This window comes from Falco punctatus (assembly GCF_963210335.1).
Source record: "Falco punctatus genome assembly, chromosome: Z".
Lineage (NCBI taxonomy): Eukaryota > Metazoa > Chordata > Aves > Falconiformes > Falconidae > Falco > Falco punctatus.
Genome location: NC_137586.1, coordinates 48,460,815 through 48,532,903, shown reverse-complemented (window position 1 = coordinate 48,532,903; position 72,089 = coordinate 48,460,815). Strand labels below are relative to the sequence as shown.

Sequence of the window (72,089 nt, the reverse complement as noted above, 5' to 3'; positions counted from 1 at the left end):
CTGGACACAGTATTTGAGGTGTGGCCTCACCAGCGCTGAGTACAGGGGACAATCCCTTCCCTGGTCCTGCCGGCCACACTGTTTTGGGTATGACCAGAATGCTACTGGCATTCTTGGCAACCTGTGCACACTGCTGCCTTATGTTCAGCTGGCCATTAATCAGCACCCCCAGGTCCTTTCCCACCAGGCAGCTTTCCAGCCACTCTTCCTCAAGCCTGTAGAATTGTGTGGGGTTGTGGTGACCCAAGTGCAGGACCCGGCACCTCTACTTGTTGACATTAATACAACTGGCCTCAGACCATCAGTCCAGCCTGTCCAAATCCCTCTGCAGAACCTTCCTACCATCAAGATCAAGACTCCTCTGCAACTTGGTGTCATCTGAAAACTTACTGAGGATGCACTCGGTCCTCTCATCCACATTACTGATAAAGATATTAAACAGGACTGGCCTCAATACTGAGCCCTAGGGAACACTGCTTGTGACCTTTGACCAGCTGGATGCACAGCCATTTACTATCACCTGGGCTCAGCCATCCATCCAGCTTTCTACCCAGCAAAGAGTACACCAGTCCAAGCCACGGGCAGCCAGTTTCTCCAGGAGAATGCTGTGGGAGATGGTGTCAAAGGCTGTACTAAGGTCCAGGTAGACAACAGTCACAACCTTCCCCTCATCCACTAGGTGGGTCACCTTGTCATAGAAGGAGATAGGGTTTGTCAAGCAGGACCTGCCTTTCATAAACCCATGCTGGCTGGGCCTGATCCCCTTGTTATCCTGCACATGCTGGGTGATGACACTCAGGATGATCTGCTCCATGACCTTCTCCAGCACCGAGGTCAGGGTGACAGGCCTGTAGTTTCCTGGATCCTCCTTCCTGCCCTTCTTGTAGATGGCACTTTGTACTGCTCATTCCCATCTACAGTAGTACTGTTTTTGAAAGAAGCAAAGGGAACAAACATCCTACAGGTAGGGGAAAACGCTTGGCATAGTACATGCCAGAGGAAAGAGATTTCTAGGTCTTTGCTCACTCTTTTGCAACTGCACAGGTGTCTCATTGCAACCTCATTGGCAATCACATAGCAAATCTCCCAACTGCAGCAATTGTGAAGGCATCAAAATAAAGGTAAAAATAGAGTTTAGATTTCCCAGCTATTGAACAGTCTTTCAGAAGAGAATGAATAAGGACATTCAGTGTCTGATGGTCAAACACTGTTTTCTGAGAAAGTATTTCCAATGATACAAACATGACTTTCTATTCTCACCTCTCCACCAATTTTCTCATGCCAGGGCCAAAACAGTGTAAACACAAACCAGAATTTCATCTGCTGTTGAAATGCCAGAAGCTCTGGGGTCCAGAGTAGACTTTTGTAAGCAGAACGAGTGCAATTATATTTTAGTAAGAGACCTACTCTTGCAGTCCAGCATATCAACATACTTCTCTCATCTATTTCCATTCTTTTCAGTATGATGTATTTAGCCTTTCTCGTTTAGGAATGTTACATGTAACCATTGTTCACCCCCTAGAAAAAATACCCACCTGTCATTTAAACCTAGAGGAACAGGGGTACTTAGGCATCTACACATTACTAAAATCAATGGCATATACTCCTGTGAGTCTGACTTTCTCATTTCTCCTTTCATCCAAAGCCGAAAATTAACTTGGGTGTAAAGGGATAAAGAGACAACATTTCTGATGTGAATGATGGTGGACGAACTTGGTCTCTACAGAAATCAGAAGTCTTGGGAACTCAGGGGAGTTTGACAGCCAGGGCAGGTCTGGTAGTTACTAACTCTTCTCAGCTTGTCTGCCATACAAAAGCATACTTGATATGGAAAGTATATGAAAAGTTATGCCAGATGTGGATGGACTTATGCTAAGCAACCTACTCACTCTCTTTCTTTCTTGGTATCAGCTCCAGAGGAGACACATTTTTACAAATGAAAACAACTTAATCTAGAAAAAAGTTCTATCAGCAAGATGTATCCATTTTTCTGCATATTCTTCACAGGGAAGCCAAGGAGCTGAGTGGCATTTTTACAGCCACCTAGTAGGAATTTAAATATATGCCAGATACTTGACTTCTATCTTCAGGAACCCATTAGGCTAGGATACTTTTTCTGAATCACAGAAAAAGCTCTAAATTACCACACTAAACATCTGACTCTTGGAGAATATCATTGGGGCACATGAGTTATATCTAAAGGCAGCAATAAGGTTCTAACAAGCAACAAGAAATTACAGTAACAGGGGTGAGTAGTGGCACAGCGTACAACCAGGGCTTCAGTGCTGACCCCTCACACCACAGGTAGAAAACAGACTAGCCTAAGACTTCTGCTTTATGCTCTCCACATTCTTTGTGCTGTTGTACGACATGCAGGCAGTGCATCTCAACATAGTCTTACTATCCCACAGAAATACTTGGATAATGTGCAGAATAAGAGAGGGAAAGCTACTGAGAAAAGAGAAATGCAAACACCGTGGAAGGCTTCATAGCAGCACCAGGGACAGTATGAGCTCAGACGTCATCTGGAACCTCAGGGTCTGGCGGGAACCACTTAGCGCCTGAGCCATAGCAGCGTGTTGCCTGTAACATCAGCTCTTCCAAGAACCTTGCTTAAGCCATGGAAAGGTACCCCCACGTAAAAAAGACCCCACATCTTCTTTCCTTTGATAAATTAAATGATTAATAAAACAAGGTCATTGACACATTGAGATGTCCTAACAACAGTAAGACCAGAAACAAAGAGAAAAATCCCAGATTTTCCTGGTGCAAAAGTTATAGCCATAGGTTTAGAGCAACTCATCAAAAGTAATATTAATGCAACTGAAAGGAAAGACCATACCAAGCCTACCACATGCTCTGTATTTCCCCAGGAAACATAGGCTGATGTTGATTGCTCTGAGCAAAACTCCAAGTAGATGGAAAAGAAACAACTGAACAGATTTAGAAGACATAAGACAAGAAAACAGCTCCTTGATCCATTGAAGTAAGAGGGGGCACGAATCTTTTATATCTGTAGAAATAAAGAGCTTGTCCAGAGGGCTTACTTCTAAATTAGGCTGTTATATCTCATCAAATTATATATCTATTTTCAGACTTTGTGAATCCTCTTCCATGGGGTCACCCACAGCTTGTTGAAGCTAGATCTAGGAAGGACAGCAACCCTGCCATGTCTCAGCCTCTCTAGTCATCAGCTGCAGCTGTGGCTGGAAGAGCAATGCACAGTACTGATAGCCAATTTCTCTCTTTTCTCCACATCAGAAATGTAATGTTACCAGGTTTCTTTCAAAGTGTTTCATTTTTTTACAAACTATGAAAGTGCTGGTGAACAGCAAAATATTGAATTGCTTATTTCAGTTGTTTTCCCCTACATAGACCTTCCCATTAGTAACTCCTGCAGAAATGTCCATTTCAGTTAGTTTCCTAGGTTTTTGTCAGAAAAAAATGTAAGCAGAATACTTTTTAAACAAGTTAAAATTAATTGCTTAGGACTTCAAGCTGTTCCCTATAGAAGCTGAAACTTGTACACGGCTGTCAAGCTCTTCTTTTCCTGATTTCACAGAGAATCCTCTTTGTGTCTCTCCAGTCTTGATGCCGATTAGTTCTCCCTTACAGACATTTTTACACAGAAGCTCCATATTTCTTCTGGATTCCTTCCACACAACCATGGTATCTGGCAAAGTGGTGATCAACCCTTCTTTCACCTGACTCTCATGAACTTCCGTTAAGAAGTATAAGGTAGTTAGCCAAAATGGCCTTTGCTTGCTCTATCAGCTACCTACCAAAGAGTCTTACATCAGCAGTAGGGCATCAAGTGATTTGTCAAGTATTATTCTGCTGTGGGGTCTACATCAACAGCAAAGGAATATACAAAGTTAACCATCAGTTCTGTAACAGACACTTCTGCAGTGGGGCTTCTATGCCTTAGGAGTGAAAAATATTTAAAACACTTTTCAGCTAGCTAGGGAAAAATCATGCCCATAATACAAAGAATAAAACAGAATTCATGACAACTTTCCAATGTAAAATGAAGAACTGACTAGAACAAGGATACTTTCAAAATACTGTTTTTATAAAAGCTGCAAAAGGAATTAAGATGTACCGCGAGAAGGGGGATGGATGAGATTTTTTAGAGCATTGAACTAGATGTTCAACATTGAAACACCAACACAATATAGATGTTTTCAGTCAACCAATACACAGGAATATTGCAGGCTTTAAAAAGGCATTTCTGGAAGAATCGATAGAGATGTCAAATAGCTAAGCTATAGTGGAAACTCAGAATAGAGCGATCTGAAAGCAAAGTGGCTGGAAAATACTGTGCTGAGCAGACACTGTGTTTCCTGACTTCATGTTCTCACAACAGTTCTGCTGTAGTGCCTGGCAGTACCTAGAAATGTAATTACTGCTGGGAAGACAACTTTTTTTTCTGGGAACCTGAATCACACACTTTTCAGTCAGCACTGTTTCAGAGAGCAGCCTGAGGAAAAAAAAAAAAAAAAAAAAACAACAACCAACTGCTGAGATATTATCAGCTGAGAAACAGTGATCCTCCTAGAGCACTGGTGCAGTTATTACAGCTTCTGGAAACAGGGAAAGAGAGTGGATGTCTTCTGGAAGCCATGTGAGACAGACTCAGCTCTGCTGCTACATTATTACTAGGAAACATTTCCTGTAAACTGTGCATTCAGATTAATAAGAAAGTTCTAATCAACAAAACTAATAATTATGTACCATTAATGTTTTGGGTTTGGTAGCAGGGACCCAATATCTTCAGGGATTTGTCACTGGTGATGAGACCCTCCCTCCCATGCATTGCCTCATTTTTATCCAATCTTTAGAGAAGTATTTGCTATGGGCTTCTAAAACATCTATGTGCCATGAATGACTTCACTGCAGATTATACCCTAACTACCAGGCAACTGTAGCATGAGATGCACTATAACAAATGACAACATTGGTTTTTTGGGGGGGATGAATATCCTTTCCTTTCCTACATACATTTTTTCAGGCACACCAAAATCTTGGTAGTGGCCTTATCCTTTCCAATTTATACCTCAGAGCAACGGCAACAGAAAGTGCATGTACAAAATGCACAAGGATGCTGTGCTATTATCAGTGTCATGCCTAGATGTTTGATTTTCTTCTGGCTACCCACTTATCTCCATCATTTGCTATTCCTTAAACTAAATGACTACATTTGCCTCCAACTGCAACTGTTAACCAGAAAAAAACAGTAACAGGGTTCAACCCTTAAAGATGCTGACACAATCATTACAGAGAGTAAGATTGCTCATCAGAGGCTTCAATTTCTTTAGACATGATGGGGCTAAGGAATAACAGACAGCTGCTCATGCCATGGTAGGAGGCCATCTTGATGTAAGGTTTACTTTCTCCTTCTCTTTTGATCAAATATCCAAAGAAAATCGGTGCTGGAGTACTCAGCCACAAAGAAAACCACAGAAGAAATTTGTCTTAATCCCAGAACCAATCAAAATCCCAATGAAGCCGCAGCCGTGGCGCTCACAACCAGCATTCTGCCACTAGATGGCACAAAAGCTCAACTGGTAGCCTCCGCTGCTCTCGCGCCGTGAGCGAGGCGGCCCACATCGCCAATAAAATGCAGCGCTCTTTTTTAATGCATTTTTCTCTGTGTGCATACTCGCAGGGCGCTAATTTCTCCCATGCTGTTTACTCTGAGTTCAGATGGATGAATGATGAGTATTCATTTATAGTGACTTCTTACTTAAATTTCTGAAAAGGTCCCTGCCAGTGGCAAAGAGACCAAGGAAGCTGAAAGAAACCAACAGCAGTGAGGTATAGTGGACTGTTTCACAGAATAGCTAGAAAATTGCAGTAGCCAGTTTATTTTAAATCTGGATGAAGGCAGTGTCTCCACTGTTAAATCACTTAGGGAAAGACTGTCATATTATATTTGTGTACCAGTATTGTGACAGTTTACAGGTAATACAAAGTCCCATTGTCCAGCTTTACCGAAATGTTTGATCTGATACAAGCAGAAATGAGACTTAGAAAGTAGGATGCCTTTGAATTCACCACAGGTAATATATATAACTACACACAGAAATAACCAGAAAGCTTATCTCACAAACTTATGCACCTCTTCTCATTCTAGTCTCTGGATTTGCTCACTTCTCATGGTGTGGGTAGTAGACTGCTAAACTTTCCAAATGCAGAAGCCTGCTTCTCCCACAGTGCCTGCCATAGCTGAGCCCTGTGTCAGTAACAATAAAAGCCACTGCCAAAGACATTCCCAGATCAGATTTCTCCAGTTCTTTACAAGCTGACCCCTTCAGCACAGAATGCAAAAAGCCTTCAGCAAGATCCAAAGCAGGTTGCCTTGATATCACAGTAAACAAACATGAAGTCTAGGAATACAGTATGTGACCATAAAAATAATGGGGCACAATCCTGGAAAGTCTTCTCCCTAGGCTAGTGGTAAATGATGGAGGAAAGGGGATGGGACATTCACAAACTAGCAGTCCCAGGGGACCTAACACCAAAAAGCTGCAGCCACAGAGGCCTCCAAGACACTTTGTTCTCATTTTGTCAAACATTCCTAATAGCGAAGTCTAAGCATTAGCAAATGTTTATGTTAAGAGACATAATGCTCACATCTGTGGCTAGTGGCGAAGAATGTTAGGTTCTTTCTGAAACACTGCTCTTTTATCAAATCAAACGTCTCACAGAGCCAGACACACCGCGGATTTTGCGGGGCGCTTCATGAGGGCAAGCAGATACAGAAGTCCCTAAGTTATTCCCCTGCACAGCCACCCGCCAGCACTGCTCCCCGGTCCCAGCTCCCGGTCCCGGCGGCCAGCCCACGGACCCCGCCGGGCTGCAGGCTCAGCCCAGGCTGTCCCGGCTCCCTCGCTGCCTGGGGAAGGAGCCAGCAGGTGGAGACACCCCACCACAGGCGGAGACCCAAGGCCCTTGCTGGAGCTGGGCAGCTGCAGCGCGGCGGCATCGGCAGGGCTTTGACCAGGCACAGCGATACGCTTGGGAGTCAGGTGAAGGGGAAGGGACATACACACAGGCGGACACAGATAATATTTAGACATTCAGAAACAATTAAAAGACAATAAAATATGCTTGAACTGAGAAAATTATTCAGAATTCCCAATTTGTTCTGCAGTTTTCACTGCCTTTCTGCTTGTGAAAAAGGTTCAGAGAACCAGTTAGTTACATCTTTCATGTATATGATTATATACATAAAAGTCATATAAATGACTATGAATACTGAAAGGATTCACACGAAGTGGTGGATTTTTCTTTGTATCAATTGATTAAGAAGTTCTATAAATTACAATCTGAAGTTTGAATTATAAATTCCACAACTAATCAACAAATTGAAATCTGCTTAATTTCAGATTTGCCTTGAAGCTTTGAAATCTGCTTTTGGTGATTTAAGTTTAATTTTGCATAAACATTTCTTCTAAAAAAGCATCTTTTCTTCAACATATACATTGCAAATGAACCCAGAGATGAGCAAACACAGACAATCAAGATCCCATCTCATGCATTTTCTTTCCACCTTGAACACAAAGCATGCCTGAATCCACCAGTCAATAAGATGGATGTATCTGTGCACACTAATCTTAAGGGCAACCTGAAAGAGCAGTACAAAACTCTTTCTCTCTGCAGATTTTGGACAGGCTTTACCTAAAAATAATTTTTCTGTAACAATACATTTTGCTTCTAACAGACTTACTCCTCTCAGTTTGGCTCACAAAGCATGGTCTTTATAACTTTAGTGATATACTGCAGTGGGGATCATTAGGTGGGGCAAGAGGAAAGCCAGTGAGGGACACTACTGGATAGACTGACAACATCCAGGTGGAAGGGAAGCAGGCGAAGTTGATGAACGCACCAAAGGAAGGTGTCCCAGGTACCAAAACCCTTTACTGCAGCCATGTCAGCCAGGCAAGGCTGTCATTAGGGATTCACAGGTGAAAACATGGACAGGCCAGTGCAGCCACCCTGCACCCACCAGCACAAAGCCATGCTACCCTGCCACTCTGCATTAACGGGAAAGCAGCTGGTAGAGCTTAAGAGCATCAGGAACCAGCACTACCTTTTGCTGACATATGCACCTTAAACAATGATCCTGCCTTTTATGCCCAGCAGATTGCCTTCAGGCATCACCATCACCAGTTTGCTTTATGCTGGGGAAAGAGCTTAGAGAAGGTTTTGAAAAGGGAACTGGAGTCCTGGATTATACTCTGGCTATCTCTGCTAAAAAGGCCAAACTGCCCAAACTCAAAATTATTCCCCAAATTACCATCAGACCCTACTCACTGGTATGCAGGGGGAAAAACATTGATTTTATGATATTTTTTACTGACTGCTGCCTTAAAATGTGTAGATATATATAAACTGTCAAACTGTTGGTAGCCTGCAATACAAGTCCTAGCATAAGCATAAGTACACTGTCCTCTGAAACATTTTCTGCTAGACATTCATCTACATTTGTTTACCTTTCTCTACTTTAGTATTATTTCTCTGCATTGTAGTCATGCTGTTCAGTTACATATTGTAGCTAGAAGACTTAAAAGAAATGGAGGAGACAAAAGCATCTCAGATGGAGGAGCCAAGCCCATTGAAAGCATTTTTCTAAGACATCTGCATGATACTGATCAGTGTGGGGTTAGCTGGGCAGAAAACACCTTTCCTGAAGGGATTTCAAAATTCACTTAAAAAGCCCCAACCAATAAGAAGTGTGAAACAAACAGGTAATTGTCCAGGAACTTCAGCATTTTCTCCCAGAAGTAACTGGAAGAGAGAAAATTATGTTACCAAAATCTACAATTCATCAGTAGAAATCTGTGCATGAGTCAAATGCTCACAGCTCCTTATCAAAAGATTTTACATCACTTGTTTGCAGAATAATAAAGCTATGCAGAAGTCAAAAGATTAACTTTCTTTTCTTATCAGGCAAATTTTTGCTGTCAATTATACTAGCATGAATGAAAGTAAAATTGCTGCCCTTTTAGAAGTTATGCCACATTTGTCATGGTGAAGCTCCTATAGTGGCTTTTCATTAGCACTGTTGATTCCATAATGAACCAAATTTCTGCAAATTCAGCCAATTCCACTAGGTCTTGTAACAGAGGCATATTCAATGCCTGTGTGTTTTGCAAAATGAAAGTCCAAAACAGAGGAAAGAGGGAAGAATTTTCTTTAGTCAAGGAAAGTGCAGCTGGCAGACGCAGGGGAGAGGCCCTGAATTATTCCTGTTCATTTTGAGGATGGTTTCCTTGGCTACTTAAAGGAATGCAACTACTCTTCTGGGCACATGAAAGCAGCAAAGTGCCACTCCCGTTAGGAACCAAGCTCTTCCACCAACTGAAAACAAAATAGTGTCCACTGAACAACTGAAACACTGCTGCTTGTTTGAAATATCAAACTTTCCTTAACATTAAACCAAAGCATACAGTGAGGTGATCCTCTTGCATTCCTCAAAGACATCTAAGATGGTGTTCACATGAACTCCTCAAAAATGTCTAACGTTATTTGCAAGCAAATACTTCCACCAAATATGTGATCTACTTGGTTTAGGTGATCTGGATTGCCCTGCCTCCCTATGCAGTTCCCAGCAGTTACCTGATGGTGAACAAAGTGAAGCTTGCAAATGTTCATTGTTCAGTTCACTGGCTGCTGCCTTTTCTAGACCATTCTGCATCTTTTGTTTATTCAATACCGCTTGCAGGAGGCAGAAAGGCACAAGTCTTCAACGATGGGAGAAAGGGAGGACTGTAGTACAAAGCTACAGCCACACACATGCACTGTAGCCTTGTACTACAGAACGTGTGTGTCGATCTGTGCACTGGCTGCAGCGCAACAGGCCCAGCTTTTATCTTTCTGCAGGAGCCATGAGTAATGTTGCTTCATCACAGATTAGAACATGCAAACTGCTTTGCCCTATGGATTAAAACAGCAGAAAGGTTGAAATTATGTTACCAGTCACTCAGGTACAACTGGCTACAGCTGTGGGTCCTGACTCCCAAGGCTCTTACAAGCCCACCCCTACCTTGCTATCATACATGCTTTTAAGGTCCCAGTTGCTTGGCCATTTCTGAACAATATAATTAGATTCATTACCCTAGTCCTCTGCATCACTTCTAAATCGATGTATACCTGTTTACCTGCACAGAAGTAGAGCCCACTTGTACAAAATGCATGGGGATTGTTTTATCAGTTTCACTTTGAAACATACTGCATGTACTCTATCCACATCCACAAAGAAGAAAAGCAATGCAACTTGCAGCCCAGACTCACAGGTTTGCACTGACTTTACTATCTCCATTTAGAAATAAACTTAGTTGAGTCTATGCAAGTGTCAGGTTTGTCTTGCAGTTACACTGGTATATAAAATAGTTATGCATCAGAAAAACATATGTCCAGGACTAAGTTTTTTACAATTTGTGTAGAGAACAATAGTGACCTCTGACATGAGATGAAACATAAATATTCCAGACACAAGCACTTAGGTAGCAAAAATATCTCTGTGGAAAGGAATTCCAAGCATAAATGGGCTGACCATCTTGCAGCCTGAAGCATGCACTAATTTTGCATGTTCATATCTCACTGCAGTTTGAGCAGTGAGAGGAGAGGGAGAAACACTTATTGGAAGTAAACAGAATCAAAGCGATAGGGAATGTCTGCTCCACTCTAACACATGGACTTTTCACTTTTTCAAAATGTGGCTGGTGGATGCAGTTCAGTATCAGAAACAAGTGGTTCATGAGTCAGGCCTGAGCTAGGAAAGACAGTGGAGCCTCCTTCCTTCAGACACCTCCTTTCTGCATTCCCCTGGGATGGCCTGATGTGCAAACCTCTCTGTGTATTATTGTTGTGAGTCAGTCAAGCAGTCACTGCATGTCATTCAGTGCACCAGCTGTCGCTGCACAATAGCATTAGTTCCACTGAACAATAAATTAAATCTCCCTAAGTGGTAGCTGTAGTCTGCTCTGAGGCTTGCTATCACTTTAACACGTGTTACTCCACACTACACGCTGCATGCAGGAATTCAGGGCTGGCAATGCAGACACAGGGATTGCCACTTGAAATCCCTCATGAAATGCAGGTTTCCCTTTTTTTCCCCTTTAAATACGAAATCTGTAAGATTTGTAAACGATGAGCTCACAGGCAGGTGGAAAGAGAGATGCAGAGCAAAGGTTGACAAGTTCTTGCTGAAACTGCTCTGCAGGAGGTGGTGACTGGCAGCTCTACACTGTCTGTGCTTCCTGGGGCCCTGCTAAGAAAACAGCCACATTTTGTGGGAGAAGTGATAGAGGCTTATTTCTGCCTTGTCCTTTGCTCTGCAGGGAAAACAATTTTCCTGTATCAAGGGCTGTGACATCTCTCACTTAAAAAGACCACTGCATATGCGAATTTTAAATGTCTGAGATGAAGCATGAAAGTACACATCTGGAGTGGCCAAATACAACTTCTTGTTTATTCTAGATGCTAACTGCCCTCTTTTCCAGTCCTTCCTTCATGCCGGGCAGTTCCTAAACATTTCTTCTTGGCTTGTATGAGCCAAGCACAGCTCCAATCCATTAACCGAAAGCAAGCTCTCAGCTCTTCAGCCTTGGGCACTACACTGGCCTCCTGAGCTGGTCATAGACCAGCTGGCCCACAGTTAACATCTTCATTCCTAGCTGTGTCACTATGTCATATATATATATATATATATATGTGTGTGTGTGTGTATGTGTGTGTGTCATATATAAATATGAATTTTATTCATATTTAGCATGGCTTGAAGACCTCCGTGACTATACATTTGTTCTGAGGAATCATCCAAGATCAGGAAACAAAAGACAACCACCAGGTAGCAATAGTCCTTTTGAGATATCAAAAAAAGGTTGAGAACTTTAATTTTTTTATATATTTTTTTTGGGGGGGATGGGAAGAGTTACTGTTTTAACCTTTTTTGTCTCAAAACAACAGGGGTTGCAATCACCAACATTCCTGTGGGTTGGAAGTACCATTTCTGATCAGCTCTGCAAGCCAGCAACCACCAGGAGCAACTATGCAGATTGTAACAGGTCTTGGAAGAACAGCACCATGTTCAGTTTCCTGCAAATTGTTTTGCTTTTGGAGGCATTGCTCAGCCTTCTGTGTCTATTAACTTTGAATTCAGGCTCCTCAAGAGCAGCAAAACTGTCGTCCTTTGTTCAGCACTTTACTGTTCACTGACTACTGTCCCAAACAATAACCAGAATGTTGAAATCATTAAGGTCATTGCTAAGTACTTGCAAAATTACCACAGGCCACTGTGCAAGTGATCACTGGCTGAAATACGAGCTTTCCATGCATGCTTGCATATCCGATTCAAGACAAAACATGTTCAAGCAGAGTATGTTGTGGTCTTGCAAAAGCATAACTTCTTGAGTTTATGAAAAACAAAACCAAAACAAAAATAAACTTGTCTGGGAATATTCATCTCTCTGTTTCTTTTTATCCAAAACATAATGCCTCAGTTTAAATTCTGGGGATTGCTTTTTTCAATTAGCAAAAAGCATTTGGAAGAGCAAGGGTGATAAACTATTAATGTTATTGGACAGATCTGTTACCTAATCATCAGCAGGCATTTTGCTAGCTCTGCTGGTTAATAAAATATTTAACATGAAGCAATCCCTAACAAGAGATAGAAACACACAATAAATGAATCTGTTATTTCCAGCTGGTTTGAACTGTGAGAGGGGAAAAGTGAACAATTTTTCAAAGACCCTATATTTTCTATCTAAATGAACTATTACATATAGGTCAGATGAATTTATATTGCTGTAATGGAAAGCTAGCTTCTAGAACCAGAATTGGAACTGCTTCTGGGCTTTGGATTTGTAAATCCGTTAAATCTTTTCAACATGATGTGCTGTATTATCCAATCCTTTTGAATTACTCCACCCCAGCCTCCTGCACAGCCTGTTCTGCTGTCACCATAAGGATAAATCAGTATATTCCATCGAGTTCAGGGGCATAGGTTTTAGGGCTTGTTTTCCCCTCCTTGCTTTTGTAAATGCTCCATATCAACATGTTACCAGACAAGCTGCTGCATGTAAATCTGGAGGCTGGTTTTAAATTTATACTTCTCATCTTCTAACTTCATATAGCTAAGTTAACTTTTACGATTATTTTCCACAAGGCCTCTGATGGATGCAGCAAAGTTGCCAGGCCCACACCCATGGAGAGCATCGGAGAATTAACATGTTGCCAGAGGCAAGAGCAAGATGATGCCATGGCAGCCAGGTGAAGGTCCCCAGGCTCGTGGCACAGGAGAGGCGGAGAGGCTGGGGATGGCGACTGCTGCCAGTGGAGAGAAGGAAGGTGGAGCTGCCAGTGCCTGACAAGGTGGCACAGGCCCAGAGCCATTTCGGCCACCTGGGTGCCCCACGTCCAGGCAGCCCCCTCATTCCTCACAGCTGCCTGCTCTGCAGCAGCCTGACCTGCTTGGTTACCCTCCAACCAGCAAGCACATGGAGGAATTTTTGCAGGAGAGTAAAGGCACTAAATGGGATGAAAGGAAGGGTGTTGGAGATCTAAGCTGCATCTGGGTATGACCAACACAATTGGCCGCCGCATCAGACTGCCCAGCTCGCCACAGCCCTCCTGGCCCGCTCCCGCTGCACACACAGCCCCTGTGGGCCGCTGGAAAGCCAAGCTCTGCTGCGTCGGCCATGGGGGCTTCTGGGGCACAGGGACATGGAGGGCAGGCAGAGCACAGCCTGAGAGCCCATGATCCTTCCAGGGCCCTTTCCTTTTCCCACTGGCTGGCAAGCCTTCCCTCCGCAGCTCCAAGCTCAGCCTCGTGCCCAAGACTCAGGGGTCTCCTTGCACTCATGGGACCCCTGAGAGCCCTGGCCTCCCCCCTGCTCGGGTGCAGCTGGATCCTTCGTTCCAGCCTGGTGCCCAGGCTGCAGGTAGGGCTGCACACACAGAGACTTTCCTGCTGGGCAACCTCTGCTCCTTGAGATGAGTTCATAAATGGCCTTAAAGAAGGATTTCCAAATCCTCTCCAGAAGCAGTGGTGAAAGTAGCATGAACACCCATAGTTTAATCTACCAGTATGACTCTGATCAAAGTGATCTTTTTGTCAATGCATTGATAAGCAATTATACAGCTTAGAATGGCTCATTGTTCAAAAGCTCGTTTTTAGGATACCCTTTAGAAGAAACAATGAAAGGTACACATACAGTACAGTCAGGGTGGTAAAACTGTGTCAGGTTAGGGCTAAGATTTCCACATTGGTGGGACCCATCAATAGATAGGAAAAGGAGTGAGAAGTGTCAGAACTCACTGATACAGAAGTTACTTTGTTTAAACAGAATTACAGAAAATTGTCCAGAACTTCAGATAGTTGCATGAAAGCTAGATATACAGACAACATAATGGCAGATGACATTAGCACTGATAAAAGTGAATTAATGCACATTGAAGGAAATCCTTTGCTCAGAGTACTGAGTCCTAAGCTATTTGTAATGATTCAGGAGAAAATACCTTCCCTTTCTGTGGACAGTGCAACAGAGAGACTGTTAAAAAGACAGTAAAAAGGAGAAAGAAAGAAAGAAAAAAAGAAAGTGGATTATAGTTTGATCATATTTAATCAGTGCACCAAAATTTCACCTGAAATAAAGTTTTGTTCCATCCATTAAGAGCGTAACAAAGCAGAAGTTTCAAAGATGCAAAAAGAGACTGTAATGCTTAGTATAATTTAGCTAGAAAAAAGATGAACTGGAGGTCATATCAAGGGCATATAATTGAGAAATATTTTCAAGGAGGTAATGCACATACTTTTCCTATTTCTGCATTTCCAGGTAGAAGTGGAACTTAAGTTGTTTACCTATTTTGCAAAAAAAAAATTAAGGAAATTTTTTCATTGCTTTTTTTTCTTCTTTTTTTTTCTCTAATGTTGCCATTCTTCATTACAAGGAAGTCAAAACCTTCTGGAAAGAAAAAGTAACCAAGCTCAAAATATCCAATCCTCTCATAGGTAGGGACAGGGACAGAGAAGACCTATGTGCAGAGGGCCACCCGGTCTAGCTGAAACCACAGGCCCCAGGTAAATACATTTTTCTAGCATTACAACAGTGCAAAGGTAAAGGAGGTCTCTCATTCTCTTTGGTTTTGAGGGGAAATTTCTCATGGCACTTGAGAGACTTGTTCTGCTAAAACTGCCACATCCCTTTCCCAAAATAAAGGTTTTGACAGATTGATGTTAAGTGTAATGATTTTGCCTTAAAAAATTCCTAATAAAATCTAATAACTACAAAAGAGAGAAAGACACATCACTGAACTTAGAAAGGAATGCACTTAAAGGAAAATAATTTGTTTGCATAGTAAATCATTAGCCAAGAAAATTCTGTAAATACTTTCAAGTCCAAGAACAAAGAGGAAAGATGGTGTCCCTACTGACATGACTGGTACAGGTTCCAGGATATCAGAAATTAGTATAACATCTCTTCTACTCTCATGTACTCAAGAAGCTGCAGTTCCAGCACAGCTTTATTCAGCAGTTTGGCCTCAGAAGTTTGTAAGTGCGGCATCTCCCCATGTCAAAAAGCAGATTTTTACATTTTTTTAAAGTTAGTTTCTTCCCTTACTAAATTCCCCTTGCCTACTACTTCTCTGAGACAGCTTGCACTGACTTGCAGCAGAGTACCATGGCAAAGCTATATAATACACTAGAAAATTAATTAACCTAGTGCTTAGTGAAGAGATTTGTTCTCAGTAACATGATTCTGAATAATCACTTATCTCTTGTTTTCATTGAGCGAACAGTTTGCAAGCATCAGCAGCTATTGCAGGCAGTTACATCACTGATCTGTCATTCTTTCACGGCCATACCATATGGACAATAATAACTTCAATGGAGCCTAGCAGATGTTAAGGACAGTGCAAGGCTGGGAATGCACAGATAGGACCAGTGTGTTTGCATTAATTGCAATTTTTATGCTAAAATTCTTTTCTAATAATAACAAATATTTGTGTATATCAACATATATGTAGTGAAAATCTGCATTTACGTTTAGTTACAGTGATGGAAAAAGCAGAAGGCACTATCGAGCAGTATTTCTAAGCAGTTAATTGTTTTTCTAAGACTGACCAGCTTTCTAAAAGGCAGGGAGAAAAATTATATAAGATCATTTTTTTAATCAGTTAGCTTAGCAAGAGGTTTTGTGTGCACATACTCAAAAATAGGGAAGATATCCTGTTTAAACTCAAAGTATATAAATATCAGAATCTTTGTTTTCCTTACCTTTGCAAAATACATTCCATCATTTGATTAGGGAACAGAAGAGATACTGCTCCATTTCTCAGTAAATATACACTAAGAAAACCAAGAAACTAACATTTTTTAATCACTCTCTTTTTTCAGTACTAACATGCATGAGGAGGAATGCCTGAGCACCTCCTTCAGTCACCAGCACTCCCTCCAAACAGCACCCCATCCTCCTCCTTCCAGGGTCCTGGAAACATGGGAAGCACAAAGAAAAAAAAAGGTCGTTGTGTCCTTCACAAAAAGAAGTGAAAACTTCCAAAAACAAATAGGAAGCTCCATGCTGCAATGAAGACAGCACAATTTTACATGCACACACACAGACACACAAGCACCTTTCACAGCTCTCAGAGGCTAGTGTTTCTCTAACTTGACCTTTGGGCTGGTCCATAACCTTCATTTCTGCAACTAATGCAAATTCAAGAGCATTCTCTGAATTTTAAGAAAATTCCTGTCCCTGTGACCTCTCCTCCTGGCCTAAAGTACCTGTCTGCACAGTTACTTCATAGCATCAGAGTTCTGGGGATTCTTCCACTTCCTTATACAGTTACAATGAGTCAGAGTAATTGCTTCATTTTCTACCTGCAAACTCATTTTTACACTAATTTCACCTATATCTCTTTATATTGAGAGCAGTGAAAAAAGATTTTTTTCTACTAAAGTTGATTGCAGAACCTGAAGTCAGTATAATAAATGTACAATGCAGAATTAAAAATTGCATACATTAGTCAAAGAAGAAAATGCTGTATTGAACCAATGGAACTTTCACAATAAAATAAAATGCTGAAGTGCTCATGTAAAACATTAGGTTGAGTTGTGTCAAACAGCTCAGAAGGACCTGAGAATTCAAGAAAAAAAGAGATTAAGAAAGAAGAGAAAGGCAGAAAGAAGGAAGAGAGACAGAAAGAAAGAGAAAGAAAGAGAAAGAAAGAAGTGAGAGAGAAAGAAAGATAGAAAGAAAGAAAGAAAAGAAAAAAGACAAAAGAAAAAGAAGCCACTATACTAAAATTGTTCCAAGATAACATAAGTAGGAGGTTACAACATAACTGCCAAGGTTACAAATGTGGGGAGGAAGACTGATAGCCCCTCTGTTCATATAAGTGGGCTCTACATATTTCTGGGTTGTGTAAAAAGTTTCACCAATGGACTCTAAACACTATAGACAGAGAAGTGGATCATTTCAGAAAGCGCTAGGGCCATGTGTAAAGCAATGTCTTCATGTATTTTAAGTGAAGGAACTACTGAAGCCTGTTGAATGTGTAATTTTTACTGGAATTTTGTGTTGATTCTAAATCCCTAAAACCTCAAAATATCTTGCTGCCTTGTGGCACAGAGAAAATTCAGTACTTTTAAGAAGAATGCCTTCTACTTGTGCACAGACCTTGAGAGCACAAAAAATTGACTTCCCAGCACCAGGCTGCAAACAAAATGGGTCTCAAGGCATTTATCTCTTCAACAGTACCCTGTATCCTAAGGGTCACTCATTTCCCTGCTCTTTAGTCAAAATATCAGTTCTTCCCAGGAAACCTACCCCTCTTTGGAAAGAAACCTGGTCATTCTAGGAGCCTAAAGTCATGTTGTGCACATGAGGTCAGCAGTATAGTAATGTGTGTTTCCCATCATAGCTTCAGCTTTGAGCTAAACTCAACAAATGCATATATACTACAACACAACTTTATCATTCCATCTCCACGGAGGCCAAAATAAACAGAAGGATATACTGCTGAATCCCACAAGCACTGTCAATATACAAATATATTGCAGTCATACGTGAATATACATATACAAGCAGCTAGCGTGTTGCCTAAACATAGCAGAAACAGTGCACAGGATCTTCCCACAATTAAGCCAGCCAATATGTCTCATAGCAAAAATTCACAAACATTTGTTGCCCCCACCCCACCTTGTGAAAATATACATAACAAATCACTTTTTGATTTGCAAGCAGGGATACAGAGTGATTGACTATATACAAAGTACTGGCCTCAAACCTATGAGAGTTTGGCACTGAGCCTCTGAAAATTTTACCTCTGAAAACAGGCAGAGCACCCACTTCCCACATCCCCAGTCTCTAACCTAACCATTCAGGCTGAGCTTCAGCTATATTTTTCTCACAGAAAGGTGTGCTAAATGCTCTGTGCTGCAGCTTACTACAACTCCGTAAAGAATTACAACACAAATGTCAGTTTGAGCAACTGAGGAGACTCTTCTCCCTATTTTTCTGCTTCCTCCACAGATTACAGCAGATATCTTCGGACCAGATCTATCCCCTCTCATTGTATCTTTGCCTTTTTCCAGTGATTAAAAAGGCAGAGATGCTCAGGCATTCAGCTGAAGTCTGTAAGAACACAGCGTGGTTAATTTTTTCCCAAAGGAGGACAAGAGGAAGAGTGGAAAGAGGGATGCCTCCTTATGTCTCTGTCACACTACTGCCCCGGAGCAGCATGACTAAGGGGCTGTGGGGGAGAACAACAACATGATGCTTCTGGCTTCACCCCTTGCTTGTTCATGTTGTCTTCCTTTTCCACCCGGTGACTTGCAACCTGTAATTTTGTGAGCAATCTGGGTGTTCCCAGCTCTGCTCTCCATGTACTTTCAGGGTAATTAGTCAGCTGTTCCAGCCTTCCCTCTTCCCAGAGGATCAGCACTAGTTAATGAGCTAAGAAGGAGGCAGAATACAGCATGGGTGACATTTGCTGAGTATTTTAAGCAGAGAGGAGTTAAGAGGGAGAAATGAGAGTACGAAAGCACTTACACAGGCCCAGTGTAAGTCATCATGACTCATCAGTACATAGCTGAAAGAGCAGTGGCAAACTGAAACACAAAAAAGGGAATTTTCAGATCAGAATCTGCTTCCCACTTGCAGAAAACAAACAGATAAGAAGGCAGGAGGCTATCAATTAGTGGTTCAATTATGACCAATACATCAGGCCTACATTAAATGAAATAACAAGGCTGCTGCCCACCTGAGCAGAACTGTACTCCTCTGTGGATGAAGAACGCAGTTCAGTGGTTTCAGAAGAAGTCAGCTTGTTGAGGACGGAAACATTTTTGAAGGAAAAAAAAAACCAAAAAACAATACCCAGCTGCAACTAGTGCTGCTGAAGTTATTGCATGCTTTAATGTCTTAAAACTCATCAGAGATGTGCAAGGGTTAAAAGACCGCAGGGAATAAGCCATTGCCAGTCTGTGATTCTTTCAAAGGAGTCTGCTGGCTCTCCGTGGGGGTCTACCTACAGAGAAGAAAGCCACAGACCTACCCACCCTGTGTCAGGAAAGCTGCTTTTTTTCATGGCTGTTAAATCCTGAAAGCTAAACTGTTATAAAGGGCTGAGTCCTACCCTACAACAAAAGCATTATCTGTTCCCCAATATTTTCCAGATTTCCAATATGCATAATGTTACATCAAGATTCACAGAGAAAGTTAATTCTGCTAGATAGAACTGGTTGTATTTAAGCATCCTTAACTAAAGTGTATATGCAAAGAAGGGAAACATAGTTTTAAAACCGGCCAGAGTGGGAGGGTGGTAAGGGCACAGTGCTGTGATGTGATAAGAACCTCCAGTTTTCACCTGTATCTCTAGAAGCACAATTAAATTATTCTACTTCATTTGGAACCTCACAGACTCATTAGAACAGTTCAAAGCTCACTCAGAACCACATTTCTGTGCAACTGACCCAAACAGTTGGTAAAAGAAAAGCAAGCAAAAGCCCACAAAACTGCTCATTCTACCTATGGCAAATGGCTATATTATTATTATTAGTTTTTCATTTTGTCAGCATGTAGCTGAATATACATGCACTATCCATTGATTTTACCTCTTTTACTCTCTAATTCCCCTGAGATACATGAATTACTAGTTATCATGTTGCCAAAGCACCTTTTTAAAAGTTAAGAATACTTTCAGAACTACTTACGATTTTTCAAATGGCATGAAGGGCATTTTTCAGCACAGCTCACATTAAAAGACTGCCTAACTCTATATAGGCATTTGGAAAGTGTTTAAGTCAGTAAATGTACTCATGATCTGCAAAAGATCTGAGTAGGATGAAACATTCCAAGAAGCCTTCCTTAGAGCTAACAGTTTCAGAGAATTCAATAAAGCTTTTGAGAGTAGGAAATGGATCTGTAAGTCAGGTCTTACTTCCCCTGCTGTATAGGACAGGGAGATCAAAATCGGTGAATAAACAGGAAAAATAAAACAACCACATTCTTACTTGGCAGGTTCTTTATTAAGCTAACTCTTCCCACATGTTTGAAGATCAATCAAGTAGCACAGACTGATTTAGAAGATGTAATCTTACCTCTCCAAATCCTTCACAAACATAGCATTGGAAGGTTAAGTATATGGGTTATATCGTTATTTCACAGCTACAATGCTTTAGCACAATGTGGGCCGCTTGATTCAGGGTGCTAGTATGTTAAAACTTGGGCATGAAGTCAGGAGACAGGTTTCTTCCAGTATAAATTAAATCCAAGAATTTTGTGTCTGATGCAAGAGAGACTACAAGGCCACAGTGAAGGGACATACAAGCACGTGCTGAAGCGATGCAGAGTATGGGGAAAGCCACAGTGTCTAGCAATGCACATGGACAAAAGCTTACGACATTGCTGCCATCAGGACTTGGACAGTCTAGAAGAAAGCTCAAAAACAAATCTGAATATCAGCAAGCTAAAAAATGCACTTCTGAAGACTAAAGCTTAATCACAGTTCAGGAGTTCTCAGCCAAAACTGGAAAACCAAACTATAAAGTGGCTGCATTTTACAATCATTATCCTAGAAGTGGACATTCTGCACAGCGCTCCACTGGAAAATCACATGGTTGATGTTAGAAGGAAAGTTTCTCTTTTATCTGCAACTCCTTTCTTGTGAGCTCCTTTTTTTTTTTAATTTTCCTAGAAAGACTCAGTCAGCAGCATCACACAGCATACCCCACTAACTTCTCATAGAAGGACGAATTCTTATTTCCAATTATTTCCAATAATTTGCAAAAACCTTTACTCAAGGCATTTACCCTGTAGTCTTTCTTCAAAGCTAGGGGACAGACTTTTCCTCTTCCTTGCCATGAACTGGCTATTCTGCTCCGTCGCCAGGTAGAGACTGGGCCTGCAGCTTAATATTTCTAGTATTGGAGCTCTACATCTCCAGCCCCATGCTGTGAACTCATGGGAGTGGAATTTCTGACCAGCCATGGTTTGATGCCAAATGGCTTTGCCTTCCCCTCTGTTTGTTTTCAAGCAGTGTTTTGTGCGTTTTTGTTCATTTGCAGGAAGGAACACTGAGATTTTATTGCTAGTGAAGATAGTTTCACAAGCTGTATGCCTTCATTGGCAGCAAAGTTGAGAACACTGGGTTAGCTGTCTGAAGGAGGCAATAAGCCTCCTGGCTTAAAATATCAGACACCCAGCTCCCACGCAGCTAGAACGAAAGCATTTACTGCTAGGTGACAGACATGAAGGCAATGCCACAGGGAAGACCTACAAACTTGCACAATAGTACCAGACACCTCAGTCACTAACTGAGCATCTTTGCTAGCTAAAACCATGGGAATTGTCAGCAAGCGTTAGCATCCCCAGTGGGAGAAGGAAGAGGTGGGGAGCTATCCTTTGGCATGTCCCCTTCCCAAGGCACCTGCCACTGTTACAAGGTGCCAAACCCAAGCTGCATGCTCCCTGAATGCCTGAACTGGGACACTGAGCAAGGGTATCCTCTGCTAGAGACCCTGACCCTGTGACTACTGACAAAACTGCCTAGAGTAAATGGCCCTCCAGATCCTCCCTGATAGCATCCCATTGTCCTTCACAGCTTGCCAGTGTGGTCTCCTGCTACGCATGCCTCTGACACTGCTGCAGGCACACCTTTGCTCTGCGCAATGACCATGGACAGTGTCACTTCCCAGCACAAGCAGAAGGCAGTTTTTAAGAACTTAGGGGTTTTTTAAAAGTCTTAGAGATTTTTAAAGAACAATATGCTTGCCCTTCATAGGGCATGTTTATTTGGCTTGGCTGCTTGCCCTAATTAAAAAAAAAAAAAAAAAGAAAAAGAAAAAGAAAAAGAAAAAAAGACAACTCTGAATTTGTTGAGTTGTTTTTAATATTGTGAATGAGGCAGAATTTTCATCCAACTAAATTTCTGTCATAAAAGTCAAAGAGGAAAGTCAAAGGACTCACCCTTTCCCCTATCCCTGTAAGTAGTTATTAGGATTTAATAAATGTCAAGCCTGGAACATGGAGTGAGATCATGAGGTTTTTATTTCAAAACTGTTTTAAGAGCTACCAATTTCCCATTCATGCTAAAATCTCACTCTTTAGCAATTGTGTTTGGACCTTGACTCCACAAACACATAAGCACAACTGTAATATTGTGCAAACAAGGAACTCCATCTTGTGCAGCACAGTCATCAGTCCCACTGCCTGCTGGACTGCAGCTTTATTTTGTAAATCAACAACACCACTTTAGAGACTATTTTTTGCTGAAGATATCTCACAGACACATCACACATCGTTTCCCTGTGCATTCCAGACGTACATCCTACTGGAAGGGCAAATCCAGCCTGTCCATGAAAACCTAATTCTCACAGGTAACAGACAGGCTGGATAATGTGCCAGAATATTTTTAATGTATACATTAAACGAGAAAATCAGCTAATGCTTAAAAAACGCTTTGAAGATATTTATACATAAATCCTAACTAATATTTATGTAGAATGCAAACAGAAAGGGAGCTATAGTATTCAGGCTCCTTTTTCAGGTAAACAGTGACTTTAGCTCTATACAATGTTCCTGAATTGTATTTTCATTGGAAATCAAGAGCTCCAAAATCCCTCCAGAGCCAGCCTTTCAGCAGCTAGTCTGAATTACACAGGAATCATTCTGCTGGGTGAGCTTTAAAAGGGTCCAAGGTGCTGTTGAGCTAAGCATCACTGTCTGGTGATTCTTCGAAACCCATCCAAATTTCTCAAGGTTATGAAGCTAGGTTGGAAATAGACTAGCTATGCACTTTCTTGTGTGCTGTTTCCATTTCTTCCTGCTTCAGGCTAGACTAGAAAAACAACAATCAGCTCAGGCAAGCCTGCCAAGTTTTCTATTTTTCCCAGGAGCTTGCTGCTTTTTGCTCGCTTATATGGGTCTAGTGGAAACCCCAGCTACATGCTGCAGCTCCTAATGACAGGCTTTACAATTGGCATGGGTGGGCGGATGCAGCTGTGATTCCACACATGATCAGATAATGACTTCTGGACTTTTAGAAAACAGCAATATCTCACAGCAACAGTAAAAGAAAACAGCGATATCTCACAACAACAGTCAAATAGTTGCTGTCAGGTTCAAATTGGTCAAACCGATAAGAAGCAGAACTTTTTATTTAATAGATGTGAACCTCATTACTTTATGATTCTGCAAACATGCTTTTCTAAGAGCAAGCTTTCTTGTTTGAATGGTTTCTTAATACTTCTGATTCCTGTGTTCCTTGTGGGAAAGATCCGAACAGATTATTTATTAAAATAGGAAAACAGGAAAATTGACATTTCTCCATATAAGGATAAGCAAGGGAAGACAAAGGTCAACACAAAGGCAGCACAGAGCATCTGGTGACAAAATCCTTCCTTCTGCTTTTAAATAAATAATTAAATAAACACCCTCTCATCTCAATGTCCTTTCACATCCAACCACAGATGAGGGAAAACAAGAGGCAGATAATTGGCTTTGTGACATCTTTTTCGTCACTCTCTGAGATGGTCAGTTGACCAAACTAGTGTTAATGTTTTACCTCTGGTCAGCCTGGCAAAGCCAATGCCCTGAAATTTTAATGTCTGTTTGCTTTTAACTGGTGCTTGACTGAGGCTGAGAGGCCTAAATCTGTGTAAAATACTGTATTTGTGTATTTCTGCACCATGTGTTCCGAGACCACTATGTGTCTTTCTGAAAATCAGTGGGGTTTGACCTGGCTGTTGCCAAGCTTTTGCAGAAATGAAGACTTCAATTTCCCAAGCTATTTTCTCTCTGAGTGCAAGGATAGCACTTGTGGCCAGATTTGTGGTAAGACCTGGGGTGATGCTCTAGGCACTTTGTCTTCTTTGGATGAGTATTTAAGGCTAGACTCACTCTAGTTCAACGAAATTGCTGATTTCACTAGATCTTTGATTCTTACTCAAGCTTTTACTGCTCCTGCTAACATCACAACCATTACCCAACATTGTTGCAACGTCACCACTTGTTGCAGGAAGGGAAATGGCTGTGTAGGCAGGTCCCTGGAAGTTTGCCTCTGCACCCTTTGGTCTTACTCATAATAGTAAAAATAACCAAAACCAGACTATCCTTCAGCAGTCTGGAGAACAACAGCTAAAAATTTTTCTGCTATAGATGTGGCCTTTCAAGGAGGCACTCAGAATCAACTTTCTTAAGTAATAAATTGCGAATACGTATGCTAGATTGTGGGTGTACAAACCAATTCAGTTTAGCTAATGATTTAATAATTGGATAGGCTGGTTACAGTATAATTTCTTCAATTTCCCATTTTAAAATCAAGTTGAAAATGTTTTGATTCACAGCTGGTATGTGCATGATGATGGCAACAAGCAGTAAGTCATTAAGCTGCAAATACTTGGCTGTATTGATTGCCTGCACCCTACGGCTCAGCGAAGCAGTGAGACAGGGGAGCGAGTTTGCAGTACACTAGCTGGCTACTTGGTTGCTCTGTGCTGTTTTCCAGTTGCATATAACATATCTGCATTAATACTGATTATCCTCTTGTGTTATATGCAAAGCACACTATGCATACATATTCAGACCTCTCCTCCAGTCAAGTATTATCCTTAGGTTTTGACTGTGGATAAGAATGGCCAGACTCTCATCATTTTAATTTGTGCTATGTATTCTCCTCTGTTCCTCCCTCATTGTGCAAAAATATGTGAAGTATCAAATTTTAATAAAGTGCATTTGTACCACCTTTCCCAGAAACTCCTGAGCTCCTGTTCAAGATTGTCACTAATGCACCTAAAATTGCATTGGAACACAGGCTTTACACAGGCATAGACCCAGATAATGCAGAGCAGTGTGGCTTTGAAAGGTTACAACAGAATCCCTCTTCAGGAAAATTAGCTGAGTGTGAAATCATATGTGGGCTTCAAACATCCTCCTTATGTCTCTTTGGAGTTTGTCTCTCCTCACTTAATATTGAACTGATTCTGCATTCCCCAAGCCCAAGGACTGCATTTTTATCTACTCATACCTTCAGGCTAAGGAAAGGGAATATATATTTATTAAATATTATTTATTCATATTTATTCTATATGTTCACACCCATTTTAAGAATTGTGTTGGATAATAACAATCTTTCTCTGAACAAGTATTTTTAAATCTACCAGAGTGCAAGCCTATAAATCAGCTTTCCCCCAATGAGGATGGGTATGCAGACAGGTAGGTTACTCCAGAGGAGGCTTGTCCTCCTTTCTAGAAAACAACTCCCATACAATAACAGCTTTAGCTCACCTGCCTTTGCTCACCATGATCAACATAAATTCAGATGAGTAGGAACTGCTGCATTTAAATACATAACCCTTAACTGTGAGCCAATTCTTATAAGCAACCCAAATGAGGGTTTGGGAGGCCCAGCTCTAAGGGAATAAAGAAAAAAAAAAAAAAAAGGAAAATCACCCTTCTGATTTCTACGTTTAGGAGGCCCACATTCAGGAGTATGATCTACTCCATTGCTCTGTGCAGCAATATTCACTTTAGCACCTATGTTAGACTAGTGTTTTTGCTGAAGATCTATCTACCTCAATCTGATGAAGTTATCAGGGGCAATTACTGCATCCTGATAGCTACCTGCACAGTGTGGTGGTTATAAAGTGTGGTGGAATTATCTATCCATCCTAGGAATGGTCTTGCTGGGAGGGACCAGTGAGCAGTGACAAGACAATATGCAACAGTATGGAGTGTCAACCTGTTGTGCATCTGCTGTGGGTGAACAGAAAGACTCCAGTCTCCACTATGTTCAATCCAGATATTTTCAAGTACATTCAACATATACTCAGATGAATATGGAATTAAAAAATATTGTGAATATATGCCCATTAAAACTTAGTTTGAAGAGTCAATTATTGTGTGAAAAGAAAGCAAAGTCTACTATTCAACACAAAGTCTCTTACAAAGCATTCAGAAGCATTTACATCAAAATATGCTGTCTACTAACACACACTGTGCCCCATTACACATAAGTATTAGACGTTTGCTGTTTGAGCATCAACTGAGTATGTCAAACTCTCAGTGTTCCCCAAAGGTATTTTTCCTTTATTGAGTGCATCTGTATTATTGATGTTTTTATATACTTTGAAAATACTGCCTCTGTGGTCAATGGAGGTATTTATGTACTCCCACAGCATACCAGGCAGCTTCCTGATGAATCACTTTCCTCCCTTGCTTTGAAACACCAAAGAATTACTATGACAGCACCAGGAAGGTGATGAATTCAATTTATCCTTCGTGTTCAAGGCTGCACAATAAATCGTGGTACAGCTAGTCACCGTAGTGTGGAGCTGGCAAACACGTCAGGTTTTTATGCAATTACTACCTCTCTTTCATTGTACTTCATATCCTCTGAATGTCAGTTCACTGTCTTTTCAAAATAATTCACTCCTTTTTTAATTACTTTAATCATTTCCTCTTCTTTTCACCCTGACAAAATTATTTTGCACTGATCATTTGTGTTTAGCATAGGTTACACAGGGCCAGCATTATGAGAGGAAGGGTTTGTAATTAACCATGCCGTTATGTTGTATAGCTTCGTATTTCTTCCAAAGATCCTTTTATGCAGCATCATTACCTACAAGTCTCTGGAAAAAAAAAAAAAAAAAAAAAAAAAGATTTTAGTCTGTCATAGCAGGGAAGAGGAACTCTTAACTTATTAACGGTCATGATGGTATTAACCCTAACCATGAAGTTGCCAGGTCAAGCAGCTGAGATAACACTAGCGAGAAATTGTTTCATATACAAGCAATGCCTACCTCACCTTTTAGTGACTTGCTTTTACTCTAGCCTACCTCTTCCTTCAGTCCTGTAACAATTCCACGTAGTAACACTTTCAAAGTGATGTGCTAGGATGCAATCTTGTCGTTTCCAGAATAACCCAGAAACCATGGTATGTGGCAGCATTCATGAATAACTATGACTCAGCTGACATTGGCTACTGTGGCCAAGTCTAAGATAAGGGCAATTGCCACAGCTCATCTGGAGTGAAAATATTAATGATGAAGATGGTGGTGATGATGATGACGACAACCACTTGGTCTAAAGAAGTAAATTCACAATTAAAATCCAAAACCATTCATGGCAACAGGCTAATAAATCAAATTATACTGCAGAATAGTGCATGCCAGCAGCATAACACAGTTCAGTGCAGATGAACAGGCAACAGAGACCATTGATTTGGGGATATACCACAGAGCTTCCTACCTGAACCTTCCACTTTTGCAGCTATGCTACCAATTAAATCTGAACTGAAAAGAAGATACAGCACAGTGACCTTTTGCAGATGCGAAACACACTGTGACTGGGAATAATGACTAAGGATAAGAGAGCGCTATGGCAAGCTGCTGAACCAGACAACTTTGCATCACATTCATAATCCACATGTAGATTGTAAAGGCACGGTACCAGAAGAAGGTACCAAGCCAAACCAGAAAACTCATTTCTGTAGTAAACACTTAGAAGATCTAAAAAGGAATTCCAGAAGTTTAACACTTACTAGTGATCCTTTGAGATAAACAAAGTTACATTACTGGAAGCCACATACTATGTTATTAATTATAAGAACTAAATGCAAGGTGAGAAAGAAATGGTCCAGTGAACCAAAGCAAGTTGCTGAGCCAAGTTCACATATCAATACCTAGACATACTTACGTGGTCACTCAGACTCATGTTTTTACCTTTGTGTTTTCTCTTAGTACTGAAATCTTGCTTATGTGCTGAAGTAACTCCCTTAGGTTTATATTAATTTTAAAAACTGGAATTATATAACTTTCATAATATGTGCCTATAATCTGGTTATCTATGGAATGTATGTGTTCAAAGTACATTGGAGAAGCTATGCAATGAGGACAGGTTCTTTTGTAATGCTAAAATTGCAATCTCAATTATGTTGAAAAATCTACTGTCAAAACCAGTGCACAACACCACCTAGTTTTGTTTTTTCTTTTCTTTACAATGCAAATTCATTAAGGCTTCTGAGTAATTAGGGCAAGTTTAGGTACTTCCTGATGTTACACTAATTCTAACTTAACTAAAAAAATAGTAATACATATACATCTGTTTTGTATTCACATTAATTCAGAAATGTTGACTTTTTCTCTCTTGGTTAGAGAACTAGGCAAGAAGCTCTGTTTGGAAAAGAAGGCATACCTTGCCTAAAGTGACGTTAGCCCCTAAAGTGACCTTGTTTATTTGAATCACAAAAGCATCTGGAGACAGGAACAAGGAATAGCATGCTAAGCTTTCTGCAGGCAGGGCCACTACAGAAACAATTTACTGCCCAGATTTTGCCAAGGGCATTAAAGAAAGGAGGCTCAGTGAAATTCTGACAAAGTGTGTTCACAGAGGGCCTGTCCCAACAAAAGCAGTTGTCAGCTGTGCAGTGTTTTGCAAACTTCTGCAAGAGCGATTTTAAAGGTAGGAATACATGGAAAGGTAGGTTGCAACTCTATCACCACCTATGGTTTCTCTTACTTTTGCAGCAGTCTAAGAGAAAAGCAAGGGAAGGTGTTTGTGTGCCGAGCCTCTCCAATATGACAGTATTGCAGCCTGCCCACTTCATTCCAGTAAGGAGTTTTCTTCAGATTCTTTGTTGCAGTGGTAACTGCTGAAGGACTGTGGCAATGAACAAAGACCTTGGCTCCTTTAACGATGAATTCCAGGCTCTTTCAGATCTGAAGGCTTCTCCCAGGTACAAATTTTTTTTCAGTATAGTTTGCACATTAGAAAACTCCCACTAGAAACTCAGCTTTACCCTGTCTCCCCACTGATTTGCTTGGGAGCTTAGGCACAGACATCAGTCAGATAAAAACCATACTAGATATCTTCCAACTGCAAAGCCTAGTATGGTAAATTAATTCCAAAATAGAGCACTTCAGATTGTCCTTTGTCTGTTTTTAAAAGTGAATATACATTTCCTACCTGGAACCATTGGTTTCATGGTAAGTGATTTTCTGGGGCTTAATATATTATTCTATCTTTTCTGGCTTCACAGATAAGCTTCAGATGTATACAGCTGTGGTAAATAAGCTAGCACATATACTTGGGTATATCCAATGTTTGAACTATTCTAGCTGATGTACACAGTTTATATTTTCTAAGATCCTGTTCATCAAATAGTGACATTCAGAAAAACCTTGTATGAATGTATAGTTCTACTATTTCTTTTATAATGAACAATAAATTACTACAGAAAAAAAGTGGGAGATTTTGATTTGTATGGGGGAGCATGGCTGTAAATTTTTTCTCTGAAAGGGTATTAGATGTTTTCAACTTTATCTTTTTTCTTTTTAGATCAATTTCAATTAGATTGGAGAAGGACAGTAAGGATATCATACTAGTATGAGGGAAGGTTCAAAAAGTACTTCTGAGAAATATATATATATATAAAAAGTCCAGCTGGGGAAGAGGAGGGGACAACATTCATTGAGTTCAGGTGCTAGCTTTCATGAATGCTAAATGCAGTTGCAACTGTTGACACAAACATGATGACTGCACTTTGCAGAAAATATCAGCAACCTTATGTATATTGTCAAAGCAGTGCTGTACTGAAGACGCTCAAGTATCAAGTAAAAAATCTGGGGTTTGAGTTGACATAATTCCTGAAAATATTTACACATTTATGGTTGGAATGTACGAACCACAGGAAACAAGCTCTCCCTGCCTCACTCTCAGATCCTACCAAGTGTAACCTCCACTGAAGAGGTTTAACATATTTTTAAGTCTAAAGACCCTCCACATCTGCAGTGACAGGTTTCCACAGTCAGCAATGAGCCCTACAAAAATGAAACTAAAACTTAGTTTGTTAGTGTTTCTTTAAGTCTTTGTAGATGTTTGTACTGGTTGGTCTCAAATTCAGTAGTCCATTTTACATGCTTTGGAGAAAAACCTTCCTCCAGTACTGCAGAGCTGGATCTTAAAGGAGCAAACTCTGTGATGCTCAGTAATGAAAGCCATTGCCCCCATCGCAAGTGTATGGCTGTATAACCCTAGAGAAACAGGTTTACACTGCTGTTGGATCTTTACTCTCTGATCCAATTGTTATCTAAGGTGACGCTAGTGCAGCCCTGTATGGAGCAGGGAGCCTGTGGTGGGCTTCACGGGGGGACATTCAGCCACTGTTGTGTTGTGAAGATATTAAGGCATAAATAACTTGTATCTCAATGTTATGCACAGGCATTTTTTAAAGTCCAAGTTACTGAAGAGAGGCACCAGATCATTCCTGGGAAGGTAGGTGGGCATGGAAAATTACAGCAGGTCCCATTTCACTCAAGGGAAGGGCCTGTAGTGAAAAGCAACAGGAGTATTGCAGGTCACCCACCTGGGTTCCAGGCTCAAATGTCAGGAGTCTGGGACAGTTCTCCCTGCAAGATATTTTCTCTTATAAATAGAGGTGATACACTACTGCTGTTTTGCTGAATGAATTTTTCAGTATTACACTGCTTACTGCTCCTCCTTACAAACATAACATGCACCAAAATACCTTGGAGGACCAAAAGGGGGAATGTAAAATAAAGGTATGTTTTGTAAACCCTTCCAAGCATGAACTTAGTATTCTTATGTTGGAAGAATTAAGAAAGACACAAATCTTTTTCAGAAAGAGGATGTTGAGTTTGGGAAGGTGTTACTTTAGTCTGTGGTCATTGCAAGAGATGCTAAATGCCTTAAACAAATGATAGCACAGCATGTGGTTGTATAGGCTGAGGGACGCTGATATGCTGTTGCCACAAAGGCCCCATAGATCTGGGAATACATCACACCATCTAAGGACCATGTCATTTCTATGGCCTTGACAATGTGGAAAGAGGCTGATAGCAGTTGACTTCAGTAGAGAATCACAAAAGCATCCTCCAAAACCAATGTTTAAAAAATGTGTTGGATTTTTGAGTATGGTAAACATTGATCTGGGTGGCACTCATCATCTAGGAAGGGAGCAGATGGCACTGGGGAATCCTGGCAGAGACAAGATCACATGCTAATGATTCTTTTAAAAACAAGAAGGGGACTGGGAATGGGCAGATGGAACAGTGTAAAGGCTGGGAGTAATATGGGCAAAGGGGGCTTCATTTTAATTACTAATTTTTTAATTGAGAGTATTACAAACATGAATCAGGTGGGACTGGGCAGCTGTGAAAGGACATCTGGGACAGGATAAAGGATGGCAGAGATTTGGGAAGAAAAAGAGGGGCACAGCTTTGTGAGGGCGCTTGACAGCACTGTGTCAGCCTGAAAGCCAGCTGGGGACTTCTGTCCTCTGCCTCGAAGACGCTTCATTTGTCCCCTGGGTGAGTATCCTGGGCCAAGGGTAGATAGTGCCACTCAGACAATGCTTCCCTGCCGTATGTGTCATGGAGCAGTCAGTGCCATCCTCTGTGCAAATGCTATGTGTGTGCTTTCTGTGTGCTTCAGCCTCTGTGAAAAAAAAAGTACAGAAGAAAAGGTGAAGTTAGGATCATGTTCTCTTTAACTGCTTGTATTATTCAAATATTGCATTCCAAATGTTATTTAAACATTTGAAAATGTTCTATTTTAACACCTTGGTTAATACTCAGTAGAAACAGCCTGTCATTATTTATGCAGTACATTTACGTCCTATGTTGAGAGTTTTAAGCATTTTAAATCAAATGTAGTGATCTGCTGTGTCAGCCACACTAATAGACATTAAAACTGAAACTTGTCATGTACTTAAAAAAACCTGTAAGTTTGTTTTACTTGTGACTAGAGAATAATCTTTTTAAAAGATAGAAAGTGAATCAAGACAAAATATGTTGGCCATCATTGACATTAGGGACAACAAACAGCTTTAAAGTGACCTTTCAGGAGTTCTTAATTAAAGTGTGGATGGCTCTAAAAATCAAGAAACTTGTTAATACTTGGCATACTTCTGTACAGTTACACCTTGCTGCTCATTCTAAGAATCTAAATTAAACACATTATAAAGATGGCAAATGATGGGGCAGGGTGTGTGTGTGTGTGTGTGTGTTTTCTTAACCATATTTTTTTTCTCACTGCCCACAGTAAGTTTAAAATCAGTATACGGTGATTTTTAGAACATCATTCTGACACGATGCACAGACTTCACAACTCTGCAGCTGGCAGCAGTCACGCTGCTGATGGGTACTGTGCACAGGCTGATGTGTCTATAGACCTTTGTAGGTGTATACAGATAAGTACATACAGAAAGTAAGACAGAGTCATCAGTTACAGTTACTGTTACCTTCTGAAGGAAGGGCTTTGTGAATCAATTAAGACCACTTCAGCTGAAATTTTGACACAAGCAATTCCTTTTGCACCCACACAGTACTGATAAGCATTTTCAGCCAGGCAGTCTAAAATGATGCTGATCCTTTGAAAATCAATAGATTTGTAACAGTTTATTTCAGCCAAGGACCATGCCTGTTGCTGATGCTGTCACTTTTGACAGTAATATAGCTTCTCTTTATTTAAGAACATATGCATTTATAATACATGCAGCAAGAAGTAGCAATTCAGTTGCTGCAAGTTGACACAGTATTTGTGTCCTAAACTGAAAGTTCTTTATAAAATATTTCAGCAGTTGCACTTAAGAGGGATAAATACTTGGCCTCATTAAGGACAGATTTGTAAATTACTCCAGTGAGGTCAAGATTTGGTCAGAGCCTATCATCTGAACCATGCAAACAGATGCTGCAAGCTCGCTGCTCTTTGATTTTGACTAGTGCTGACATCTTGCCATTCCATCACTTTACAACCTGCTAAGCACAGGATGTTATGACAAGGACTCAGAAGAAAAATTGAGAAGTATAAAGAAAGTTGCTGCCCAGTTTTCTCCGGATTTTATAGTTTATTTGTGAAAAGGACAACAGAAGCAATGCTTTCTAATAATTCTTGTTCCATCTTGACCCCCAAAGACACACTTTGAAAACTAAACATAAAACAGTTCAGGACAGTTTTATTCACATACATGCATAGTACACGTGGTCCTGAAAGAACCAACACACACACAGGAGCTCATATGCTCTCTAATCTCTTCTAGCTGGCTGTGGCATCCTGCCTGCATCCTTTGTCTTACACAAACACGTAAGCCATGGCTCTCGGCCCAGTAGGATTCATGCCTAGTTAGGTCCTATGGCTTAACTGCAGCTTTCAGAACAGGCCATAAAAATTAAAGTGGCAGCCATACCATTGCATGAGATAGGAATGCATCAGCTTTTCAGCCCTGATAATACAGGAGAGACCACCAACTGCAATGGAAATCATGTTTTTGTAGAAGTCTTTCATCGATTACATACTACCTATGAATCTATGAATTTGTCTGGAGTCAAGTCCCAGTTATTGCAAACAAAAATGTAAATATATCTACAGTACACAAAAATAAAAGTTTCCTTCCCTAAGGTCACTTTTCATGAAAATGTTTAAAAAAAATCATTGTCAAAAAAATCACAAAAAAGGGAGCATCAGAAGTCTTCTGCTTAAAGCAGCACCAGATATACCAACTTTATTCCTGAGTGGTGTTTATCTGACATGTTCCTTTAAGACCTACAATGACAGCAGTTTCATATCCTTCATAGTCTAACCTTCCACTTAAAAGTTGTTCTTTTAACCTAAATACCCCTTATGCATTTGAAGTTTAATATCAGTCTCCTCTCCAGACTAAACTAATCCAAACGTGTAATTCATTTTCTCATTTTCGTATTTTTAGATGATTAATGTTTCTTTCCATTAGATTCCTGTATTAGTCCACATATTTCTTGAAATTCAGCATATGTAAGTAGAGAGTATACTTGTCAGGACCACCCAACTGTAATCCCAGAAAACCTACTGAACAAATGGCCTTATTCTGTCATTAAAACTATACATGAAACTCTTAGCAGTAACAGAGCCAGCACAGATCTCTGAAATCCCATTTGATCCTTCCTTTCATTTAGCAATTATTTTCTCTCCCCAAATACTCCATTTTGCTTATGATTGCCCAGCACTTCTGCACTTACCTGCAGTTCTGTGCAGGTCGTAACTCCCTAGCTTGTCTTTGGGACATTCCATGAAACACTGTCAAAAGCTGTACTTGAAGTCTGTCATGGCTATCAGTTCTCACAAGTGCACAAGCCTGATTGCAACCCTTAATTTTGAAAATTTCGTGCTATCTATTATTTATGACTTTGTTAGGTTGTAGATATTCCTGTGCTACTATTTGTTCCACTGCTTTTCAGAAAAAAAATTCTCAGGAAGAGTAGCCTTCAGTTTGTAAAGAACACTTTCAAATCACTTCTTACAGTTATAAAAATTACACATGCAAAACCTGTGAGAAAATCAGTAGAAAATTTATGGAAAACTAATAGCAAATCCTGATTTTACAGTGTTAGGCTCTTCAACAATAAGGGATGCTCATAACTCTTGCTAAGGATTAATCTCTTCAAAGCAGTCTTGTTATTTTTGTTTATATTACAGAAATTGGCTTAATTGGGGGGGTGTTTTGTTTCAGGCACAGAGCAAGTTTGCTTTTGCAATTACACAGCTGACAACATAGCCTTCTTTTGGATTGAAAATCTTCTATAAAACTGGATTTTATATGAAGCTGTTTTGGGGTTTTACCATGGTAATGGTGTTGTGTTTCTATTTTAAGCCAAATTTACTTCGCTAACCAAAGAAAGAACTCATCCATATGAATTAAGAGTCACTTCAGACATGTTATAAGGATAAATAACAGTAATTTTTATTCACAGGGAACAACAAAATAGTGAGGTTTTTCTCACAGCAGGTAAATATGGTCTTTGGACTGCTTTTACAAAAAATTATTTCTCTAAATGGGTGACAATACAAGGACTATCCGCATGCTATCTAGGTCACATGAGGTGAAGAGTTTGCTTAGTCAAGCTCCACATCCCAACTGAAGCAATAAAGTGGAAATTCAGTAAACCTCTTTTGGACAAAACTGAGTTAATGTTGCCCTCACCAAACAGCAGTGTCCCACACACTCCACATTTGGGGGCAAAAAGAATTCCAGTCTCAGCAGTACTAAGCAAAAAGGCATTAGGAATTCAAAACCTGATGAGACAATATGAAAAGCTGCCTTTTATAGATATAAAGGAAAAATGTGGGACTGATTTTATTTGGCTACATTTAACTGGAGGAAATTCTTTTGTACTTCCCTGTTCTCTGCAATTCATCTGCCTTCTAGACAAGGAGTTTTACACTGACTCCAGTGAGAGACCTTGTCTGATTTAAGTCTCCTACGGGCTTTACAATCTATTTGCCTGTTTTTTCCATCTCCTTCTCCCTTTCTCCATTCTATATTTGTTATACAGCTTAATGCCATTCACCCTAACAATACAGTAATCAAACTGCACAGTCTGGACTGCTGTTTCTGCTGAACCAGAGCAGTGCTTGGATTAAGACTCCATGAAAATTCTGAATCCTGACATTTTCATGGCAGCAAGTTTGCAGTGGGCTTTTTTAGACATCAGTTATTTCAGTCCTGCTTTTCTCTGTCCTTCTCTCCTGGATGCTTAGCTTTAAGGTAGAATGAAGTTCATTCTGTGGCGCTCTGGTATTTCTGCAGGCTGCAGAGGGAAACCCTGCTAGGGATGGTAGTGCCTGCCCCAGAGGAATATACTCTGCTTGTGGGCACTTTTCAGAAACACCACAGAGGACTAACTGAGAGCACTGTGCCCCCTCCCCTTCCAGGAACTGAGATCCTCTTTCACAAGAAGAGTACTAAGTGTGCACCCTTACTTGCTGACCCAGACACACAGCAGAACCAAATACGAGGTTATGCTGCAGTCAATAGTCTGGAGGCACAGATGTTTAACGCTTAGCCATGTTGTTCTTGCTTTGCATTTTCAGCACAACTCTTACAGAAAAGTTTTCAGTTGTGTTCTGCGACCTGTTTATCTTCTCATATAACAGATGCATGAAATTGCATGAATTAATGTGACTGATTAATGCTTTGGTTTTCCATATCTGTAATGTTTGGTATATGCAGTACAATTCTGAAGACTGTGAAAGAGAAAAGTGTGAGTGGTAAGTGGGAATACCATGCTAGAGGAGAGGGAGGGAGCAAAAAAGGCAATGGAAAGGAAAACTTTGCTATCAGTATTTATCTGGCACCAACTGCTGAATTTTAGTTGATAGCAACCATCTTTAATGACCCTTGTCTTTAACTGTTGAAGACAAACACAACACTATCATATCATCTCAAACAGCAAAATGCATGAAAAGGACCAATCTGAAAAACTTGTCAGCAAGTTTCCATCAATACTACCACCAATTTAACGATCAATATTAGCATTACTTAAATTATTTAACCTACTTTTAGATTCTGTGTAATATTAGTAAATTCAAATGCATGAAACTGGGGACTGCAAAAAATATATTAAAAAGCAAAAAGGTTTTGTAGGAGTAAGAAAAGTTTGGGCTTAGTGTAGCTGATAATAGCTGGCACACACCTCTTCTGTCACTCACACTTGCCTGTCATAAATAATTTCCCTATGATGGTTACAAAAGCATTAGTAATACATGACCGACAAGAGCCCTTTCAAATCTTCACACTGGGCCCTGATACCCTACAGATAGTTGTCAAGTACCCACCAGCCATCAAACATTTGTAAAATCTCCCTTTCTTTTTCAAGTGCAATTGTAATACATCTAAGTAATTAAAATAACCTAGATGTCAGCGCAGGTAAACTTGGTAACTAGGTGAAATGTCCTAAAAATGCCTCACTTTCAGAAATAGAGTGTAATATGCAGAGCCACATCTATATTAATGAATTCAGCTACCATCTCAGCTTCACTCGTACTAGGTTCACAAGGAACTCCCCTGCACATTAATGAGAATATTACTATGACTTATCATATAAGTTGTGTTAAGGAGTAAATTGCTCTGCAGAGTGCTAAGCAATTACGCTGGGAGGGCAGTCAGTTTGTACAAGGCAGAAAACAATGCAGACCTCTACTTACAGCAAACCCAAGATTGTCATCTGTATCAGATAAACATGTACACGAGATTTTCCAAGCACTGAAATAAAAGCTCATCTTAAGTCTCTCCAAACCAGATGAAAGAGAAGACATCTGGTCACTCAGCTTAAAAAATAAAAGGCCTATGAATTGGTCAGATGTTACCACCACACAAATATTCTCTCTCACACCAAGCAGAGAATGGTCCCGATGCACACCAGAGGCAGTCTCCTCCCTCTCCTTGCTCAGAATCCATCGTGACACACTCCTGACACACACCATGGCCTTTTTTGGGGTCACGAGTTTGTGAAGTGCTAAATTCCTGCTACTCTAACTTGGCTTTGACACTGCCAGGCTGTTGATATACAACGCCTGTTCCAGTACACTGGCTAGTCAGCATGGCACCATCCTTATCATTGCTTGTTTACTGTAACTCCAGGACAGGGTTTAGCTGGTTGCAAACATTTATTTTCATGAAACACTGGATAGTTATGTCTGCCTCTCTGTATCCTTCCCTCTTTTAGCTTTTGGGAGTAAATGCTCCCCCCTTGGAAATGTATTTTATGAGTACTGAGATTTTTTCTTGCTTGATCTGTCAAATTGGGCAGTTTCACTTTCTCATTTTTTGGACTTTACATCTCATGAGACTTAAATATAGGTGATAATTGAAAGTTTACCTCTGCATGAAAAGACTCCTGGAATCTGTCAGCTTAACCAAATGAACTCACTCTCAGACACATGGAGGGGAATGTCACTTCCCATAACACTATACAGAGTAGCATGAAAACATGGCAACATGACTTTAATTTTAGTATAAAAGATGACTTTACTGCATTACTAATTCCCAGGTATATCTTAATAACAAGCAGTAACATCACGTTTGTCATATATTTGACTAAGGAGATTGTAATGTATAAAATAATATTGGTACTGTGCCTTTAAGTTTCTTCAAGTCCTCTCGTTTTGTTGCTAGTACTCAAATACTCCTGAAATGTCTGCGGTGGCATGATTTGCTATGCTTTGCCAGAGCAGGAGAAGAATTTGAAGAAGGCTTTTTGGCACAGATTCAAGATAAAAGCATGTTTCTTATATGCCGTATCTCAATTCCCTGAATGATTAACAAACCACATTTAGCATATGCTTCTGATGCTTTGAATATCTTTCCAAAGATGTGGTCCTAACATTTTTTAACACTCTTAGGAAATAATAAAGGAATTAAATCTAGTGAAAGCTTCTGTATGCAATGCCTTAACTTTCAACAAGATTGAATCTGCTCCATTGCAATTTTGTATGTCTTGAAAAATGTAATTATGACATTATATCTGACATTAAGGCAAAGAATTCTGAGGCAAATACTACTAATAGTATTGTGTAAAAATTGCAGTTTTATTTTCAGTCACACGGTATATTGTATATATATTATAATACATAATACACCAGGATTTTTACTTTTAAAAAAGTGTGACTTCAGGTCCAGCTAAGTATAAACATAAAGGAGGAAAAAATATTTTTAAATTCTGCATATATGTAGATCCCAAAGCTGGGGCTTTTTTCCCCCTGTAAACTCCAAACTCCCCTTTGTAGGTATTAAATAGAATCAAGCATGTGCAAACCTTAAATTTAGCTCATCAGCTATCACAACAGCTGAACCACTCCACAGAGAAGCAGCTGCCATTGATGGTATACACATTTCTGTGCTCAGAGCTATGCTCATGGAAAGTGTATACTGTACATTCCAGCTTCATGATGACACAGCTGTACCCCATGATAAGCCTTTCTGCACTGCGGATGTCCCTCATTTGCCAGGACTGCTGATGCCTGCAAGCCCTGGTTAAAGCTGGCATTGTCACCAGCAGAAACGCAAGATGGGGCGCTGTGCTCCCTTGCAGGGGATTGGTGTGTCTAAGCACACAGCCTCACCATTCCTAACAAACAGCTGGTCATAAAATCCACAAATGAACACATAAAGTTCATAGAAATATCCAGAAATTTCCTCTATGGCCGTGGCATGAGTTAAGACAACTTTTCACAGGCAGTTAGCTAAGCCTGCTGCTCTCCACTGCTTAAGCTGGCCTTGTCTAAAACAAGAGACAAAAATGTGAGTCATTTTATACAGGAAGAAGTGTGTGGAGGAGCAAGGATAATTTTAACGGGGAGTCAGCATGAGGGCAGAAGGAAAAGGCATACCCAGCTCTGACATAGTAGACCATGAGTGACGCGTCAGTTGGGTACCTCTGCAGGAGCTACACTTCCAAACTGGCAGATGTCATCAGTGTACCATCACCATCATGACTCCTGTTCCACAGACATCTGGATGAAACTAGCCCTAGGTCTTCCAGCGCTTCAGGGACTGAGTCATCCAGATAAAGGGTCCATCCTCCCACAACGAGTCATCTAATATGACTTTTCCTGGCCCTCAGCTTCTCAATTTGTCTTTTGACTTAGAGCTGAGCACTTGCCTTTGAACAAGGTTACTTTTGTCTCACCATATTTCCAAGGAAGAGGATGCCACTGTGTAGGAGTCTCCATCAGGAATTTCAATCATCATGTTTCTATTAGGACTGGTCCCCCTGCCAGAGCAAGCCCACCCCACAGAGATGGCTCATAGCTCTACACTGCAGGAGTCATTTCACCTTACAGTCACCAGAGGGAAGGGAAAACTCCATTCCAAAAATCATTGCATGACATCTGCCATGGCTGGTCATGACTTCCTTCTCATGAACATAAGCCAGCAGTGTGCCCAGGTGGCAAGAAGGCCAATAGCATCCTGGCTTGTATCCAAAACAGTGGCCAGCAGGATGAGGGAAGTGATTGTCCCCCTGTACTCAGCACTGGTGAGGCCACACTTCAAATACTGTGTCCAGTTTTGAGCCCTCCACTTTAAGACAGGCATGGAGGTGCTGGAGCGTGTCCAGAGAAGGACAATGAAGCTGGTGAAGGGTCTGGAGCACAAGTCTTACCAGGCGCAGCTGAGGGAACTGAGGTTGTTTAGTTTGGAGAAGGCTCAGGGGGGATCTTACTGCTCTCTGCAGCTACCTGACAGGAGGCTGTGGGCAGGTGGGGGTCGGTTTCTTCTCCCAAGTAAAAAGTGATGGGACAAGAGGAAATGGCCTCAAGTTGCATCAGGGGAGGTTTAGATTGGATATTAGGAAAAATTTCTTCACTGAAAGGGTGGTCAAGCATTGGAACAGGCTGCCCCAGGGACATGGTGGAATCACCATCCCTCGAGGTGTTTAAAAAATGCATAGATGTGGTGCTTGGGGACAGGGTTTAGTGATGGACTTGGCAGTCCTGGGTTAACAGTTGGACTTGATGATGTTAAAGATCTTTTCAAACCTAAATGACTCTATGATTTTGTGATCCTATGTAGGCCAAGCAAGGAGTATTCTCCACTTAGCACTTGATGATATGAGAGGAACATGTTTAGCAGACAAAAACAACAGCAGTTACTTTTAAGGAGGCTATGGGAAATGTAGTGCGCAAAGAAGAGAAAAGGCCTTTCAACCTAATTATTGCTCAGCCCCTCAGCTGGGCGAGCAGGAAACAACAGGGGAATGCTGCACGTGAAAGAGTCCATCCCCATCACAGAGCTCAGCAGCAGGAACAGAAGCACTATAGCCAGGGGAAGGGAACTCTTGAACCTGATTAAAGCCGAACCAGTTGCTAAAAAGGATTTAGTGTTCTTCGTCCTTGCTCCAGGATATTAAACTAGTCTCTTAGGTGTATTAAAAGCAGACTGGCAACACCTGAATATTGGAAAAATATAAGGTAAGGTCATAGGTTGTGGGGTGGAAAAAGGTGAATTACATGAAGTTGTGGTTCTCCAGGTGGCTCCAGCATGGAGCACCCATGCAGCCCTGTTCTCAAGCACAGCTGGTCTGAGCAGGAGGTATAAAGTTGCACTGCCCTGAGAGCTGGAAGAGGCTCCAAAGGGGGAATAGTTACAGGAGGAAACATTAACATAGCTACAACATTGTTCTTAATACTCAGAAAAAGGTCTTTTAAATACCTGTGCAGGAATTTGTCAGGCAAAAATAAGAAATTTCCAGAATCTGAACTCTACTGCACTAGGCATGAGACACAGCTGTCTCTTCACACTGCCAATCCAAGTATCAGTGCAACCGTGCCCTACATTAAAGTCCAAAACACACCTGCTAGGCTTGATGGGGTTCTAAGACCATTATATTAGCTTTTATTGGAGGTAATTTTAAAATTAATTCATTTTTTACCAATTCCACCCTTTCCTCACTTTTGCATTTCATTCAGCTCAAGCTGTTTCCTAGATCAACCCTAGCACTGAAGTCGAACAGCCTTCCCATTGCTGTCAATGGGCACTACACCTGACTGATAGTCAAGCAGCCACCATAAGGAGGGAGGACAGCCCAGGCAAGGGTTGGTTTGGTAGCCCTTGGGCACATGGTGAGGTTCACATGCTGCAGAATAGCCCCTAGAAAGGCTGCCAGGACTCTGCAGGAGCACTGTGCAGCCCAAGTGGTGCTGAGCCTGGTGAGCTCAGGCTATGCAGGAAGACGAGGGAAGCAAGGAATGGGGTTTGCTGTCTCTCTGCCTCCCCAGCAGAGCTATATGGCAGCAGGGTCCACGCCCCATTTGAGACAAGCATTGGAATCAGACTACCTATGCAATCAAACATAGCTACAGTTTTATTTACCAAATGTCAAGGCGTTTTTCTGTGATGTGTATTGCTTCCTATTTTTTTCTAAGTGTAACTCCTGGATAACTCTTACCAAGTGTTCCTCCTACTGTTGCCATATAATTTCAGAAAAATATTCATTCACTTTAAATTCCCAAAATATAGGTAATCCACAGCATGTTTTTCTTTAAATATAGGCACAAATAGCTCTGCACATACTTACACAAATACAGCCCCAACAATTCCTTAACTGTACCTGAAGAATTTTGAACCCATAATAATTAATCTATCCCAGGCTTTGGACTAGCACTATGGTACATGTTGCAATACTAACCTCATCTCAGTAACATCCACAGCCACTTTCAAAGAAGTTGCACAAGTGTTTTGTATATGATGTTTTAATTTACAGGGGAGTTAAAAATGGAATATAGAATATCCTGGACAATTGCTGACTTTTCATGCATGTGTTGACTGAGTATCTTGCACTGGGAGAGCTAATAAGAAAATATTTGACTGTACAAGGCTTAGGGGCTTACTATTCTTCAAGAGCAAGAGATGATTAAGTGTGATCAATGTATCAGAATACTCTTTGCAGATCTACTTTATCTTTTATTCTGAGACTGCAGAAGAAGAAGGCGGCTGTTAGTGGCATGTTTTGGAAGATACTGTTTCAGAAGATCAGTTTTGGCCAAAACAGGAGTGCTTGACACATTACAACAACCCCTTAACCACTAAGCTGCTGACTTTTCTGTATATTTAGTTATTGATCCCTCAATCTTAACAAACTAGAACTCCTGTTGCAATACCAAAATTGCAACATAAGTACTGCTGAAGTACGTGCTACCAAGGCTGCTTTGTTCCACACTTAATTTTTATTAATTAAATTGATGCTTATGCAAGTTGTTGTCAGGTTGAAAATATTGGAAAATTATTTTTACCCAGGCCTACCTCCAGCAAAAAACTTAGGCATATGCGTAAATATAAGCATGTGAATAGTCTCACTGATTGCAATAAATGGGGTTGCTTTGTGAGCCTGAAGAACTTTGTGAACCTATTCTGTAGCTTGTCCCAGGTATAACACTGCAATGTGTCCTATACTGCTGACAGTATATTGCAAATAAAAAGTGAAGACTCTGCATGCAACAGGAAAAGGCTATCCTACTTCTGTGTCAGGTAGGCATGGCAGCTGCTATGTGATCCCTGACATTTCACTGTGCACTGGACAGAAACTTCAAACGCCCACGCACACACATCTGTATACTGTGTTCGTAGCACAGGACCCACATTTGCTTTCCTCCAGACAAGATCCAGAGGACAAGACTAGGACAGACTGAGAATGACTATGCCCTTCAAGATTTCCCTGCAGGCTGACTTGAGGCAGAATTACTTTACTTAGGAACAAGTTGTGTAATATATGCAGTATATTCCAGAAATCATTTGAAACAGCTCATTGACATTTCAAGACGGTTTTGGTGTTTAGAACTAGATACCTTCCCAAATTTTACTCCCATTACTGCAGTAAAGTGCAAAGGTCCCTCTCAGCATAAATATGCCTGCTGTGCAGACCTTCCACAAAAGCAAGGCACATCTGGAAGTGTAGCAAGAGAAGGACAAACAAGAATAGGAGCAAAGTAATATCATAGTATCAGAGAAAAACAGTGGTGGAAATGTGCTGATGAGGTCACACCGCGATGCTTTCCCTCCCTCTGTCCCAATGCTGTCCCAAATGCGTATACACTGTTCCTCACTGCTGTTTGTCTAACTTGTTCTGTAAAACCTCCAGTGATGAAGACACTACAGCCTCCCTAGGCAAATCATTCCAGTGCTGCACTGTCCTGGACAGGGAAGACAGACTGTTCCCCTGTTTTTTACAGCAGCCTTTTACGTATTTCAAGACTAGTTACACAGATTAGATTAGCCAAGAACCTTGATTCTGACTGAGCTCATGGTTGGTTTATGTTTCAGACAGTTATTGATTGCTGGCTCAGGTCCTGTTCATTTTCAAACACTTTCCTATCTTCTTTTAACTTGATGTGCTCCCTGAGTGTAGCCAAGGGTTCAGGACTCACACATTCAGCTCACCTAATTGCTCACACCCTCCTGTTCTCTCTAATATGCTCATTCAGGTGGGAGCAGCAGCACATGCAGAGCCTGCCAGATGTTGGTACAGAGGATCCACAGGCGTTCTCATCACCCATGGACCATCCAGAAGAAATACAGCTCAATTTCAGATGCCCATCCATGTACATTGATGCCTCTTCTTTTTTCCTAAGTAATCCCACTGCAATGGGAGTCCTGTGAAGCAGTCGTTCTCCCTCTCAAAAGCCTGCAGAAAATTTTGACCATCAGCTGGGCTGACACCAACATCTATATGAAGTTGCTTGGTGCCAGAGCACCAAGACATTGAGACAGGAATAGGGAAAGTTGGACCAGCTGGGAGCCCCAGCTGCAGCTCAGCTCTAGGGCTCAGCCTTTCATGTGCAGCTGCAGGATTTACTGTTGAAGACAAAAAGGGAAAAAATCTATTATCTTAAAACACCTTAGGAAACAGTTGGTTTGTGTGGCATTCAGTAAAATGTGGAGTACCCCAGAGTTATGAAACATTATTGTTAAGGTTAGGCACATTCAAGGCCCTGTGCATCTGAGGTATGACACAGGCAATCACTTAAGCAAATTATTCTTTTTCCCCCAGCGAAAAGAACAGGGAAAAGATAAAACAAAGAGTTAAAATAAAGCTGGGTAAGAATTCCAAATACACTGACATTTCATTACCTTCAAACATTCAAGTGAAGAACCCTACACAGCAGTCTCTGAAGGTGTTTTTAAGGTAGTTTAGGTATGTATTACATTTCAAAAACCTGCATTACAGAGGTTACAGACTTACAAAGTCTACCACTGCATGACATTTCCTAGCTAAACCTCTCCAGACTTTGCTGGAACAACCTTTCACTCTTCAGATTATTGTTCTTAACATCACCAAGACATTTCCAGTGAGGGCTGATAATCTTCAGATACATCACTGTCCAAAACCAGATCCTTGGGCAAAATACAATTAATAGGAAAATTTCTAGCAGTCTTATCAAGACTCATGTATTGAGTTTCAGGCCCCAGATGGGGAGTGTGCACCTGCCCTTGTGCAGGCACATGCCAAACCTCAGCTCAAACTCCACTGACACCTGTATCCTTCCACTAAGCAACGTACTCCACAGGCCACTCCCACTTCTGCTGTCTCCTGCCTTCCTCCTTTCCCAGGGCTCATACCCCACCTACCCCATCAGGAAATTTTCTCCTCTTCCTCAAAGGCTACATCAGTAGTGGGACCATTTATAGTATGCAGAAAGAAGCCCTCCCTGCTGTGGCCATGCCTTCCACCCATAACAAGGAATCACACCTTGAAGCTTCAGGACAGAGCCTGGCCACCACAATTCTTTCAAAAATTCATCAGCCAAACTAATCTTATCATATGGCTAAGCTTGGGAAAAAAATTAGAAGAGACCTCACGAGATGCATCCCTGACATGAAGAGTGTCCTTGCTTTCACATAACAAATCTCTCCTCCAAAGCGTGGTCTTGCCTACACTGGTAGGATTTTGATTCTATGTGGAAAAATATACCTTCCCCATCTTATTCTGGGGAACAGCAACAACATTTTCAGTTGGAAATTATCCAACAAGGAAGACAAACCCAGCAAGGCATCTGCTTTGGAAAAGTCATTCCTTTCCATCAGAAATTCTTCAGACCCTAAAATTTCAGTCAACATGGGGAACAAAGTTTCATGAAACGAGCATAGACAGACTCACATACAGAAGACACTAGATTGTAATGGCACTCATTACCTCAAATAAAAGGCAGAAGAGAAGCCTGTTATTTTGCAGAACCCTGACTCCAGCATTCAGAGGCTTTTTATATGTAACTATTAAACGTGCTGAAGATCTTCAAATGGTTTGAAGCTATTTGGATCATCAGTTTCCGAATTGCACTGCATATATGTTGGCCTGAGTGACCAGCCAGGCAGCATGATTTGCCAGAAAACAGCATACACAAACCAGGTAATTATTTGGTGTGATCCTTTAAGAATTTAGAATGTAGAAACAAATAGCAAGCTATTTCTTGCTCAGTTTCCACATTCCCCACCTGAGCAGCTCAAAGCCAACCAGAACTGGCACATCATTCACCATCCACTGCTGCTTTTGCCATCCGTTTTCTACCCCCCTCTCTCATGCATCCAGCAAGCTTTCAGCCAGTCCCCACTATGACACAGTCAGTCAGTTCTCTGACCTTTCCATGGTGACCAAGAAGCTACTGAGCAAAAATGGTGCCTTCCACAGTTTTCACTTATTACATAAATAGCGTATAGGATGATAATATTATAAAAGCAACTAAACACAAGGCATAAAGGCCTATGTTATGGAGACAGGTGAATGATCAGCATTTAGAAAACCTGAATTGTTGTATTTGGAAATAAAATATCTAAAAAACGCATGACAGGGATTAAAATGTTGTATGTGGTGGTTTTGGTCCTCTCTACAAAATATGTATGAGTATGCCTTCTACATGCAATTGTCCCATATTTATGTGCAGCAAAGAGAACACAGGAATAGAGAAACTCTTATTCCTGTGCACAAACTAGTCTGAAAAATAAGTAAAGTCATAAGTTGCTCTAAACTGAATATATAACCCATAAATTTATACAGCTGACTTGCTTAATGTATAAAATTGGCTTTTAATGTAGCTGTTAGCTGAAGTCAGTGGAATTTTGATGCATTCAGGAAGTTAAATATCCATTTCCTTGAAGTCCTGTACGTTTACCCAACAGTACAGCTATCTCCTCAAGTTCTTTTTAAAACCATGTATTCTTTATTTCTCTTTCTTACCAAATTATTTCCAATGCTGTGCATTGTGAAGTGCAGAAACCAAGGAAGACTTCCCATTCCCTCACATGCTGGAGCTGGTAGGACCTAAGATTTTCTAAAGGCAGTTCTTTGACTGGATGTGATACAGCTGTCTTTTTTGTTATGGTGATTTCTGACCATTAATGGAAGAAAGGAGAACTGTGAGCTGAATTCTTTGCAGTGAAGTTTGCACCAAGCATAGCTGTCCACATGCATGCAGAACAACTCCAGGCTTGGCCAATGTGCTTCTCTTTCTCCTGTATTGCTCTGTACAAGCGTGTTCTGGGATGTATGTTGTTTTGCTCTGTTACGTAAGACAAATGTTGCCTAGCCTGGTACAACCTTAGGTCAAGTTTGCTATACCAGCTGGTTTTCAATGCCAATGCTTGAATTAATACTTCTTTAAATACTGACTGAGGGACTAGTGCAGGAAAGAATATTTAACTCTATGGAGAAGCACATGATTATCATATGGGCACTACCAGCTCTGTTCATCTGTGCATAGAATAAGTTTATATAATGCAGCTAGCATTGACAAGGTAAGTTTTCAAAGGCAAACCCTTTAATCACTTCAGCACAGTGAACTAAAAATATGTCATAGTCATAGAATGGGTTGGGTTGGAAGCGATTTTAAAGATCATCTAGCTCCAACCCCCCAATCATGGTCAGAGACATCTTCCACTAGCCCAGGCTGCTCAAAGCCCCATCCAGCCTTATGGGGCATCCACAGCTTCTCTGGGCAATCTGTTCCAGTGCTTCACCACCCTCACAGTAAAGAACTTCTTCCTAATAGCTAATCTAACCCAAGTGAATAAATTGCAAGGCACTTCTAGAAACTTCCTGAAATCCGCTGATAAACCTAAAACATATAGATGAAGAACACTTGAATCTTGACACAAGTGAACATGTTTAATATTCATTACATACAATGACGTACCTCTTCCCAGAAAAGTCTGTAAGCCAGGCATGCATAAGACACAAGAAAGCATGAGTGGGGACAGAAAATACAAACCCTGAGAATGAGCTTTGATAATTCATATATACCTACGGTGCTATGTTGTTATGGAACAACCATGTCGTTGAAAAGCTTTAAGTTTCAGGAGTGCTGTGCCATGCCATCACCATCAGCTCCCAGGGAGAGCAGCGGTCTCAGGGAAGTGGGAGGTGGATAGCTGGGGCAGGCTGGCTACCCGGGTACCTACAGGAGCCTGGATTTCACATGTAGCTCATTGCCCTCTGCCTTCAGTTTGACCGTTAAGTACATTTTTAGTAGATGCACAAGAACATAGTAATTTATGTCTGCAGACCGTCTAGAAAAACAGAGCTACTTCGTAATTTAAAATGCTCTTTAAATTGAATTTATACCAGTAAGTCGCATTGATACGCAGGGACATTTGACTAGTACCAGTAATTACCTGGAGATCTGGTGGAGGAAGAGAAAGCAGTCCAGATCTTCTCTACTTTATGTTGGTTTACAATAGCAACAACCCATCAAAATGAAGGGCCCTGTAGTGGTGTAAATAACACGTAAGGCCGCGCAGCCACTACAGCCGCACAAAAACCCGTTGTTGCTCGGGTCTGCCATCGCGGGCAGGGCCAGGAGCAGCACAGCACACCGTCAGCAGAACTAGCACCCGCACTCTGCAGCAGCAGCGCAGCCTCCGACCCGCGCCCCAGCGCCGGGTGACGCCTTCCACGGCCACGCTGGGAGGCGCGACCCAGCGTGGGCCTCGCCGCCGCCGAAGGCCCCGCGCTCCCGGGAGCCGCACGCCGGGTCGGAGCCGCCTCCGGCCGGCCGGGCCCCTGCACACCGCCGCGCTGCGCACCGCCGCCTGCCCTGGCGGCCCCGGGGGCCAGGCCGCTGCCGCCTGCCGCGGGCCTTGTGCGGGCGGCCGCGAGAGCCGCCGTGGGCAGCGCGGAGGCAGGCGGCCGGCAGCCAGCCTGCTGCCCCGGCAGCGCGCCGGGGCGTTCCGGGCTGGCCTTGCCGGAAGCAGAGCCGGCGGGCCGAGGGGCGGCGGCGGCCCGGCCGGCGTTTATGCTCGGGGGCCGCCTGGCTTCTCCGAGAGGCGCGGCGCGGCCCGGCCGGGGCACCCACCGCCAGCCTTCGACGGGCGGGATGGGGCGAGGGGAGCCGGGCGGGCGGAGCCGGGAGGGCGGAGCGGGGCCGCGCAGTGAGGGGGCGTCCGCCGAGCCGGGGGGCTTAGGCCGCTTGGCTGCATGGGAAGGGCGGACTGGCAGGAGGAGAGAGCGGCCCCGGGCGGGGGGAAAGTCCCCGAACAGCTGAACTGCAAAAGCTTCACCCACCTGCAGCAGCCCAGCAGCAGGGAGGGAGAACGGGAGCGGGGAGGGAAAATTGTCAGCGGGGCTCAGCAGAGATGTGAAAGACCTGTGTCCAGTAAGCACCGCAAGCCTAGGGAGCAGGGAGAGACTCTGCCACCAATGAAAGGTACTGCAGAAGGTGGCATTAAGACAGAATTCAGTTGCTGATGCACGAGGGAGATTTGATGGTGAGGACAGGTCAGCTTTAAAGAAACCCGTCCCTGTAAGAGGTCTCACAAAGGAAATGATTCAGTATTATTAAAAAAAAATGGCAGGATGCATTTCCCAGCAGTGGAGCTGGAGGCAGTGGAAGCTGGGGAGGGGATTCCCGTGCTTCAGAGGCACCTGCACCATTTGGGAGTATCCTGGTGCTGCCAGCTGCAGTGGGGACCACAGGTGCCCTAACATACCTAGGAACCACATGGCAAAGCTGGAAGTGTAGGGACCATCAGATGCACGACATATGCTTTGACCAAAACAACAACAAGGTCGCACATGCCTCCTCCAGTCCTGCAAGATTGTTGACAAACTGAAAGCATTAAACTAGTCCTAACACATGTGATTTCCAAGCAAGTATTTTGTTAAGCAACATGCAATGACAGCACTTCAGAAGTGCAATTAGGACAGTACACACTTGCTTTCAGTTTTTCTAGTTTTCAGTTTCTCTTAATTTTATAACTACTTTCTGCTTTTTGAAGTATTGCTAAAATATACCACCATTCAACCTTACAGAGTTGCCTGCTTATAGGATGTGTGTTTCTGTGGTTGTGTGCACTTCATAGTAACACAGAGCTATTGGCATGCACTCGGGTACATACCCTGTGCCCACAAAACTGCCCTGTTCTGTTCCCTCTGCAGAGGGGCAGGGTGCCTGTGCAGCCAGCGCAGACTCCAGCATCTCCCAGTAGGGCATAAGGAATTGGAAGGCAAGAATCCATCCGGAAACAAATGTGGAAATGCTTCCCAGTGCCCAAGCAAGAGCATTTGAGTGTGCACTGGGCATCTCTCCATGACTCTCAAGGGATCGTGCCACTGGAATAGTGACTATACTTCAAACGGTGGACAATGCTAGGCTTAGACAGGCATTCATTTACTGTATAATAGAGTGAAAAGCTGTCATAAAGGTATACATATTCTTAGCGCGGTTGCTCTAACTGATAAGAATAACGATCCATTCCTCTGAACAGGCAAAACAGCAAACCATCAAAAGAGGAAATCCAGTCAAATTCTTCATGGAGACATGTTTTTCCCCCCCAGCCCTTTACATGCCCCACTGAGTGAGGACAAAAATTTTGAAAACAATGATGACAAAAAAATGTCAAGTCCAATGTCTGGTTTTGTTTAGTAAATACTTACTGAGCTATTTCAGATATTTAGAAGAAGACTTTTGTTTTCCTTTTTAGCAGACAACTTGCAGAACCTACTAGTATAAATGTACTCATCAGTAATTTAATACACCAGTGGACAGTCAATGTAGTTTCAATCTAAAGGTAAGCACAGAACTGTTGCAGTTATCTTAGTAAAATCTATGTATCTATACTAGGTTTCTTCTTAACCCGAAGAAATGGAACTGGCACTGTACTGGGTCTGGAGCTCAGCCCCATAGCAGCCCTCATAGTGCTGCGTTTGTATTGGTAGCTAGAAAGGTGCTGATAACACACCAGTGTTCGGCTACTGCTGGGCAGTGCTGGCACAGCGTCAAGGCTCTCTCCAGCCTTAACCCCTGCCCCCCAGCAGGCTGGAGATGGGCAAGATCTTGGAAGGAGACGTAGCCAGGACAGCTGACCCAAAGTGGCCAAAGGGACATTCCATACCATATGACATCTGCTCAGATATAAAAGCCAAGAGAAAGGAGGAGGAAGGTGAGGACATTTGTTATTTATGACGTTGGTCTTCCAGAGAAACTGCTATGTATACGGAAGCCCTGCTTTCCAGCAAGTGACCAGATATTGCCTGCTGATGGGAAGTAGAGAATAACATCTTTTGTTTTCCTTCACTTCTGTGCACGCAACTTTTGCTGTTGCTTCATTAAACTGCCCTTATCTTAACCTACAAGGTTTTTTCCATCTTATTTTCTCCCCACCCTGTTCTGCTAAGGAGGTAAGTGACAGAGCGGCTTGGTGGGCACCTGGTGTCCAGCCAAACTCAACCCACCACAGGTGCTCCCAGAAAAGATGAACCATGTTTAATTTACTCAAAACAGCATTCCAAGATTTCTATTCTGACTGCCAGCCCAAAATACTGCATTTCTGATGATACACTGTGGGCTCCATAGTTCAAGTTGCTACAAAATACTGCCAGGGAGTATCACTACTTGTACCAAGCACACTCTGATAGCAGAGTTGATAGTTTCAGACAATTATGATGTCGTGTGCCTCTGAAGGGCTTTATCAGAGATACCCTCTGAGACACCAAGCAACAGAAACTGCAGCAAAGGACTTATTTTCCTTTGCATATTCTGGACTCGTTTTGTCACAAAAGGAGAAATAATATTGGCTTGCGCAGACATAGATAGACTCTGAACTGTCCTCCCAAGACAATTTTATCTCCTGAACTTATATCAGTCCTAACTCAGAATTACAGTGGATGGAATAATTTATTATAATTAGCATATTTTTTTTTCCCAAGGCTGTAGTTACCGAGTTTCTGATCTTTTTTGTATTAATTCTTTTTTCTGAACTCTTCTGGAGCAAAGACATGAGTCTACATAAATAATTCATGGCAAACAGCACTTGCCACATATGCAGTGGCTTCCCTGTTGTATAATCTATATTCTTAATACAAAAGTTGTTGATATTCAGTGGACAAAAGCCATAATATTGTTTTCATGTCCCAGTGAATATAAATCTAAAGAGGTTGTTTCAGCTCTTGTGCACAGGCACAACATGGCTAAAATAAGACTGGGTTCAGACTCATGGAAAGAATACATGTTTATATATCCAAAACATGTTACATGTGAATATTCTCAAATTTTTTTAGAATGCATTCTTCCTGTTAGCACTGCTGCCGGCGAATGTGTTTTTAGAATATTCACAATGATATTACATAAAAGGAAAGCAAACACAGACAAGTCAGGTCTATTTTTATGTGGTCAAGTATTCATGGAAGTTTTCTGCTCTGTTAATGAAGACCCCTTTATTATGTTTTGAGAGGATTTTCTAGATCTACATATACTGTTTCTACCAAGTCATGCTGTGTGCACCTGTAATATAGCAGTATGAAAGAAGCAGAAGAAAAAGACATGTTTATTTACACTTTTGGTGTAACTTGGGCAGCTGTCCAAGGTAAGGTACCATTCATCTACAGAGTAGCTTTGTACAACTAGTAAATATTTACTGGTGACAAATTATGACAAACTTAATGCATATTTTGATAAATGGTTAGATTTTCTAATCGAATAATATGATGCAAAATTATTCTAAACAGCAGCAGGACTCAGGACAGTTCTATGCAGGGAAGAATTGAAGCTGGAGATGATGTAAATTACTAAAAAGTTGCAAAAGTGGCTGGTTTTAGAAGACTGGCAGTGGGGAAGATCTGGAGGAGAATGACAATGCTGCAGTTCCTTAAGGATCTTGGCACACTCATTTGAAACTTTCAATAATGGTCATTTACAAAAATTAGGACAGGAGGAAACCTGATGACTACATAAATTGATGCAATGAGGTATGCTGTGACGATGGCAGAGCCAGAGGGCATTGCCAAGGCAGGAGTGAACAAGGATATCATTACAGAAAGAACTCTGAGAAACTAAAAATTACAAAAGCAGGAGAAAATTCAGTAGCTGAAAATGGGAAGTCGTGCACAGGGCATCAATGACAGCGTTCTACCTGAAGGTAAAGAATGCAAAAGGGAAGTGTGGCCTTGATTGCTGGCCATGGAGCCAGGCAGGGGGGTGCCTCAGCAGCAGGGCCTGAGACAGGGTCTCAAGAGGACAGGGGACGGTGGTACACAGGGATGTCTGCACGTCTATGCTCTTCACTCCTCTGGGGCTCACTTGCTGCTGGTTTTATTTTACCAGGAGAGGCTTTTTACTAGAGCTGCTTCACTCTTCAAGAATGCTTTCATGCTTTGTAAGCACTCCTGCACTCAACAGAAAAAAATATGGGGAAAACAAGTTGACTTCTCCTTTGCCACATATTTGAATTTCTCTGAAACGTGAGGATAGGATTCTGAAAATCTGCAATCAGGACACAGGCAAAATGTTGGACATTTTTTGGAAAGAGTGCCATGTGGCATATCCTTCTCTCTTGGAATGTCACTGAGCCAGCAGAGCTGTCAGCTGGCTAACACAGGACAAATTAAAATGCATTATAACCCGAAAAGGTGACATCATGCACTAATCCTATCTCCATAGTGTTTTTTTTTGAGATGATAGCGCACACACTCCCAAGTTGTCGCAAAAAGCTCAGGTTGCAGGAGTAATGCAGGAATCAGACAGCTCACAGCACGTTTGTCCCTCAGAGGCAGAAGAGCGAGAAATAGATATAATTGAGGACTGTAAGTGGTTACAAGAAGCAGGTAGTTGCTAGCAGTCTTTGCATGCTGGCAGGGCTGAGAGGTAAGCATTTATACCTCCAGTCAGTAATTACACACAGTTCTTGCTCTCTTGCCACGAAGAAACTGAGCCACAGCCACCTCAGGTCTCACCACATAAACTAAACTGTATTTTTGAAAAGGTTTGCAGAGCAGTGATTAGCAAAGATACTTCTCTAAACTGCCTTACATTCTACCTTACCTCTAGCTACCTGTAGAGGATGGTGCTACCTATATCTTTGAGTTTGGGCTCTTAGTCTCACAAGACCCTGAAGTGTTGTGCTGTTCATACAACACAATCTACATAGCTTAGCCCTCCACACTTGTAAATGCTATTACAGGGAATTTTTTTTCAGGCACACCTCACACAAATGTCGGTTTTCCTGTCAGCATTGTACATACAGCTACCATTTACAAACCACGTTAGGCATCAGCCACAGAACACCACATAGGATATAATTTTAGGAAGATTTTTGAACTCTTGCCCTAAAAGAGCTGATGAATCTGTCAAGAGTTTTACAGAAAGCAGTACTAAACCAAAATTTTCTCTGAGCTTTTAAAAAGCCATCCATGTTAGGGAATTCTGTTACTGGTTTCTCTAACTTGGCTTACTAAAAGCTCCTTGGTAAACCTACTTTTCCTCTTCATTCTCCAGTTCTCAGTTACCTTTTTTTTTTTTGGCCCCAAACATATTGTCTTTGACTATATGTCATCTAATAAAGAAAAACATGTTTTGCAAGCTTGCATCAATATTGATGCTCAGTGAAATGCTTTTCTGACTCTGGGATGCAACTGCCATGGGGAAAGAGGAGAAGAAAGCATCTGCCTGCACTGTTTTATCAAAAACTAGAACAAAAGCTAACACGAAAATTTCAAAAATCATTCTGAACTGCTTTTCTTAGACAAGCTTCAGCAATTTCTGCAGTTCCTATCACCACAGCATTCACAAAAATCACTCCACAGGGATTCAGCTTTGCAAACAGATAAAAGAAACTGAACTAGGTCACATTTAGCAGCTCACCACCTTGCCCGTGTCACTTTATATTTAGTCACTTAAGTCCCACATCTGACTTCTCCCAACTGCAAGAGTTTATTTACATAAAACAAACAAACAGTATCTCCATCAGTGGTACACATGAGGCTATGCCACTCATAAATGACTGAGATGGAGAAGTTGATGTGTTTGCTTGAGAATAAGCATCACATTAATTAAAGATGCTCTCAGGGGAACAAAATATAAGCCACAGCAACTGAACTGAGCAGCCTCTGCCCCTGTTGCTCAGGACTCTCTGGGGCAAAGCCAAATGAAATATAATTAATATGCCTGGGAACCCATAAACAAATAAAAGGGGCAGGATGGGAAGTGGGATTTTCATGTTCTTTACATGTAAGTTTATCTGAGTTGATAGCTAATAAATACTTTTGGGAGTGCTTATCTGTTGAAAATTATTTCCGTTCTGGAGCAATGTTTCTCTAGTGACAAGTTGTGCCATGCAAGAAGCAGAGGGGACTTTTTTTCTTAAAAGCTGTGATGCCAAAAATATACTACCACAGACATTTTTTAAGCTAAATCCGGGAAAGTTTATTGACTAAAGATGAATGTGTCTGAAATGGAGATGTCCTTTCTACTGAAGTCTTCCCAATGGTCCTTATAGCATCTGTCAGTGCTGGGATCATGGGGAGATATTAAGTAGCACAGTACAACACTCTGTGTACATATTATAAGGACTACTGCACAGCATTCAGATTTACAATCCAGTAAAATATTCATGAAGACTAATCCACAGCTGAACTGGAGCCTGATCAAGCCAAACTATAACTTTATTTCTTATGCCCATCACACTGCACAGCAGCAAAGCTAGAAATAAGTAACTGATAATTTAGAGTAGCTTCCTGTTTAAAAGTAATTTAGCCCAGGAAATACTGTCCTTCCAGCCAGGTGAATAGGAAGCATCTTGATTCACTGGTGTAAGACAGCAATCTCCCTAATTTCCACTCTCCAGTTCCTTTCTCAAACCCCACTGTTCTCCAAGCTCTTCAAGAAAGATATGCTACAAATTCAGTATCTACAGCAAATGTGATGGGGAGCCTGAATCTGTAAGGAATTAGGTCTGTAAATCCCATTCAGTAAAACTATACCCTTGAACCCACAAAGAGGCCCTGCAGAGGGAGGGAGAGTATTAAATATGTACAGTTCTGCACATATCTTTTCAAGCACAACCAGGCAGAAAAAGAGAGGTGAGTTTGCTTTTCCTATCTGGTCTCTCACTTTATGTTTCTAAACCCTGACACTAGCTCTTTCAACAACATAAAAACTAGTGGGTAAAAAAGTAGCTGATGTACAGGTGAAAAAGCACCCTGGTGTGCAGGCACTTGCCTTTAAATTATAACATTTAGAGAGCAGACTGGTAATTAATATTATTGTCATGTTACCAACATTTTACTTAACTGAATGTAAGGAAAATAATAGTGTGTCCTGTATGGACTGAAAGCAATCGGATCAATTAAATAATCTGCCTAGCAGAAGACTTGATTTTGCAATCCAAAATTCAAAACCAAAACATATTGAAGCTGAATGACAAGCATTGGTGGTGGGAGAGGGAAGAAACATGGGAATAAAAGACAGCTGAGTGCATTGCCCATTTGTAGGGTACAGGAGTTGTTTAAAGTATTCCTTTGAAGTATGAGATCCTGTGTTGGTTGGCTTAAAAGGCCTTCACACCACAACTGAAGCATTAAATAATTTTATCTTTCAGTGTTACTTATTCCAAGTTTAATGAAACTTCATTCAGCTGTGGTATGGCTTAACTCCCCTGTGTCTCAGCTCAGTAGTATGACAAAAATACCATTGTATCAGCACCAAACAGAAGACAGTGGAGCAGCATCAACATTTCAGAGCAAAGGAATAAGGGTGTCTAGTTTGCTGTATTTAACCTGAGAAGTACCAGGACTGGTCCTGCATCTACTAAGACCTGCATAATACTGATTTAGTGTCAGGGATATGAGTAAAACAAGCTGGTGGAGGACCAAGTACCACTATGGGAACCTAACTATGTTGCATGTTTGGATTGCAGAACCGAAAGCACAAACATGTTCTGGCAGCTGTGAGTACAGGATGAGATTGCTAGCATGCATATGCTAGACACCTCCACAAGCACTGCCCAAAGCTCCCAAGTGGATAGACAATATTAAATTTTCTTCCCCAAGGCTGAGGGCAAAGTAAATTTTCTTTATAGTAGCAAAATGTAGATTAGCCAGAGCAGCAGAGTTGCTGATTCTGGAAAGAAGGAAATAGGTTTCAGGGAGTTTTAAAGACCATGGGTGGAAGAAGTCAGTAATGCTTTAAGGACTGAAGATGGGGACATAGTGATCAGTGCAGGTTTGGGGGCTTGGAGAAGAGAGGACATTCAAATAGAGTAAGGAACTGGAGAAGATCAGTGGAATGTGAAGGGACTGGGAGTTAATCCCCTCTGTCAGTGCTGTTTTATGAGCTGCCCCTTTCTTCAGTCTCATCTGCCCCCAGCCCAGCCCTAGCTGCTCCCTCTAGGCCCACAGAAATATTGTTTTAGCCTGTGCCATCCCTGCTGCCAGTACCTCTGACACAGGTCCCTCTGCAGAAGCTCCTGTTCAGCCACCATAGGCCACTGCTACATGAATGCCTCAGGAGGGTGATATGAGATGCTAAGCATGAAGCCCTTAAACACCGACAGTCAAACACTCCTTATGAAGACAATTCTTTACTTGTGCATACTGTCATATGTGGAGCAATGGAGCAGACCCAGTTTGTCCGACAACTGACACCAGTGTCTGCACAATTTCTTCTGTGTCTCAAAATGCAGTGGGGAAGTCAAGGTTTATCTGGGCTAAGCATAACCTATCAAAGCTCAGACAAGCAGAGTTTGGAGAATAATAGAAAGAAAGCAGAGTTAAAGAAAACACTTGGCCAGCATTTTTACCAGTAGCCTGAGTGATGCAGAGAGACTGCACAGAGGAAACAGTGAACTCCCCACTCTGTTCAGCACACACACACAACAGGGACCAGCAGGAGCACACAGAGATCAGTAAAGAAAGATGGCTAAAGAAACCCTCTGAGTATGCTGAATATGCCCTGCATGCAGAAACAGGGTACTTCATTGCATGAGGCATTTATTTTCTGCTACATAACCTAAATCAGCTATGGTCTCACCATTCACTGGGATGGCACTGAGGGGATGAGAGCCTGGCAAGATACTTCAGCAGGTAGTACCACTCTGTGTTGCAGTACTATGTCCAGTGTCAGGTCCCACTAACAGGACAGCTACTACTAGAAGAGTATTTCTGCTTCAGCAAATTCTTCCTGAAGGGTAAGGTCTTTAAGATTCACCCATCAAGTCTTTGTCTTTACATGTAGATCTGTGCAAGACTGAGGAGCAATATTAGAAAATAAGGGGAAATGTTATGTATCTGTACCTTTCTTTTTAAACCTAAACAATGGTTCTTTTCATGCACACACAAAGTGTTCAAGTATGTTTAAAGAACAAAAAGGAAATTGGAATATTATGTGTGAAAGCAAAGAAAACACAAGAAAAATTCTTTAACAAAAACCAACATTTTCACAAGTTACCAATGACAAATAGCCAATTTACATCTATAGTATCTGTGCATAAAGAGGTGAAACAGTAGCAAAGGCAGAATAAATAACAAAAAATTGCAGGGGAATGAAACCCACTTTTCTTCGCTCAAGCAGCTTGCCAAGGCCAGTCACACATTTTGTATTCCGGAAGACATCCTCAGCTTTTCAAAGCAGCAGTTTTTCCTGAGAAAATGTCTGAAACAATTATTTTTTTATCATAAGCTAAAACTTACGGCTGGATGCCTTGGTCGGAGGACAAGAGCAGCATCCTTCATGGTACAGAGCATGATGCCGGTATAAGATCTTATTGTGTATGGGGCGACACAATATGCCTGAAAGTTGAAGGGCTATTTCAGAAGTACAGGTTATCTCCTATGTACTTTCCCAATAGGAACATGAAGAGGAATAGTTTTGTGATTATCAAAATTTAATTTGTATCTTGCAGACTCTTACACCTACTTTCCTACTAAGTTCCACAGAAAACTATTTAGCTTTAAATTGTGATGTATTGTTCAAAGAAAGGGTATCATGTGTTCTTTCCTTTGACCTTAATATCTTCAGTAGAACACAGAATAGTTACTTCATCAAAAATTTGCTTCTCATGAAATTGAACTAATAAATCAATTATTTGTAAGCGTACACCACAATCTCCTTGCAATGAGTAATCCAAATGTCATCTATTTTGTAGTACCAGGCTACCTTATTTGCCATTTAATCAAGTGCACTGAAAGGGAGTGAGACCATACTTTTAAGTAACAATTAATGGTAGTGTGTTGTCTTTCTATTCTGATAATATTTTCCTGTAATGTACATAACCTGTACTTGTAAATGGTGTAGAGAGAAAAATCTGTATTTCTCATAACACAAATTTTTCTGTTTCTGGCCCTTTGGGGAACACAAGGTGGTCATTCTCTCATCCAAGAGTAGCTACCTCAGTACTCATGAAGAATTTTTAAAGGCAGCTTAAGAAAGACTGGGCCAGTCCTTTAATTTGCTTCATTACTCTATTTCATTTGCTTTTCTGATAAATACTACAATTTTCCTAGAGTTACTGCGTGCACCAATTTCCTGGTCACCTATGCTTTCTTCCGGCTTTTTGTCTCACTGAGTGTACAGCAAAACTAGCACTTACTAGAGTAATATATATATATATATATATATATATATATATATATATATATATAATTGAACATGTTGTTTTCAGTGGTCGTTAGGCACCTAAATATCTTTGGAAATTTAAACTAATAACTGAGTCTGACACAAATCTTTGTGCCTATGCTGCACAATGCCAGTGGTGCAGAGATCTCCATTGCCACACTGACAAAAACAGACTGTGCATGCATAGCTGTGCAGGCTTGCCAGCGTAGGTTCCAGATGCAAAGAAGCTGCGCTTAGGAGATATGGTGCCCAAGTCAACGGGTTCTGCATACAGTGCTGTGTGGACACAGCTGCCCTTCTTCTAGATCTGAACTAGCTCTGTACAACTACAAGACCTTTTTCATCCTGTCAGTGGCTCTAGTATCATGAAAGGAATCAGACCTGCATGTATAACCAGTGGCAGGGACTGTGCTTTTCCCATGTTAATACCCGGATGCCAACAAGGAGGAATATATGTCTGTAGAGATTAAATTTTGATCCTGAAAACCTAGCCTCTACTGTTCCCCAATGCTGGGCATGTTTATCTGACTCAAAATTCCCCAAGCACCCAGTGGATCTGAGGAGAAAAACTGCTCTGAGCAGCTCTTTGTCTATCTCCTGTTCAACTCCAATGAAGAACCAAACCCGCAAGCAGCCATCCTTTATGGTTTCCAGGTAAGCCTTAAACATGTCTTCCATATATCCCCCAAACTGGACACCTCACATAAGGGAATGAGATTTTACAGAAAAATAGAGATGAAGTGATTCTGATCTTCTAATTAATGGTCCAATATTTAGATTACTCGCCAAACTCCATTTTGCTCTCAGTTTGCCAACCCCATTAATCTTGTGTTCTTGCTGCAGAAGGGTGTTATTTCAGCAGGAAGGATCTCTCCAAACAGAAATGTCCCATCGAGTCATAGTTTGAACACTGTGCTGTCTGGACATCAGTGTGGTTTTGAAATGCTTTGGTTGGGGAGAGAAAGTGAACTCAGGTCTCCCACTTCCAGACCAAATGTTTTTGGTTTATTGAGTAATGCTTTTCCACTTTGTTCTACAAAGAAACAGTTGATTAAAATCATGGGTAATGGTGATTACCCATAGGAGGAGGCTCAGGCCTGTGAATCCCAAGATGACAAATATGAACCGGCTTCAGGGACCTTGAATCTACCCCCTTCATCAGGTTTAGAAAATCCTTAATGAGCTTGCTGGACTTTGAGAACCCCTTTCTGAGGTATCCAGCTCTGACCATGAGTGACCTACTTCAGAACCAAGCTTCTTCACTGTTTTTTCTTTCAAACTCTCAGTAGCCCTGTACCACACTTTGGATATTCAGTAAAGAAGAAAACCAAAGCATCTGTTAATTTAAGGGTGCAAGTGTGCCACAGCAGGTGAGGCCAGAGCTGATCACAGACAGCATCTGGTCTGTGACAACAGTCAGAAGAAGATGCCTGTAAGGAAAGAAAGCAAAGTGGGTATGGGGCTTCCCCAACATATTCTCCCAGCCCCCAGCACTGTGTGCCTTGGGCATTTATTGAAATAGAGCTGTTTTCTATATACTTAGTAACCTTTGGTGGATTGCCCTTGCATGAGCCTGTCCATTGCCACTTCAGTAAGGATGCCTTATAATATAAACCAAAGTACTGTATGGCTAGTGAACTACATTCACATGTTTTAAAGAGTCCAGAGAGCCCTGCTTTTCAAGTCTGGAGTGATGATGTGCTCATTTCAAGGCACAACAGTACACTCTCCTAACTCTGTGCCAAACAAAATCTATGAAATCTGAGCTAAACTTCTCATACATTCATTATACTTTTTGCATAAAATGTTTAAGCCATGGAAGTCTGTCACAAATGCAATAAAATTCAGACACTGTTTCACAAAGCCCAAAAATAGGAGCTCTTCTGTTGCTGTCTTCATCTGAAAGTTGTTTATTTGTAAAGCCATTTCTTGCCTTTGGTATCATATTTGCTGCCTTTAGTCTGCAGTAGTCTAGGGGATTAGCTACAGATAAAACATGTAAGACCTAGACCAGAAGTATTATGATTAGCTTGACGTGTTGGTCCGTATTCCCTGACAAAAGCTATCATCTTTGATGTTCTCTTGGATTTTGCTAAACTTCCTTCTTTCACATTAGAACTCAAGTAAAAGTGAGCTGAAAGTTTCCATCCTTTCAGAGTTGACTATGCGTATGCCATTACATTAATAAGATTTATAAAAATAAGCACAGGTCTTAAACCAGAATTAATTTGTAAATTCACTCTGATGTATAGTGTGGGCAAAAATTCTACAATTTAAACAAATACTGTAGTCTCTGACATTGTCACTGTAGATGGGGTATTTGTTTAAGACAGATGTTACTATCTTTGACTCTGTTCTGGAACAAACCTTCACACTGAACACCCAGACATTACCCCTGTTTGTAAAACATCACTGGGGGTGCCAAAGTAAAGAAGAATGAATCTTAAAAATTAGCTTGACTTGCTCTGGCAAAATATGTATTAAATCCTCCAAATCAAATCATAGTAACTTACATGTACTGAGGATTTTTTTTCCCAGCAAAATTAAACCTTAGAATTCCACAGTGTTTTAAATGATACTTTCTTAGCAAACCAGCAGCATAACACAATAGCATCGTTCATATGTGTCTGGTACATTTAGCTTAAGCCTTATATACAATTGCCTTACAAAATTACCTGGTGCTCTTTGGTATTTTGGTGTTTTGCTTTAGTAGAGAACCAATGCAGCTGTTCCTTCAGTCTCAAAATTTGTCGTTCTTTTTCTTTTTTAAACTTTGCTGACTGTAAGCCTTGTAAGCAACACAAAACAGTCCAGACATTCAGACCAAGGTTTTAAGAAACAAGTGCCTGAACATTAGGCCTACATTTTCAGCTGCATGTTGGGCCTCACTTTTAAAATGTCCAGGAGCAAAGACATTTGTGGGCATTTTTCTTTATGACAGCAAAATAAACCTAGGAAATTGACAGCTACAGTGAAAATACATTGTTTTCTTCCTCAAAGAATAAAACCCACAATTTTTTTCCTTCTAAAACATGAAAAGGTTTGAAGGATTATTATAGAAAAATAGTAGCTATACTTTAAAAACATCATCTACACTATCCAGTAAGGACTTGAATATATTGTTGGTTTATTTAGATTAATACATGTATCAACTTCAAGCAGATCTGTAGCAGAAGCCATGAAGTCATCCAACAACATCCATTAATTTGGCTAGCAGAGTCAGGGTGTAGGCAAAGGAATGACCTGCTATCACGTGAGTTTGTCACTTCAGCTACTACAGAAAACCTTCCTGGTGCTTGCCCTAGCATATGCATGCATGCTGGGGATGCCTAGTGATGCTATTCATGCTTGCCTAGCTGCACTAACCTTGGGACAGTTAGGGATACTGTGACACATTTGCAATCCCACTGCTAGCACAGCAGTTGTTCTCACAAGTAGAAGGGGAACACTTCTGACACACCTTTCCCAAAACCTGTGCTTTTTTCACCCTGGAGTGACAAGCCTCAAGTACTGATTTTCCATTTTGCTCCGAACTAGCAGGCACAAATTACTTTGCAAATTTATCTGAAATCCTGGTTGACCAGATGCACAAGGCTTCCCTGGTTATCAGCCACAATCCTCTTTTTGTGACTCATTTTGTTCATATGCTACATGGCTTGCACATTGCAAGATATGTAGGCAGTGTTTTACTACAGCATGTATTTTGGCACACAGATGCTTCTAAAACAATCACTGTTGTTGGCAGCCAGAAGCTTCCCTCCTTCCCTGATGTGGTGGCCAAAGTGAACAAAGCCCTACATTAGACTCAAAGGACCTCTTGGAGAACAGATGTCCCACGCGGGGCTATCCTGGCTGCCCATAAAAGGCACCTCTTGGCCTGGCGTTTGCCCCCTGCATGGAGGAGCACAACATGTTTGGGTGCTTTCCAAACACACAGAAAGTGAGTTAATGCTGCTATTATCCCAACAGATGGGCATAACTCCGAGCTGATCAGAGGCTATGTTTGGACATAGTTGCCAGTAGTAGTATGCCTAACTGGGTGACTGAAAAAGGTCTGTCAGTTTTGAGCTTTCATGCTTCTAGTTAAAGACATGCCCTGCTGCTAATCTTGCTTTTTCCAAACTAGATTAGATTTAAGACATTCAAATGCCTTTCCCATGGCTTCACAAAAGCATTCCTTATCTCAGGCCTAAAACATCAGGCACAACAGTGACAGGACAATGTGTGATCACAGCCCCTGAGCCATCTTTTTGTTCTTTTCTCCCCACGTAAGCTCAGCTGGATATATAGCTGGGATAAGCCTCACTCTTCCCTAGTGACAGGAATTGCAGGCCAGTTAGGCCCATTCTCATGTGCATGTGCAAGGCAGCATGGGCTTCTTGTTGGCTATCAAATGCCAAGGATGTGCCACATCTCCACAGCTGACTAGAAGGTGGGAATTAGCAACAGCATGACAGCAAAACGATAAACCCACTTATGACTATTTGACTGCTTTGGTGCTGCACAATGGAATAATAAGATGCTTGTGATTCAAACTTCTGCATCGTCTAGTTGGCCACCTGCTTTGCTTGAGGTCTCATTCTGCAGCTGTAATGCTGCTATGTGTCAATCTCTGACTCCCCACATCCGTGGCTGGCCCAAGTGGTCATTTGTGCCAGCCTCGGTGCTAATGGCTTGAAAAGGTTGTAGCTCCCAGCAGAAAGAAAACTGATGGCACTTGACTGTACATAGAGCTGTGTGACATAATCTTCCATTTCCCTCTTCGGGGTTTTGTCCATTACTGTTATTATTATGCATCATTGGGTTTTACCTTTGATCTTTTACCAGCAGTAGCTGTCCTTAGAGATGATTCATTAATGAAAATTCCTTTGAAGTAAATGTCACTCTTGTTCCTAGTGCATGATAAAAAAGCATTGACTCAGTCACAGAAGCCCCAGCCTACCCAATGACTCGATCCCAAATGACAAATCTAGGAGTCTGTCATCTTCCAGTTGCTTCCAGCTGTTTACTCCTGAATGGCTATTTTCCCTGAAATGTTTGTCAACTTTTCTATGAAAGTCATCTCCTTTTTAGCAGTGTCCTTCTTCAATTTGAAGATTTGAAATTCTTTGGAAGATATTATAACACAAAATTAAAAGCACATATATAATTGGAAACATCTCATTGCCATTAGACTTTTTTTTGCACAAAACTCTAGGCTGGTCACATTCACTGCAAATAAAATTGCCGCTCAAATGTTTCATGCATTAAACTGATTTGAAACAATCCTTCTTTACTTTAATCAGTTTGTCTGTAAATTTACATTAACTGTGTGTACATTAGGTAATTTTGCTGCTTTCAACATACAACAGTTGTATTTCAAATTCATTCCAACTAGCACAAACCATTAAGTACTTTCTGAATAAAATCAGCAAAAGATTAATCTAGTAATTCTCTCTAGCACAAGCAGCCAAGAAAAGCAATAAGAATCTCATTTCTGGGTATAAAAAAATACATACTTTTTTCACTTACATGTGTTCACTACTGTCTTGATCTTTTTGTAACATCCCATTAAATTAGTCAGTGGGGAAAATAAACACAGCCGTGACTAAAACCTGGATTTTGTTTTGTGAGGACAGGTCATAAAAGGAGTCATTAAAAGACTAAAGGAAAGTATACACAGGATTTGAGATAAAAACTTATAGAAACTGATAGCAAATTGGAAGTTAAAATTTCCAGGTACAAAAATTACGGTGTTAAAGTTGCTGGTAAAGAAAATGATTCCCAAACACTCCTAGTCACAACAAAATAAATGTCAAGGTGTTTTTTTATTTAAGGAAAAAATAAAACCACATAAAACCAAGCAAACAGCTGTGTCCCTTTCAAAAAACTAGGGCCTGGTTTTTGCATGATTTAGGGCATGCTCTGCATTATAAATGTCAGGTGCGCTGTCTGTGCCTGTGCCTCATAAATGCCCAATATTCACTCATTTCATTTCAGAAAGGGAAGGAAAAAAATTGAATTCTGATCTCTGACAGCTGCATGCAAGGCATTTTAGCAGATACTGCAAGCACCCAGGAAACTGGAAGGGGATAAAAAGGCTTCAGAAGGTCACAAAGAGTGTTTGCTGTCCCTGCTGCAGATCAATGCCACAGTATGCACTGTTCACACCATCAGCCAGACCAGGGGCACATGGGCACATCCTGCACCTCCCAGTCAATCCACAGGCCCAGTCGTAACAGTGGAGGAAGCAGAGGATGGCAGCTGCCATTGACGCATAAGCAAGTCTCAAAAAAATGACAGAGTCCAGTTGCATCAACATAGTTCAAAAAAGGGTTACTCTATTTCCAATGGTAATTGAATTGCACACAGTTATTCTCTTCAGAGAACATGTAGCTAATGCATATTTTTTATTTTGAAGAGCAATTATGTAAACATTCACAGAAATACAGTGATGGGGTCATTTTTTTGCAGACTTGGAAGTTGGAGCTATAGATAGTAAGCCATCAAAACATCATAATACAAAACTGAGTACCTAATAAATATTTATAAAATTATTCTAATGTACTTGGTACATGTGTATATTTCTATTTTGCAATTATGGTGTATATATACATGAAAGTAAGCATGGTGCTTTCCAACACTGTTCTAGATCACGCTCACCCAAAATTTCACTAAAATAGAACAAAAATATGTAATGAACCACAAGAATCTGTATTGATTTAGATATTGGGTCTTAATAAAATTCCCTAAATTCTAGAAAAGATAATTAAATATGGTGAAATTCATTCTAAGAGCAGAGTGCTATTGTCCCTATGGGTAGATTTACTCGTGCAGGAAACCTGTGTCTGACAAAAGGTCTGGAAAAGAATATCTATTAGGAAAAGCCTGCCATTAAACTTTCTGCAACGGTGGGGAGAGGACCTGGCAGGTAGCTGAGTTAATCTGCTAAGTAGTTTCCAGTTAATAAAAAATTTCCCTTGCTTCTTCTCACTGTTAACACCAGCCCCCAAGAGAGCTATCACTTCCATCCAGCCACAGGTCCTGTCTGTGCTCTTCTTTCCCTACTGCAAGAGCAAATACAGCCTGCTCAGTTCCTCTCCCTGCTAAACAGACTTTGAAATATGTAACTTATGCCTTTTTTTATTAAATAAGAACTCAGTTATAGAGGTCTTACCCTTTTTCCCCAAATGTTAATCCCCTGGGCTCTTATTACCTTGTTAAATGTTTAATGTTGTGAGCATGCCCTGGTGAAAGCTGGGTCAGGTCACTGACCTCCTTGGCGGGGGAAGAGGCCAATTTCAGAGATATAGCGTACATCCCCCAAGGGCTGAGGGGGAGGAGGAGGCAAAACAGCTGTTAATCTGCCATAGCAGGGTGAAAGCACATTCTCCTTTGATATTCGTATTCGTTTTTGCAATTCCCATCACTTGGTTTTCTTGGGTGTGTGTACATCATTTAGCAACTTAGTATAGCCCAAGAAAACTGAACAGGCAGCTCTACAGAAAATAATGCGTCTGGCTTTGACTATACAGATACGTACAAGTATGATTAAACTTTTGGCTAATAAATAGGCAAAAACTCACAGAGACACTGTCAGCACAGCACTGGTTTTGATGCTGAAAGGGACAGAGGATATTTAAAGAGCTGGAGTTACACCAGTTTGCATGTTTGGTTTTGTGGTTTTTTTCCTGCAGGAAAGAAACACATGGACGCTCAGACCAATCTTGAACAGGTTCCCATTAGCTCAGAGAAAATCTCCTTGTGTCCAGACAATAATGCACTTTCATAAGAGAAATAAGTTCACTCAACAAAGCTGTTCTCAGCCCTCCTTGACTGAAACATTGTATAGGTACATAGGGATAAGGTGAAAAGTTTGTATTTAAAATGTAAAATTATTCTGCCATTTCACAATTGTTCCTGGCAGACTTGAGAAAGAAATCATGTGAGTTGAAAACTGAGGACTGTCATGCATTAGAGTTTAAGGATATCTACACTTAAATGATCCAAAAACTCATTCAAACATGAAACAGAAAGTCATGTTATGTTAGAAAGTTATGAAGGTTCTAATTCATAAACCTTATAATTTCTTTGTTCTGACAGATATCTTCATAAGAAAAATCAGTCCTTTCCTAACAAATTAATGTTTTTCCTCCTGCCTAGTTCTGAGAAGCCACAGGAATAAGGATATCTGAATAATGTTGGTGGAAGAAACAAATACCCATTTGTGATCACATATCTCACCCATACTAATTTTCCCTGACTTTCATGTCTGATTTTCCCTACATATATTTCATCCTCGAAATCCAATCAGAAATTGTTTCCTTTCCCCATGCCCTGTGCCTATTAATGTCCTTTCTGTGCTGGGAAGATGATACATCACCTCTACAAGACACAGAAAATAACTCGGGCTTGAAGGGATTTTTGGAGGTGACCTGGTCAGATGTCTGCTGAGACCAAAGCAAACTTACCTCAGGTTGCTGAGGGACATGTTCATTTGGACTCTGAGTACTCCCAAGGATGGAGAGTTCACAGCCTCTCTGGGCAATGTTTGCCAGTGTGTGACCACCCTCGTAGTACGGAATTAAACCCCAACATATGATCAGAATTTTCTTTGTTGCAACTTGTGTGTGTTGTCTCTATTACTAACCCTGCACGCCTTGGCTAACATGAGAGAAAGCAAAAAAGCCCAGAACCACTCTGTGAGTGAGACTGGAACGGGGCAGCCAAAAAAAGTAAATGTTGCAGAAGAGATTCTCCCATGAGGAATTTCCACTCTGGGAAAACCTGCAGTGCGTCACAAGCGGCTCATCTGAAGATTTGGGATTCATATGCCTTCTCCCAGTAGTTTTCCGGAGAGTTGTTTATTTTTTTTTCCCCCTCAATAGTCTAAGTGCACCACCATCTCTGACCTACTGAGAGCAAATTATTTGTAACCTTCCTGGCAGTGAAAAATGAAGCTATGTTAACTACAGGCAGTCCCTATGTGGTGATCACAATATTTACATTGGATTCTTTCATTAAGCCTCATGTTCACTTTGTCAAAAGTACATTAATTACTTGAAACTTGCATCATATAAGTCAACATGAGCATGCAGGTCAAGATAATACCTTGAGAATGTTATACTTCTTTTGTGTGGCAGCGTACTTCCGTTCTTGGGAATTACTCTACAACATGTGATGGGGTAAAAAGCTAAGCTACAGAAATGTTCAACACCAGTAGTACAGTGTTTTATGAGAAGGCAAGACGAGTATCTTAGACACAAAGAACTCCATAATGCTATTGTCCAAATAGATCTTCAAGCAAGCAACAAAAGTGATGGTTTAGGTGTTGTCTATGAAATAGTAACCAATTCAAGCACTGACTAAAATTAATCTGATTCATCTCTGTCAAAAAGATGTCCAGATCTCATGCTTGATCTTTCCTTCATTTTTGGGTGTAGGTAAGGACAAGTGTGCCTGATGCAACAGCTTCTTAATGCAGCATCCAGAGTTTACTCTGCTAGAAGAAGTATAATCTAATGTACCACTAATGCACCACTCATAGGATTGGGATAATGCCAACATAACCAGGTAATGTGACATAGGCTGATATCACCTTATTAGTATGTATATGAAACTGTCACTGAAAAATGCTAGGAAATGGTTTCCTGCATTGAAGGTCAGAGGTCTGTTAGCCTCTGATCACTGGCACAGACTGTAACGCACATACTGAATAGCCTGCCATTAGTCTGGACGTGGCTTAAAGGACAAATCTCAGCTCCAGCGAGCCATCTTCTGCGGTGAGGATGCAGGCACTCCACCCCTTGTGCTGCCCTGGCCCTCTGAAAGTGTAGTGCTGCCAGAGCCAACCAGCCCCATCCTGGCACGTTCCGCAGCAGAGTGGGAGATGGCAGCGTGCAGGGGCTTCCCTGAACCAGGGCAGTGCCAGGGCCATGGAGGGAGCCATGGTGGCCACCAGCAGCCACCAGAGTGGCTGAGGAGGCCTGGGCAGGGCCAGGAGCGAGGCAGGCAGTGTAACTGCCACTAGAAGAGTGGCTGCAGGGAGACCTTGCTGCAGCCTTCCAGGACTTAACGGGGACCTACAGAAAAGGTGGGAAGGGACTCTTTATCAAGGAGTGTGGTGATAGGATGAGGGGTGACAGTTTTAAATTGAAAGGGGGTAGATTTAGATTAGATACTAGGAAGAAATTCTTTACTGTGAGCATGCTGAGACACCTCCTCAGTTTTACAGGCCTTTCCCCCACAATTTGAAGCTAGGAAGTTACTGGCTATGCTAGTCCATGAAGCATGAGAAACAGAAGACACTCTGTTAGTCATGTATTTAATCTATAGGGCTGACTGCATGGTGAGAAAGAAGGTTGTATCATCTCCAGATGTGGCCAGTCTACCCTACAATGTCCCAGAAGAGCTGCAATGCAACAGGCTTACCTCCAGCACAGCTTACTTCCCACCACAAAAGGAGGAAACTGAGACAGATAATTCAAGCCCAGGGTTACTACTCTCTAAATCTGTAGTCACTAGATGTCTTTATTGCCTTTTTATTAAGGAAGATCACATACTCATTATGGTGCCTTAAAACATTATTTAAAGTGAATTATTTTGTGTAGCGGAAGATGAGTTCAGCCTGGCATCATTGTAGGCAAAAGCTACTTCAGGAGGCAGAAAAGAGGCCATAGCGGGTGTCACAGTAAGGAAGGGGGTTTCCTCAAGCCCTTTATATTTGATCAGCCTGACAGTTTCCCAAGAAAGATGAGACCCTTGTGTCCAACCAGACTGTCCGCTGCCTGCCTTTTAACAGCCCAGGAGGGTGATTTGACTAAAGGACCTCTGCTGACAGCATCACTGAGCCAAATCCAAACTATCCACCAATAAAACTGAGCTTGAAAACTCAAGCTGGCTAACCACAACAGCAGAGTCATAACCTGAGGTGTAACAGGGGTAAAAACAGTGATCGTGTTACAGATGCAGCCAGATCAGTTCGGGTGAGGGTATCTATCACACAGTTGCCTATGATAGAGGGACTGAACTTGATGGCCAGGGAGAATTAATTCCAGTTCCCTGTTCCTATGCCATATCTCTGGCATAAAAATACATACAAGTGCCCATTTGTAAAGGTATCCTTTACTTGTGGGGTGCTGCATGGTGAAAGAATGTTCTGCATGTGGGCTTTAATCACAGTTGTCAAATACCATCACAGTGAATGTGACCCTTGAATATCAAGGCTTACTAGAATCCAGCCTCTGGATTTTTTTTCCCTTCAAGCCACCTCCTACCAAGTTCTTCTTGGAAGTGCTTGCTTATGTATTTGGGCACCTGTCAGTAATGACAACTTGACTTTCAATGTCATAAAAGAAAATTTTGTGATTATCAAAGGCTTTTTGATAAGCTGTAGCAATAAGAGGACAATGTGACAAGCAAAGTAAATTGCAGAACAAGCACTTGTTGTGACTGACCTGCACTGCTGCTGCTAAGATGACAACATTGTGTACTAGCACTTTACTGACACCAGTCCAACTTCCCCAGTTGTTCTGAGGGCAATTTGGTTAAGTAGAAAAGCAGTACTTTAGGAATACTGTGGACAAGGAAAATGCTACACCCTTAAGCTTACAATATGAAAGGTGGACCAGTCTTTTGAGAGCTGATAGCATATGCTATCTATCTGATAGCATATGCTGTCTATCTGAAGGGCATAAAACGGCAAAGTAGTACAACTTGCTCAAGGGGATGACAGAAAGCCTGAAAAATTCAAACAGATATGTATGATCAGTTTAAAACATGCTTCTGTTTTCTGATGGCCCATGAATCCAGTAAAAAGTACAAAGAGATGTTTCCTGAAGAATCAAGCCATGAGAAGCACTGTCCTCTCCCCATTCGCTGCAGCTATCTTTGTCATTTTAAGGCTGACATTGCTCAGTCAAAACTTCCTTTATTATTACTTTCCTTATTTTGACCTAAACCAAGACTGACTTCTGGCTACAAGATTGTGCATAATTTTCCACATCTTTAAAAAAGGAGAGATACCTTATTTGTTTAACAAACTGAAAACTTCAGTTATGGGGGAATCCTGAAGAATTACCAGAACTGCATGTAAGCTAGCTTACCCAGTAGTGAATACTGCCCATTCCCCAGGCCCTGGACCTCAAATTGTATGGACATTTTCCTTTCCAGACTTCTCTGAAGTTTAGCAAATGTGTTCCCAAATTTCAGAAAGAATAGCCGTCTCTCTTCCTCTGCAAGGCTGTATCACACAAAAAAGCTAAAAAAAGTATCTTTGTGGTAAATGAACAAGAATATTTTGAAGATATGAGGCTGCCAATGCATTGTTTCAAACTTCCATTACAAGTCACCAAGCTCAAAAAGAAGATGCTAGGCCATGTCAGAAAGGGCTTGCCAAAGAAAGAATAACAAAAGGGTCAAAGAACCACAGAACCACAGAATGGTTGACATTGGAACAGG

At 41.3% G+C, this 72,089-nt stretch overlaps 1 protein-coding gene across 1 annotated transcript; it reads right to left on the bottom strand.

Moving 5' to 3' along the window:
• Positions 1 to 16,512: 16,512 nt before the first annotated feature.
• LOC308056800 (uncharacterized protein) lies at positions 16,513 to 68,121 on the bottom strand (the record flags this gene model as incomplete). The annotated part of the gene is made up of 3 exons (XM_080372640.1): positions 16,513 to 31,964; positions 48,442 to 49,577; positions 68,102 to 68,121. The coding sequence occupies 2 exons, from the start codon at positions 68,119 to 68,121 to the stop codon at positions 48,518 to 48,520; spliced, it is 1,080 nt and encodes a 359-aa protein (XP_080228766.1). The 3' UTR covers positions 16,513 to 31,964; positions 48,442 to 48,517.
• Positions 68,122 to 72,089: the final 3,968 nt, after the last annotated feature.